The 54,090-nt window shown below is 41.1% G+C and overlaps 1 protein-coding gene across 1 annotated transcript; it reads right to left on the minus strand.

Moving 5' to 3' along the window:
* Nucleotides 1–3,926: 3,926 nt before the first annotated feature.
* On the minus strand, nt 3,927–51,850 carry LOC143292714 (tyrosine-protein phosphatase non-receptor type 23-like). The gene is given in 29 exon segments (XM_076603234.1): nt 3,927–8,287; nt 9,186–9,385; nt 9,979–10,083; nt 10,777–10,829; nt 12,205–12,333; nt 14,873–15,010; nt 15,946–16,010; nt 26,503–26,599; nt 30,560–32,485; nt 32,488–33,424; nt 34,017–34,236; nt 34,802–35,077; nt 36,666–36,859; nt 37,773–37,924; nt 38,959–39,116; nt 40,207–40,411; nt 40,937–41,028; nt 41,769–41,908; nt 43,295–43,360; nt 44,036–44,150; nt 44,761–44,840; nt 45,223–45,281; nt 46,478–46,636; nt 47,037–47,198; nt 47,631–47,765; nt 48,214–48,340; nt 48,983–49,110; nt 50,068–50,142; nt 51,739–51,850. Coding segments are annotated over 29 exon segments (7,059 nt in total). The 5' UTR covers nt 51,826–51,850; the 3' UTR covers nt 3,927–7,508.
* Nucleotides 51,851–54,090: the final 2,240 nt, after the last annotated feature.

Below are 54,090 nucleotides of genomic sequence, written 5' to 3' on the forward strand. Positions count from 1 at the left end.
GTGTGGCAACAATTTCAAGTGCAAGAAATAACTACATACTTCTTGTGTACCTTTCCAAGCGATGTGATATGAAATTGGCGTGGGAACAATTTCAAGTGCAAGAAATAACTACTTGCTTCTTGGGTACCTTTTCAAGCGATGTGATATGAAATCGGTGTGGCAACAATTTCAGGTGCAAGAAATAGCTAATCGCTTCTTGTGTACCTTTTCAAGGGGTGTGATATGAAATCAGTGTGGCAACAATTTCAGGTGCAAGAAATAGCTAATCGCTTCTTGTGTACCTTTTCAAGGGGTGTGATATGAAATCAGTGTGGCAACAATTTCAAATGCAAGAAATGACTACACTTAATTCTTTTGTACATTTTAAAGCGGTGTGATGTTGATTTTTACTGAACGAACGTAATGCAGTCCCAAAGAGGAAGAAGGAGTTCAAATAAAGAAATGGTGAACGACACCCAGACCTCTCACTTCAATTTTATCTCATTTAAATAACAGCCCTTCACCGGTGAGCATATGCTCTTCAGCAGCAGCCAAAGGGTTAACAACCGTGACTGGAGAACACCCATAAAAAGGTTAAAAAAAACCCAACAAACAAACAACAAAACAACCACCACCAACTCAAACCTCCATTGAATTCTGTCTGATAGTTGGCCACCTTCCTGAAAAAGCACAGTGGAAGTTTCCATAAAAAGGCTTCGCTTCAGTCACCTTGAATGTCGTTTCACGGGGGACTCTCAGACAGCCTGTGTTCTCATGTGTATGTGTGCGTAGCTGCCTGCAGATCATAATGTTGTTGTGTCTCGTGTCTACTTCCATGCACCCCCCCCGCCCTCCCTCCCCCCACACACCCTGTCATAAGTAGGATGTACGATCCTGTTTTTTTTCTTGTTTGTTTGTTTTTTTGTCGTTGTTTGATGATGATTCCTTCTTTCCACTGGGCCGGTACCTCCTCCTTCTCCCAGATCTTGCTGAAGAGGCTGTATAGCATATTGACAGCTATTTCTGTGTCTGCTTTGATGGCTTCTGCTGGTATCTCGTCCGGCCCTGCAGCCTTCCCATTTCTCAGAGACATGATGGCCTTCTTGATCTCTACCTTTGAGGGTTTGTCGCAGCTGATGGGCAGTTCTGTCTCTGCAGGTGGAATGTGCTTTTTTTTCTACCTTGCAATATGTCTGGTCTGTAAAACAGCCCTGGGTTGTGTTTGAAAAATATATTTAGACTGATTGAAAGAGAGAGAGAGAGAGGAGACGGAAACAGAGAAAGAGGAGGGGGAGAGAGTGAGAGAGACTTAGGTGGGTTAGACATGAATCAGCCTTGGCTTTTTTGATTCAGTTCAGTTCAGTTACTCAAGGAGATGTCACTGCGTTTGGACAAATCCATATACACTCCACCACATCTGTTCGGCAGATGCCTGATCAGCAGTGCAACCAAAAACACTTAAAAAATCATCGTCCTCGGTCGGGCCTGTTAGAGCGAGAGAGAGGGGGGAGGGGGGTTTTGTATTTCATCTTCACTGTTCAATTTTTGTGTGTGTGTGCAAAAGAGCTCTTTGTCCAAGCTGATGATGAAAATATACGATACGTCAAGTTCACTAGTATCAGATGATGGGGGGGGGGGGGGGGGGGCGCGGGGGGGGGGGGGGGGGGGGTTAATCCACATTTTCGTTGTGTACAGCATCACACATTGATGATCAAAACTGATTGTCTCCTCGCGCTATTTTTGATCCTGCCTAATACAGAACTTGGATCTCATGGGTGTTCATTCAATCTTGTACTGAGGCAAAAAGGAAACAATACTTTACATAGCTTTACATTATTATTATTTTTTTAAATTTTTGCTGCGATGTTTCTGTAGCATCCATAGACTACTGTGACATTAAAGGAGCGGGAGGGGGTTGGGGGAAAGGCCCAGAAAGCAAAGACATCACATGTGTCAAAAAACTGGAAGATACCAGGATGTAGATTATGTGATTGCTCTGCCGAAAAAAAACAAAAAAAAAACAAACAAAAAAAACCGATCAGGATTGAGTTGCAGTTCTGAGAACACACACTCCCACTCCCCAAACCTCTTTGTGCCCTGTGGCATAAGGCCGACACCGGAGATCTGAATTGCTTCCCTATCGCGTGCTGTCTTTGCTAGCTTCCTAAAAGGTATGTATAGCCTTTCTCCTTCAGTTGTTTTTTTGTTGTTTGTTTGTTTTTACCCTTGTGTGCTATGTCTACGGGGTTTTTTTATCCATCAATTTTCCATCGAAGGGCCACTAATGGAAGAGCAAGACTCCAACTGGTGGCAGTCTAAGGACTGGTGTTAATGGAAATGAGTGAGCTGACAGACTTGCTGGTAACGCAACAATAACGAGCGGCCTACATATAGGAAAATGGGAAATCCTCAGAAAAGTCAAAGAATACCAAAAAGAACAGGTACGAGGCCATCACACCATCGATCGCCTCAGAAAAAAAAAAAAAAAAAATAGGTAGAGAAAGGGAGCGGCCGTAAGTCTAGCATGAAAGGTAGAACACGATGCTTTGCAAATCAAACGAATATTGGCATCATTTCCAAACCAACATTGAGCAAATTTATTCAAAACGGAACAGAGTCTCTGTGGGCTTTTCCAAATACAATAGACTGAGCAACACGCAAGACGCCACGTTCCTGGCATCAGAGATCTTTTCCCACCCCTCTTGCGGCCTATCAGTGGCAGCCTGTGTTTGTGTGTGTTTGTGTGCGTGTATGCGTGCGCGACTGTGTAAATGTACACGTGTCAGGAGAGCTCTGTGCACGTGCGTGTATGTGTGTGCGTGTGTGTGTGTAGGCTGTATGTTTTACATTTATCTGCTTATTTATTTATTATCATTATTGTCCGTTTATTTATTTTTATTTATTATTATTATTGCTATTATCATTATAATCATTTTCTTTTTCTTAGATTTTTTTTTTTTTAATATTTTTTTAGATATTCATTTACCTCTTCTTTTTTTCCTTTCTCAAGGCCTAAGCGCGTTGGGTTACACTGCTGGTCAGGCATCTACTTGCTTGGCAGATGTGGTGTATCGTATATGGATTTGTCTGAATGCAGTGACACCTCCTTGAGCTACTGGCACTGATACTGATAAGGACTTGTCTCAAAAATAGAAAATATTAGGCTTCATAAAATTAGCATTACAACGAATCTCATTTCAGCAGACAGCTGGATCAGATTAGAAGATTTAAGAAGCTGGTAAGTCATGTCAAGCAAACTTGCTCAACTGCTACTTGGCAACTGACTTAAAAAAACAATGAAACACTCAGCTATTCATTATGCATTTGAGTATTTTCTATATACACACCAAACAAAATCATGAAAATCATATGAAATTGTGATAACTGGATTGTGCATTCATTTTCCTTTCAGAGAAGTATAGGTTATAATTTTTTGCGTGCTAGAATTTTTTTTCTTCTTAATTTTCACTCTCCATGACCAAAAAATCCCTGAGCAAGTAGCAGTCACTGAGTGTAGAATAGGCTTGGCACTGAAAGGGCTGACAGTATTGTTTCTTGATGGAGTCTTATTATGTCATCAGTGTGAGATACTTCATTGTTCAGTGTTTTTGATGAACACTATCATGAAGTCAACGCTTCAGCAAGCAACTGGATCCCTGGAACAAGGACGGTGGAGAAATGCAGACTTGATATCCTTACACCGCCCCCCTTCATTCCAAGAAAAACCACCACCAACAACACACACACACACACACAGAGGAGAATAAATGATAGTTTCCACCCTCAAAACAAAATATTCTGTATTATTCATCATAAAACACACACAGACACACACACAAAATGATAATTTCAACTCTCAAAATACATGAATTTTTGTATCATTCAATGATTCATCATAAAACACACACACATTTACACACAGATCAACACAGACGCTTAAGTCAATGTCTCCTTCCATAATCATTTAATCAACTTCATGCATATCAATGTCCAAGCTTTATTATAATTACTGATATAAAATAATGATTACATAGAATACTAAAAAAAAAAAAAAAAAAACCTTCCCCAGTTACTTACAACTGAAGCAAACACCAGACTTTTTTCTTTTTCTTGTTGGTTTGTTTTAACTGTACCATAATTTCTCTTGCTGCTAAACCAGACTTTGACCCACAACTGACAGACCTGGAAGAAACTTGTGAACAGTTCTATGCAGTGCTCCACTAACACTTCACAGAGTTAATGGAGAAGAAGAAGAAGAAAACGAATTTCTGTTGCTGACACTAGAAGGAATCACACATGAGTCATGGAAAGCTTTGTCTCTTCTGATAGTTTATTCACTGAATTTATATCATCACATTGCCAGGAACAATTCTCCCACATCACCTGGAATCAAAGTGTGTCAACCTCAAAGGACTTACTGTACCCTAAGTTAAAAAACAACAAAAAAACCATCATCAGTAAATTGCACAACTTCTGCATCTTCAACAGGTTTTTAGCCTCCGTCGTTTCACCTGTTTCATTCACCATCCATTCCAGGTGTAAGTAAGTTTCTGACTGACTGTTGACCAGTAATCTCTCATTCACCATCCATTCCAGGTGTAGTTTCTGACTGACTGTTGACCAGTAATCTCTCATTCACCATCCATTCCAGGTGTAGTTTCTGACTGACTGTTGACCAGTAATCTCTCATTCACCATCCATTCCAGGTGTAGTTTCTGACTGACTGTTTACCAGTAATCTCTCATTCACCATCCATTCCAGGTGTAGTTTCTGACTGACTGTTTACCAGTAATCTCTCATTCACCATCCATTCCAGGTGTAGTTTCTGACTGACTGTTGACCAGTAATCTCTCATTCACCATCCATTCCAGGTGTAGTTTCTGACTGACTGTTTACCAGTAATCTCTCATTCACCATCCATTCCAGGTGTAGTTTCTGACTGACTGTTTACCAGTAATCTCAGGAAGAAAATGCACATAGAGAACAAGCAAGAGCAATCCACAACGTTAAAACGAATCATGTTTTTTTGTTGTTGTTTTTTGTTGTTGTTGCAAAGTTCTACAAACTACTGACAAAACTTGGGAGAGAGAGAAAAAAAGCGAGAGAGAGAGAGACAGCAGGGGGGATAGGGTGGGGGGGGGGGGGTCAGAGGGGGTGGGGGGGGGGGGGGGGGGGAGAAGGAGAAGGAGACAGAAAAAGAAAGACAGGGACAGACACAAAGAGATTGAGAGCTCAGAACTGTTTATGGAGAGAGAAAGAGCGAGGGACAGAGAGAGAGAGAGAAAGAGAAAGAGAGAAACATTTCACTTCAATCTTAATGCACACCAATAAACATTATCACAGTAGCAGTGACTAAATAAATTGCTCAGGTGAAAGCATGATTGTGATTGTGATACCGAAAATAATCAGATATTTTATTTTCAGCTGAGGCAGAAAACAGTCTTCTGTAATTTCACATTTCTTAAGATTAGAAAAGAAAAAAAAAGAAAGAAAAAATTTCAAGCAACACCAAGGCCACAATGTACTGCCAAAGATGGGGAGGACACTGCAAAACACCAACCCCAAAGCCAAAAGGAAATTGTCACTGACCTGTTATTTAGCCACAAGCAAACATTTCTTAACACAAAAACAGTATGAAAAACAAAGCTCCCAGATTTCAGTAACAGCTTCCTTAATTAAAAAAAAAAAAAAAATCACATGTATCAGAATTGTCAACAGAGAGAGAGAGAGAGAGAGAGAGGGTTTACTGTCTGAAAACATTTTCCTTTTTTCAGTTTCACACAATATTTTGTTCACATAGCGGCGGGGCTGGCATCCTTTGCTCTCTTCTATTCTATCACAAACAGCACACAGATAAATCCTGCATCAAGAAGCCACTTGCTCCTAGTCACATACGTGTAAAACCGACATTTTCCCTTCGTTCCTAGATCCTTCACATATTTGATATCTTTCACAGCCAACTTTCTGTCACTAATCCTTCAAACACCACATTCCACACAAAACCCTCTGGATCACTTCTTTCATACATACACATGCTGCTACACATACTCGTTACTACGAGGGCCAGGGTGGCAGCATAACACAGTCTGCATGCAGTTATTTGCCATACATGAAAACTGACTAGCAATGCATGAGAACCAAACCACTTTGGTAACTGTGCATGTAATAACTTGATTCATCATTTTATGCATGCATTTAAATGTTTTGGGTTTTGTTGTTGTTGTTGTTGTTTTACACAACAAACGCAACCCTGGTAAGTTTTCTTTATTTCATTTTTTAAAATTTTTTACACAGAATAATTTACAGCTGTCAGTAATTTACAAAGTATTCAAATGTACACCTTTGTACACTTTGGTTGCCCAGATTTCATATTTAATAAACAACACACATACATGTATTTCTATTGAAGCAACAAGAAAACACACCGAAGCTGCAGCTAACAGAAGATATCACTACCCAAGTAAGTGCACATCACACCTGAATCCCTGTTATGCTCCGTTTCACTTGAAAACGTCAAATACAGCCGATGTACTCCAATTAAATCATCACTCATTAATGCACCCGTGTTTGCATGTGCAATGTCAAAAACAAAAACAAACTTCTCCTCCACCTTCTGCCTAATGTTTGATCAAAAAGAAAATAATGCTGAAATCTGGAAAACAGTGCTAGCTAAGTGGAGGGGTGGGGAGCGACAGAGAGTGAAAGAGAATGGGAGAAAGAAAGAGAAAAAGAGAAGGGATGGGGGCAGCTAGAAAGAAAAGATACTGATGAAAAAAAAAAGAGAGGGGTTAATTTTTTTTTTCAAAGCAGAAGAGGCAATTAACATTGAAGAATTTGTTTGTTCTCTTCTGGAATGTCTTTAATCATAATAACAATAATAATAATAGTAGTAGTACACAAGTTTACACATTTTACATTCAGTTCCTATTATCTGTTGTCCAACGAGTATGACAAAGGGTAATATAATCAAAGCCTTTGATGCCATTCCTGTCAAAGAGCAAGGAACCATACAAGTCATATAAACAGGACCTTTAATGCCATTCAGGTTGATGAACAATGAACCATACAATTACAAGTAAGACAAACAAAAAAAGAAAACAAAAAAGAAAACAAGCAAATGACAAAGTACAACAAGCACATGTACTATGATACCTGCTTTGAAAAAAGAATACACCAAAAATCTCACTTTAAAGCATATTTGGTTAGCAGTTTATACCAACACAGAGCAACCAACATCTCAACCTATCGATTACTTTTCCAACAGCCCAAAGCTTGTTTCTCTCTCTGGGCGTTCACAGTCACTCCAGACAAAGAGCAACATCCAACCTTCAAAACGGAACACAGCAACATCCAACCTTTGATACATAACACACAGAAACATCTCAACCATCAATACAGACACAGATCAACATCTCAACCAAGCAATGTCCAACTTGCCCCCAAGCTTGTTTCTCTCTCTCTCTCTCTCTCTCTCTGGGGGATGGCAGTCACAACTGACACACACAGCAACGTCTCAACCAGCCAACCAATCACTTTTCTGACTGCCCTGGCTTGTGGATGCTCCACATGGCATCCAGAGAGCTGAGGGGGTCAGCGGGGTCGGTCTTGAGGTCCAGCCCCGCGCCAGACCCCTTCCTATCAAAGCTGGCCTTGGTGAACCGCTTCTTCTGCTCACCTTTCCCCAGCGTGAACTTGGTGGGGTCCTGAAGGTCGGCCAGTGACTGCGACACGCCCCCACCACCACCACCTCCCCCGACGCTGGACGACGAAGGGGATGGGGAGTGGGAGAAGGAGGAGGAGGAGGGGGGTGGTGGTCCGTGCTGCGGCGAGGCTCTGGACGACCCCGACTCAGTCAGACTGGGCAGGCTCTGCTGGGAGGCGTTGGACCCAGAGCGGCTGTGGGTCTTGGTCGAATCAGCTCTCGCCCCGTCCACCGCACTGCTGGCATGGGAGAGGGCAACACCGGAGGCCAAACCTCCTCCTCCTCCAGCACAGCTGCTGCTAGCACCACCACTGCCCATGGTGGCATCACTACGTGACTGTTGCTGGATGAGGTCTGGCAGGGTGGAGATGGGCTGTGCGGGGTCTTTAGTACCCGTGGTGGGCTGGTCTGTGGGAGGGGTGGGCACCGAGGTCTTCTCCCCTCCTCCCGCACTGTCAGCGTGGACGTGCAGTCTGCCCACTGTCTGCTGCAGGGTGTGCAGGTTCACGGAGCCCAACACGATGTCGTCGGAGCTCGCTGTGCTGGAGGCCGGTTCCACTATTTTGGTTTTCTTCTCGAAATGGGGGTGCTGCACCAGTATGTTTCCTGCAAAGCAAAACATGACAATACTAATCTTAATTTTTTTTTTTAAGTGTTCATTTGCACAAAACCCTTTTGCTCTAAGAGCTCAGGGCACCTAACATGAAAGAAAAAGTTAAAAATGACAGGAACCACTCATGACCACTTTCTTGTCTCTTTCTTTTTCAACAGACTGTTCAACAACTAAGGCATTTTGTTTTTCACTAAGTACCATCAGTTTTTTCTCAAAGTTTTTGCAAGGTACTCACCTAAAAGAGCGTGTATAAAAAAAATAAAATAAAAACTACACTGACATACAAAGGAACAAAGTCACATTGTTTAAGTCACATAGTTTAACTATGCAAATCAATATCTAACACAGGGATGTGCAGTTCTTATAAACCCTGTATATGGATGGGAATGATATCATACAAACAAACATGCACACACATATATATATACACACACACACACAAACCATGCATGTCTCCTACAAAACTTATTTCTTCATTTGCAGCTTTATGAGTTTTGCAAACATGCAACACTTTCAGCTCTACTTGAGACAAAAGCAATGCCTGATTAAGTGTTTATTATCATAAAGGTCATTCACTCTTCTTAAAAAAACAAACACCCTAAACTAAATAAAACAGAACTATGTAAAGCACTGAATAAGTTTACACTATTGTCAAGTTCCGCCTTGGGGGCTAGTTGCCCTGTGGGGACTATCCCAGTGCCGACTGTCCTATAGCCCTCTTGGCCAAGGCACTGGGTATGTAACCTGGGCAAGACACTCTGCCACTATAATGAAATTCTAGCCCAAATAATGAGAACAAGGCTGTTGTCTCCTCTGCTGTTCTGATGGTTATAGTCTGACAAGACTGACTATCATACAAACAAACAAACACACACTGTCAAGTTCACTCACGTTTCTTGAGGAAATCCTCAGCAAAGCAGAGCAGAGCGTCATAGCAGAACTTGAGCTGCTCCTTCTTGTGGATGAGGTTTTTGCGTTTCTGCAGCATGCGTTTGGCGAGGGCCGGCACGTCGATCAGCCCATTGCCGTGCAGCATCTCCTGCATACCTGTGTAAATCATCAGGAATGCTCCTGTCCTGCCCACCCCGTTCCTGTCACACACACACACACACACACACAGAGTTCATGTTCATATTATATTCCATGAATGTTTCAAAGTACGCATCAGGTTATGTATCTCAATACCTCTTACATTCAGTTTGATTGGTTTTAATACCCTTTGCTGTTGTGTCTCTAAACCTTTATCTATGGTTTTCATGGTAAATAAGTAAAAATGGTTCTGAGTCTGATTCACATAGGGAGCAGACACACCCAGGCTTCATTTCACCTCAGTTACACAAACTGCACACACATGCACGCACACACACACACACATGCGTGCACACACAAACATTCACACGCATGCGCACACACACTCACACACACATGCATGCACACATACGCACGCATGCACACATATACACACATACACACCCACACTCAAACGCACACACACACACACACCAACACACACATACACTAACACTGACACATTTACACTCACATTCACACAGACACACACACATGTTCACATTCACACTTTAAACACACACTCAAACACAGGCACACATATACAAACACACACACAAAGACATACAATCAAACACACACACACACACACACACACACACAGAACAAGACTAACCCGCAGTGCACAATGACAGGTTTCAGGAGGCTGCGCTGTTGTTGATAAAAACTGTGGACCTCAGAGATGAAGCGGATGATGTGTGGAACTTCTTCTGGGAACCCGCTGTAAAGAAACGAAAATGAATAAATGACAAACTCATACAAGAATTAACAAACTGTAATGTAGGCATCACATTTGTACACAGACAAATACTGTCAACCCCCACACCCCATCCCCCACAACACCACCAATGACAGAAAACAATATTTAAAAAAAACTCTGCCCATTTTATTCATCCATATAAAAGGGGGAAAAAAAAAGAAAAAAAAAGAGTAGTGAAAAATTCATTATTCAGTCACTACACTGGGCTAACTGAATCCTCTTCTGATAAAGATAAAAAAATAAAAAAACTGGTTCAAGTATACAAGTCTGAAGAAGACTTGAAGCCATCTTGCATCACTTTATGAATAAACACTGTGCTGCACCGCGATAGCTACTCTGCAGCATAAAGCAGGCCCTGTCTTTCACCACCTGTAAACAGGTGCCCAACGGACTGCCGCCTCCAAGGACTGCCACCTTGCTGTGGCCGGGTGGGGTGGGCTGCGGGCTTGTGTGCCTCAGGGCCCCCAAAGCTGTGCCATTTTTCAAATCAAAACATAATTTACTGAGGACATTTCTAGCCCTGGGAATGGATCTCTCATGTTTCCAAGATTTTTCTAGACTTCCAGGACTCAGCACAAACCCTCCAATCTGCAGGCGAATGTATCACACAGAGAACACAATACTATACTGAACAAACATTCTTTGTCAGCTTACCTGACGGGCCAGGTCTTGAACTGCAGATGAATCACAGTTCTTCCTTGTTTTGTCTGAAAGCACAAAAACGCACATAAATATGTGCCAGTTTTCCTTTCAAGCTCTTTCTTATTAACACACGCATACACAAAAATATACAGCATATGCACTCAAACACACACACACAATCCTAACCCAAAATATACATGTGAAAAGACATTAAAAAGAAAGAAGAACACACACACACACACACACACACACACACACACACACACACACTTACACATACACCCACAGTGCCAGAAACACTGACATCCTTTTGAACACCCCTAAACCTTTCTATTGGGGCAGGGGGGTGGGGGAAATTAGGGGTTGGCAGGTGGGGGGGAGGTTCTCATATCACTTAAAAGTGGAAACACAAAACTGAAGACTACACATAAACACTATCTCTCTCTCTATAGTCTATCTCTGTCTGTCTGTCTCTCTCTCTCAGTGATATACATGTACCTGCCCACCCTTGGACTTACTTATTTAACACCTTAACTGCTGAGTATACTCATCACTTAAGGGCTGTCAAGTTATGGAGATAAGACAGGTCAGGATGTCAGTCACCATTTTTTTTTTTTTTTTTAATCAAGACTTCTGCTTCTTAGAAAGTTCTACATTCATTTTGTTCAGCAAAATCACTTATACCATTAAGGAGTACACAAAAAGCAATAACTGCCTTTTAAAAACTATTGCTCTCTGATCTCATTTCACCAAGGTTCAGGAGTCAAGGTGTTAAAGCAAAAAGATATAAATCTCTCTCTCTCTCTGGCATACATATCTGCATACCCTAGAGTTATTTCAGGTCTGACCCACATTTACCTAAAATCATATTTGGGTCTCCAAACGTATTCCTTTTCATATTTCCTTTCTTAATATGAGCTGATGACAAAGAATCAAAGACGTAACTGACAGCTGGTGACTACTGATTGAAACTGACAATGCTATTTTTTCATGAGGATTTTTTTTTTTTTTAATTCTCATTACTAACTCGTCAATAGCTCTGAATGATTTTTTTTTCTCTTTCTCATCTATGTGTGTGTGTGTGTGTGTGTATGGATATGTGTGTCTGTGTGTGTGCATGCATGTGTGCATATGTGTGTATGTGTATGGGCATGCATGTGTATGTGCATATACATGTGTGCATGTTTTTATGCACAGGTGCGTGCATGCATGCGCATGTGCATGCATGTGTGTGTGTACATGTCTCTGTGTGTTCATGTGTGTATATTCATGCGCATGTGTGTTCATGCGTGCACATATGCATGCACATGCATGTGTGCACTTTTGTGTGTGTGTGTGTGTGTATGCATTGTGTGCGTGTGTGCACTTGTGTGTGTGTGTACATGCATGGTGTGGATGTTGTGCGGTGGACGGTGAACCTCTTCACAAGGCAGCAGTTACCTGGCTATGCTTGAGGTAAATATTGCGTTCAGTCCACAGCTGCCGATACTTGACTGACTGCAGGTTGACGATCATCGGCCCTTGTTCCATCTGCTGACCCTTCTCCGTGGGGAAGTACACTGGGAATTTCTGTCAGGAACACAGGGGGGGGGAAGTGCACTTTCTTTTTAAATCATGAAGAGAAAAATCAACACTTAGAATCTTAAGATTAAAAATACCTGATGCTTTTCAGGGACTGTTAAAACCGTGACCACAGTTGTCAAAATTACTTTTTCAAATTAGCTTTTCAGATTATTTTTCTATCTGATAACCCCCATTTTAAAAACAAAAACAAACCCCTGGGATGATGATCTTAGTACTGGTAAAAGTGGTAGAAGTCAAATTAATCTTTATTATAAAAAATATACAGAAACCAACCCTGGGCAGCACATGGATAAAACAAACACAATATTGCCTTTGCATTTACTGTCTTTGTGCCCATCAGTCAGAACAAGCCCAATGTCTGCTCCATTCTCTGCAGTTCCCTACTGTCACATAACACGTGATGCCCTAAAGGATCAGACAATATTCAATCAACCAGGATCTCTCTCTCTCTCTCTCTTCTTAACCCAATTTCCCATTCAGCCCACCTTCCCCCCACTCTCCTTTCATGCTTTCCACCTACACAAAAAACAATCAATCCAGACACACCTGATGACATCCAATATCTGCATATATATAATGGCTGCCTGCAGGCAGCGATGCAGGAATGGTGTTAACCTTCTGGCGTCTCTTGAGATTGTATTGTATTACTTTACTGAAGCGCACAGAGCTTTAAGAATATGCGCTATAGCAAGATGTCTCAATAAATAAACAAATAAACTTTATTGTTTTTTTTGTCCAGGAAAGATTTCTCTGCATGAAATTCCAGATACTCTCCCCATGGAGAGTGAGTTGTTTGCAGCACAGTGCTGACCCCACTCCCCCTTCTGTTTTTCAGCCTGAAAGTGCATTTGTTTCACTATCAAAGCGGATTTTTGATGATACCCCATGACACAGTGTCTTGTTTCAGTGGCCTTTTTGTTCTCACCCCCAACGCAGCCAGTGCTGTATGGTGAAACTAAGTAAGAGAATAGGCTCCTGTAAAAGGTAAAGTACCCAGCAGACACCTACCCCCTAACTTCTGGGTGTAATCTGTGCAAATCTGTAATCTGTAACTGAAGCCCGACTGAATGACACAGGAAACAAATGATGAGCGCCTAAAGACAGATGTCAGTCAGCTCTACCCGGGAAGGCAGCCTGTTGTTCAAATGACTCTGTGTTTGTAAAGCACCTAGAGCTTGGTCTCTGAATGAAGATGGGCACTATATAAGTAATTTGTCTACAGAATTTTGCCAGAGACAACCCCTTTGCTGCCATGGTGTTTTTTTTCTAGATGTGTTAAGTCTATGCTGTGAACAGGACACAGGACTAGCACCTTGAACATCAATCATTCAAGGTCTACTGGAGGGGGAGAGTAAAAATCCCAGTCCAGTGCTGGACTCGACCTCGTGGAAACTCGTTTTCCATGGGAGTGCATTACCACTCGGCCACCGCTACAAACACAAAATTATGAAATTCCTATGTTTATGCTGAGGACTTTGCTAACTCCTTTCTTGAGAAGTACTGAATCTGTAGCTTCACCGCCTGCACAAAACGCAACACAGGACAAATGAAAGTCTGTTTAACAGCGACAGAGTACTTTTGAAAAGTAAACTTTCAAGCACAAGCTAAGACTACCATACTGCTCTTCCTGTGTTATGCTTACCAACTCTCAGTTTTATACTTTGGCCCTCAGTCAAAATATTACATCTTTGCAGTTCCTTAACCTTTTCAAACATCAGATGCACAAACACAATCCAGTGTCTTTTTGAGGACGCAGTAAATGAAAGTTGGGAGAATCATTTAGGTAGTGTGACGCATGATATGTATGTTGAGTGTTAAATTGTGTGTGATGTTATTGTGAGAGTATCTATTACATAAATCATTGTTACGAGTGTTTGCTTGGATGTCTGTGCAGGGCTATCCAAGTAAAATGTCGTTTTTATGTTTGAATAGCATGTTTTACAAGTTAGTTTTTACTCTGAACAGCGCAACCCAGCATGTTTTACAAGGAAAGTCACTTTATAAATTAAATTAGCATTGTTATTAACTACCTGATAACAGAAAAAGCAAGTAACCGAAAGAAACATCAACAAGCCAGTACTTAACCCTTCCTATCCCATAACTACATGCCTGCTACACCTCCTCTGGACCAGCAAAACATAAGATTACTTCAGTTTAAAAAAGAAAAAAAAGACAAAAGGGTGGTGCACTAAAATCAAAGGAGAATTGTTGACTTCACCAGCCGAACAAAGCCTCCTCCTTTTCCCACTTCCCGAATCCTCAAACAGGTCAGCTTAGAGTGCCAACTGTACAAAGCAAGAACAAACTAAAACTAGAACAGTGTGTTTGTACCCAGTGCCAACTGTACAAAGCAAGAACAAACTAAAACTAGAACAGTGTGTTTGTACCCAGTGCCAACTGTACAAAGCAAGAACAAACAAAAACTAGAACAGTATGTTTGTGCCCAATCCACAGGTGGGAAGTAATCAAGGTACAAATTCACTTGTACATGGAGCAGAGTAAGTTAACGTCCACCTTGACCTACCTTACTGGTCTCATATTCACTGGTGATCTGAACGATGACCTCAGAGCCCAGTTCGTACACCATGGCCCAGAAGTCTGTCATGGTCACCGTCAGTGGGGCCTGGGTGGCCACAAACTTGGGGCAAGATGGTGCAAGGTCCTGCACACAGACACACACATACAGAGTCATCATTGTGTTGTATTGTATCGTATTGTATTGTGTTGTATTACATTGTATTGTACTGTATTGCACTGCATTGTATTGATTGTATTGTATCATGTCATGTCATGTCACATATTGTATTGTATAGGCCTGGGTGGCCACAAACTTGGGACACAATGCTGCAAGGTCCTGCACAGATACACAGTTATCTTTGTATTGTATTGTATTGTATTGTATTGTATTGTATTGTATTGCGTACTGTACTGTGTTGCACTGCATTGTGTTGCATTGTGTTGAATTGTCTTGTATTGTATTACACTGTATTGTATTGTATCACAATGTATTATATTGCACTCTATTGCATTGTATTGTAGTATATCGTAACGTATCGTGACGTGTCACATATCGTACTGTATGGGCCTGAGTGGTAACAAACTTGGGGCACGATGGTGCAAGGTCCTGCACATAGACACACACAGAGTTATCATTGTGTTGCATTGCATTGCACTGCACTGCAATTGTATTGTATTGTATTGTATTGTATTGTATTGTGTCATGTTGTGTTGTGTCGTATCATAACTGAATGTACTGTTGTAAATGACACTGAACTACACTGAGGTAATGATTTCAGATACTTGCTCCAGTTGCACCATTCTGGATACAGATTTGACTTTGAGTGTATGGACTACTACCAGACAATATCTTATTTTAGTAAATGCTACCTGGTGTCTGTAAGTGAGATTCAACTATATATTTCAAGTCATGATTTCAGACACTTGCTCAAACTACACCATTCTGGACACATACTAAGACTTTGAGAGCTGCATCATTACCAGACAATATTTTATTTGAATATATATTACCTGGTAGTATCTGTAAATGAGATTCACCTATATTCAAGTAATGATTGCTCCAAGTCCAAAGCCACTTACATTTATCCAGCTGGCGTTAATGTAGTCATCTTTGGTTGTTGACAGGACCACCCTGGTTTCATCATCTGCAAAACACAATTTTCATCAACATTTAAAACTCAGCTAATCATTACCAAAGAAACATTGTTCATGAAAACACAATCCACATCAATGTATACATCTCATCAGCAAGCTATAAGGAGAGATATTTAAAAAAACAACAACAAAAAACAAAAACAAAAAAACAAAGTGCGTGATGGTTGGATGAGGGAAAAGGAGCTGAAAGACAAAGTCTGAAAAAATAAAAGTAATTTTTTTGATGACAATGACAGAAAAAAGAAAAGAAAAGAAAAGTCATTACTGACGGAGATAATAATAGTAATACCATTTAGAATACTGTACACTCAAGTATGAGTACAATGGAAACAGTGAATCAAATCACAGTATTTTGTGGTGATCTGCAGCCAACCACACTGATCACCAAAACAAGTTTTGAAATGTCCATCAAAGTTAACCCTTTGAGCCCTGAGTTCCTGAGCAATTTTAACCCTTCTGCCTGAGCTCCTGAGCCAAAATTTGCAAATAATTGGTATTAAACCCTTTTTGACCCCTGACCACCGCTTTACCGGTGGCAGAGAAAAATGACAATGCCCAGCCACCAGTTGAGCGGTGCGTAAACGTAAACACTTGAAGCATGCAGAGTCTCAACCTGGCCCGTCAGGGCAGAAATCAGGGACAAAACGTGCGAGAAAACAACTGTACACAACGCAGCAAGTAATTGGTATGCTTGATGATTTTTTTGAAGTAGCGTATGACAATGATTACTCTGATAGTGAGGTGGAATTCGAATCGGATGATTTTGCTACAGATAGTGATGTTGAAAATGAATCTGAGCATGCAGAATCAGTTGATCAAAGGAGGCGTGTCAGGTCGAGACTCTGCACGCTTCATGGTAGAAATCGATCTTTTTTATCCAAAGCACATGCACAAAACACAGTGAAAAGGCGCGGCAATGTTGGTACTACATTCGCTGACGTCAGAATATTACGGTTTTTCTGACTGGCTCTTCAATATAAGTCAACCAATAGCAAAACACAACACAAGTGTTTACGCACCGCTCAACCGGTGACCTGGCATTATGCCACCCCTCCCCACCACCGGTAGAGCGGTGGTCAGGGCTCAAAGGGTTAACTTCAACTGACAATTTCAAGCCTATTCTTCACTCTAAACAAAAGTAAATTAGAAAAGGGGAGTGGGGTATGGTTTATAAATTTCATTTATATGCATCATTAGCTAACAAGGACAGAAGTGTCACATTTTTACTGAACCTAACAAGGACAGAAGTGTCACATATTCACTGAACCTAACATGTTAAAATAATTACATTAGCTTGCCCATACTAGTACCTTCCGGAAACACAGGCTTTGAAATTATGTGAAAGGGACAGGTTCTCTCTCTCTCTCTCATTTTAGTGTCTCTATAGTATAATGACTATGTTTCTGTCTATGTGTGTTGTGAACAGACTCATGGGAGTTTGTAATTATCAAATGTGTGTGTGTGTGTGTGTGTGTGTGTGTGTGTGTGTGTGTGTGTGTGTGTGTGTTGTGCATAAGTTGAATAATATTATAGACTATGACTTCTGGCAGTGTTGATACTGTATCAGAATTCTGTATGGAGATAATTTTTTTTCCTGTTTTATTCAATAGTTTTGGAATGACTGAACTAAGAAAAATTTTCTAACATTTTTTTTTCTCGCCATTTTCTGGAAATTGTCTTACACAAAGTATGGCAAACTGTGCCACTGAGCAGTAAAAGGGTTACACATAAAATTGTCAACTACATCATATACATTGCTGATAGTCAGTGTATTCTTCACTTTCTGTGTGATGAAGAATGCAGCACACAGTCACATCATTTCCACATTAACCAATTAAGTATCCAAAAAAGAAAAAAAGAAACACACACACACACAAAATCCACAATGTACCAACACACACACACACACAAATTCTTTGGAATACCACAAAGTTCACATGGAAACCTTGCAACAGCTTGGCAGAAGATGAAGTGAAAGGAGAGTAAGTTCAGGAGAAGGAGGTCAGCGAAGGGAGAAAGTGGTGGAATTGGGGGTCAGAAGTTGTGTGTCTGTGTGCCCATGCATGTGTGTGTGTGTGTGTGTGTGTGTGTGTGTGTGTGTGTGTGTGTGTGTGTGTGTGTGTGTGTGTGCGCGCGCATGGGTGTGTGTGTGTGTGTGTGTGTGTGTGTGTGTGTGTGTGAGCAACACCCCCTGAACTGAAGAAACCTCCCAACCCAAGGACAGGCTGTCACTGTGTCAGTGAGGCAGGGGAGCAGTAGGGCAGTGGGCTAAGGTAAAGAGTCCTCTTGGGTTATTTCTGGTGCAGTGGGGAATATTTCTGGCAAGACGTTTATGGCGCCCCCTTTCCCACCTACAAACCCACTCCTCCCCCCACGCCCCCCAATCCCATCTCCCCAACCTCAACTACCAATGCCTGTTCCCTTTCACAACAGCGGGAGGCTCAGACATCTGTTGCCCACACAAAAGCCAGAAACTTTCAAGGTACAGACAAAAGAACAGAAATGAATGACACTAACAATATTATTTCGTTTTCAAATAAAAATAATTTAAAAAAATGGAAGGGGGGCTGGGGGATTGGGGGGGTGGGGGGGGGGGGGAGTGGAGAGAAAAGAAAAGGAGAAATAAATATGAACGAAACTGATTTTTTTATTTCAACACGCAAGAACGCACCAACATCCAAGAACTCTCTCTCTCTCTCTCTCTCTCTCTCTCTCACTCTTGTACTTTTACCAGTTGACTGGTTCAATGATTTGTTGTTTCATTTTCACTTCTTAAATTGAAAAAAAAAAAAAAAAAGTTTGTGAGATGTGTGTAGGTGAGATAAAAAAAACAAACAACAAACACCAAAAAACAGTAACAATAAACAAAACACCACCTTAACCACTACAGTACAAAGAAGCAGAACTTCCTTTGGAGTTACTTGAAGTAGGCTGCTATTGTTTCTTTTCCTGGCCTCTTTCATGCTCCAAAAAACAGACATGTCAAGAGGACACAACCTACTGCTGCTGCCTGAGACTGTGAGAGTTATACACTTACACAAGTTCCTTTTACAATTTTTCATGCAAAATAATTTTATCATTGTTTACTTTCTCAGTGAGTGTCAGTGTGTGTGTGTGTGTGTGCATGTGCACGTGTGTGTGTGTGTGTGTGTGTGTGCTGCATATTGTGAAAGTTCCTCAAACTGATCTGCTCTGGAATGCCAAAACTGAAAGAGGAGGGATAGGGGGCAGTTAGGAGAAGGGAAGGGGTGGGGTGGATGATGTGAAACACAGCAATGTGCTGCTGCTCAGTTCACTGAAGTAAGTGCTGTATCTTTTATATCTTCAATCCTGTAGTATCCAGAAGCATATGTTCTAATTATTTACTTACTTTTCCCCCTGGCCAAGTTAAAAAAAAAAAAAAAGAAAAAGAAAGAAAGAAAAACAAAACAAAAAAACAACAACACAAAACTAGCTAACAGTCCTCAGACATGGCTCATACTGTGATACATCCCTCACCCAACACACACACACACCAAGAAACTTGGAAGTTTTAAACCCCTCTCTCTGTATATAAAATTGTATAGATACACAGAGATAGAGAGATAGAGTCTAAGAGACAGAGAAAGAAAGAGACTATAAAACTTTCCACGTCACTATGGGTTATATATATATATTTACAAAAGCAGCCTCCTATTTTAATTTTGTGTATTATGTATTCATAGTTATGTTTATGGTAAAGTGAGTTGTATTTTTTTAATCTTCTGGTGGAAAATTAATAATTATATAAAAAGATGGAATGGTCAATGTCAGGTGCATGTCCTAGGTGTTTTTTGGTGCATTTATGATACTTGTGTCCCCCTTTTTTTTCCAGGTGCTTTTTTTCCTGTCTTTCTTTCTGTTTTTTCCTGTTCTACAGATTTGATAACTATGGTTTTTTCAACCCTCATAATATGGCCCTGTACAGTCACCTGGGTTTTAAGTCAAAGTATCTACATCTAGTTATATACAACCGAGTATAAACATCTAGTTATATACAACCGAGTATAAGCAACAGCAAAGCAAAGACAAAAATCAATTTGCATAAAGTATTTCCAACTCCCACCAGTGCCATAAACATGACTGTCACCTGTGCCATAAACATGACTGTTTCTACATTAACGGTCACTGTATCAAAAACTACCTGAAACTGTTTCAAACAATCTTTTAAAAAAAGTTGTTCTTGTCTTATTTGAAGCAATTAATTTATTGTGTCAGAGAAAGAATTTTAAACTTGCAAAGAAGCCCTGGGGAAGTGAACTGATTTCTTTCGAGAAATTCTGCAGATAAATTCTCTGTGACAGGAATGGTGCAAAAACAAGCAGGTTTCAATTTTTTTTGCCATCTCCATGAAACAACCCTTGTCTAAGAAGCCAAAAGTACACCCCTATTATTCCCTTCCCCAACCTCTCCCCACCCCCTCACAAAATGAAAAAAATATTTCTCCAAACTTGGAACTATTGCGGACCCCAGGGCATGACAGTCATACATACTGACTATAATCAATATAATCATAATCATATGTACACATTTTTTAAAATTAACAGATCTCTCTCTCTCTCTCTCTCTCTCTATATATATATATATATATATATAATATCATAATATGGTATTGAGCTGAATCTTGTATAAAGAGAAATCAAAATGACTTGAAACTCACAACTTTCACCACATGCTTAACTCTGACCTACATGCTTAACTCTGACCTATATGGATGAAAGACAAAACTTATACATGCCGACAGACAGGCTGGAGAAACAATGGATGGAAAAAGAAAGGGGTGAGGGAGGAGCTATTTTGGAAGGAGGTAGGGTTTGACTTGAAGGAACAGAGAGCAGGGATTTGAAAAAATGTGCGACCTGACTGTAGTCTTAGAATGCACAAAGTAAATATCAAAAGCAATAAAAAGAACGGATATCTATATTGATACATTTAATGAAATGGATGAAGTCTGATATGGTTTTACCATTTCCTCTTTCCCAGTGTGTTGACTTTTACCTGCCTGCTATTGCTGTGCCTGAAGATCAATTTCAAAACCAGGTCAGCTGAACCAGTGACATTTGCAAAGCATATAACTATTATTATAATTCCTTATGGATAAAGATTATATACATGCCCTAACTGCACAGCATGTGTGCTTTAGACTCTATGAAGCAACATGCATGTCTACCAGTGATGTTCACTGATGATGGCACACTGAAATGCCATTCTCAGTTCCCAAGAGACAACCATATATAATACACATATAATTATGACTTGACATTGTACTGAATATGTCTTTTTCTTACATATTTTTTTTGTTGTTTTTTGTTTTTGTTTTGACATGTAATGATGCAGGAAGCTGTAACACAGTGTTGATGTATACCCAACGTGTGTGTGTGTTTGTGTGTGGTGTGGTGGTGGTGGTGGTGGTGGTGGTGGTGGTGGTGGTGTGTGTGTGTGTGTGTGTGTGTGTGTGTGTGTGCGTGTGTGTGTGCGTGGTGTGGTGCGGTGGTGGTGGTGGTGTGTGTGTGTGTGTGTGTGTGTGTGTGTGTGTGTGTGTGTGTGTGTGTGTGTGTGTGTGTTGCCTTTGCAACCCTTCTCACTCCTCTACCAGACTTGAGCATATTTACCAGAGATGCCATAAATTATCGGATTTTTAAAAAATGATGTTCATTAAATCTAGCAAACATGTATATGAAAAAAAAAAAAAAAAGCAAACAGAAACCAGGAAGTATCAAACTATTTCTTAATGCATATGTAAAAAAACAAAGCAAAAAAAAAAAAAACAACAACTCATAAAGAAAATGTATATCTTAACAGACAGACCTATTCTTTTTCCTTTCTAATCTCCCCCCCCCCCCCACCCCACCCCCACCCCGCGTAAGGTTTAGGCAGAAGGTGGCAGAATGGTTAAGATGCTTATCTGCCAATACAGTGTCCTTGAGGGTCTGGGTTCAATTCCTGCTCTCATCACCCTTCCTCCCACGTTTGACTGGAAAATCAAACTGAGCGTCTAGTCAGTCGGATGTGAGGATAAACCAAGTCCTGCATGCATCATGCACTTGGCGCACTGAAAAAGAACCCATGGTAACAAAAGTATTGTCCTCTGGCAAAAATCTGTGGAAGAAATCCACTCTGATAGGTACACAAATATATCATGCATGCACTCAAGGACTGACTAGCATGCTGAGTTATGCTGCTGTGGGACATCTGCCTAAGATGTGGTGTAGTGTATAAGGATTTGTCCGAACACACTGATGCCTTCTTGATATGAGGTTCTGCTTTTTTGGATTTTCAATCATACACACACACACACACACACACACACATATCAAAAGTGCAGACCTACAATATAAGACATGATGAAACCGCTTTCTGTGACAATATTTACAAATACAATGTCCTCATTCTAAAACAGGAATACTTGCACAATACTATTTTTCTTCCTTTTTTCCCTCTCTCTCTTCTCCTTCTTCTATTTCTTCTTTTAATTATTTTTTTTTAACTCTATTTTTTGTGTGTGTTGATATTGCAAATACCGTGTAAAAATCATTGGAAGCCCTAACAAAAGAGGTTTGGGAAAGATTCCAAGACGGAGGTGTCAATGCTGGAAGTAAAATATATATATACATCCAACCAAGATTCAGCACATGCTTCTTACTTGCCCTTTCCATTCTGATGGTAGCAACATTACACTATTGATCTGGAAGGGGAAAAAAATCATTCATCATTTTCTGTCTTTCTTCAGACTTTGCCTCTGGAAGTTACATGATGATGCTTTTTTTGTGTGCTTTTGTTTTACTTTTTTTTTTATATTGCAGAACACATAAGGAAACCAGGATTAAACTTAGACCTAGGAGAGAAAAAATAAAGAATGAACAAAATTACTATACTGTCAAACCATATAATTTTTTCCTACTTCATTTCAATTACATAGATCAAAATCGGGCAAGTCCACTAGGTCTGTCACTACTGAAGGCTTTACTATGAAAGGTGGTGTGCATGTATTTCTTTCTTTTTTTCTGTTTATTACAAGTTCTGTATAATATGAAAAGAAACTTGCAGATAACATAAAAGTGAAAAGAAAAATGGTCTCCTGCAGTTACATATATCACCCATAATTACATTTGTTTTTAGGGAAGGAAAAGCAACTTCTAAAGTAAATCACACACACACACAACACACACACACACACACACACACACACACACACACACACATGAAATGAAATAAAATAAAATAAAATGAACAGCTTCAATGGGTACTGAACTTTTTCCCCTCTGAAAAAAAAGGAAAAAAAAGTGCAGAGCAACAGTGCTTGGCTGCTGGTTAATTCATGCAAGCCAATCCAAAATTCCTTCCTCATAAGCATTCAATTGCAAGGGACATCAAACAAACAGGCATGCAAGAACGACAACAAAACAACCAAACTGAAACTCTTTTTGTTCTGGGTTATGTGTAACCCCCACCCCCTCCCCCCAAAAAACAAAAAAAACTTTGGGATATAGTCATGTTTCAATACCTGTTCAGCGAAAAAGATGAGAGCAAAAAACAAAAAATAAATAAATAAATAAATAAACAAAACAATTTTTTCATAAATAAATAAGGATAAAAAATAAATGATAATGATAAATAAAAAAGATGAATATGCAGGTGATGGGTTGTGACTGAAATGGAAGGGGTCAAGCCATATTTGTTATCTTACTAAGTTACTTTTTTCTCAAGCCTAGGTATGCACCAGTGAACGTGGCAAAATATATAGGTCTGTGCTATCTTAAATTTCAAACATCTCAAGACACTTTATCTGGAGAAACTTTGTCTACTTGTCTATTGATTTATCCATTCATTCATTTGTTCAATTCATCCATCCATTTATTCCATTTTCTGTCAGTTTTTTTGTTTTGTTTTTGTTTGGTTTGTTTGTTTGTTTGTTTTTGTTGTTCTTTTTTTGTTTTTTGGTGTTTGTGTGTGTGTGTGTGTGTGTGTGAGGGGGGGGGGGTTGTTTTGGTTAACATGAATTCTATTTAATTATTTCCAATTTCTTACAATGTGACAATATACCCCATAGCTTTGTCGAGATACTGTGATAAAACCAAAGACTAAAAGTGATGCTGAGACTTAAAAGAGAAAGTAATTGAATTTTCAATCTGAATCTTTCTCCCATTTACCTGCTTTCAATGATTTACTTTTTTATGGGTTTTTTTCCAACTCCCCTCCATTCCTTTCTTTTTTTCCTTTTTTTTTATCATTATCTTAAAAAAAAAATCACTTTGTCTTTGTGTGGGCTTCCTTTCTGTTCAAATGTCATTCTGCGCAGTTTCAACATCGGGGACATTTATCATGTTAGGCCTTGAACTAAGCTCCTAACACAAGTGCACAGGCAATGACAAGGTAGCATAGTGATGACAGTTCAACAGAAAGCCAGTCTATGACAGATGCAAATGCATTAAAAAAACAACAACAAAAAAACAACAACAATAAATCCTTCCTGATATTGACCAAATTTAAACCCAGTAAAAAACAAACTGTGGTCATTACATAAAATGCTTAAATCTCTTCAAAGCCACTGGAAGGTACAATAACGTAACAGTAAAAACTCTCATATACCCTTCATATTCTTTATTTTGTTAGTTTGAATTCTTTCTTCTGTTTGCCTTACAAATGGACCTCCATTTCCCACAACCTTTGAGCAGTGCAACTATCTTACTATGAAGCTGAAAATGTGTGCCTCACACTCAGCCATACCTTGTCTCTTTCTGTCACAGCCCTAGCACAGACAGTTCACAGGAATTTATTGATGCCTTGAGGCCACCCCCCAAAAGAAACCCAGCGCAGCTATTGATTATTTCTTCTTCTTTTTTTCCCCACTTCAACATGTGTGGGTCACCAACTGCTGAGCCTCTTACTGACAAAGTTCAGTAACTGCTAGGTTGGGAAACCACAGATAATAACTGTCCCCTCTGAGGTTAAGAATACTCTGTGTGTGTGTGTGTGTGTGTGTGTGTGTGTGCTACCTTGTACTCTTTCTCTCCCTCTTTTTACCCACAACATCCTGTCCAACTTTAAAGAGTAAACTACACTTTGACAGGTACAACGGCTGCAATAGATTCTTTGAAGTGAAATTTTGTTGAAGAGGAAGAAAGTCTTTTGTCTAGTCAGGGAGAAATCATAGATGGTTCTCTTCCTATCCTGGCATTCTTAGATTCTACCATTGATTCACCTACACCTACAAGACAGAAAGATGGACTGAAGGAACACGAACTTAGAGTTCACTTTTTTTTTTCTAACTGGAAATGAATACACTGGAAAAAAATGTTTTAATCTCATCTTTCAGCAAAGACTGCTGCTGATGCAATCACCATAAAAAAAAGTGTAAAGGGCAAAGGTAAGCACATGCATTTTTTTTTCCCCAATGCACACAAAGCATTCTCAACGGTACACTGTCTCAGTTACGGCTTTGTGATTTATGAATGCTGATCTCCATTTTTTTTTTTTTTTTTTTAAAGGGTAGAAAAAAAAATCTGTCACCTGATGATTTATACCTGATGTCTCTGCAATTTTTGTATGAAAATAAAATTTACTAAAATCTCCATTACAAAGAAACTGAATATTCAGGAATATCAATAGTTATGTATCTTTGAGGAGTGTGTGTGTGTGTGTGTGTGTGTGTGTGTGTGTGTGTGTGTGTGTGTGTACAGTTAATTGGATTTTGTAACTGGGCTGTGTGTGTGTGTGTGTGTGTGTGTGTGTGTGTGTGTGTGTGTGTGTGTGTGTGTGTGTAAGTGTGGGGGGTGTGGGGGGAAGAAAGCAAGAGAGAGAGAAAAAGTACAAACTTGTAAAATCTTAAGTACATATACGTACACATAGGAAGTGACTGCACTAAACTTAAATGACATTCCTTTGCTTCTCTCTCTATGAAATATCTCTCCATCTCTCTTAAAGGTTTTACGTCTGCACCTTGCAATATCACAGGTAAACCACTTTCAGAACTTCACCCATGCAACCTTCTTGGACCTTTCTTTTTAATTTCAATTTCACCTAAGACAGTAGCAAGGGAAACAGAAAATGAGATATGGAAAGAATAAGAAAGTTATGTATCAACTGATTCTGTGGCCTTCTTTCTGGACATGTATACATGTATGCAAGCCAGCATGCACACACACATTTTTTACACACACAAGTATCACACACATACACGGACTGAAGATGGATGACTACAAAACTCAAGAAGTTAGCAAAAAAAATATCCAAACAAAATACACACTTGCGACAATACACTTGTGGTACCCTGACACAGGACAGGAAAACAATTTGCAGATACCCAGGCTCTGCAGACCTGGAGGAATCTGGTGAACGGTTCGTCTGTGTGGCACCACAATGACTCTTCACTGACTTGAGGAAGAAGAAGAGGAGGACACAGACACAGAATGATTTGAATGACATCATCAAAACAATAACAACATCAAAACACAAAAGACTTACATGGCATTATGTCTGGTTCCCTGTTTTTCATAGGATAGCACCTTGCAATAGCGATGGACTGCTTCTTCACATCATGGTCTTGACTGTCTATCAAACTCTAAAAACAAACAACAACAGCAAAGTCAGGAAAGAAATGAATTTGAATCTTTTTGACAGCATAAAAATTAGAACTCTGTCAATCAAATCTATTAAAAAAAACACATGCACAGCAGTGTATTCCATCTCTTTTTCCACTCTGAGGACAAACTGTCCACCCAAAATGAACAAAAAAAAAACCCTTAACACAAAACTATTCATTTCATGATATATTCTTTTTTTTCTCTCTCTTTTTTTTAAACAGGAACTCACAAATATAATATCCCTGTCTGTTCAAAGCACTCATGTGTAGTGTATGCAATGTTATCCAACACAAACCACTGGAAGAGGACTGTGACCTGTTCAGAAAAAGCTGCTAAGCATATAATGGACTGCCAGAAACTGTTTACTGGTGATACTGACAGACCTGTCATTAACCCTTGCCTGCCAAACATCTGAGCAATTTTGTGATTCTTGTGTCATTGTATGCCATGCTAAAAATCACAAGTGCAAAAATTAAGCATTTTTTCCTGAAATAGAAAGATACATATATCTCCTTAAAATTTTGTATGCTAAATAACTCATACATTGTCCTTTAAGGAGATTATAAAGTTATTTGAAATCTATTGCATATAATACACACACACACACACACACACACACACACATATATATATATATATATCATATAATATAATATATATTACATATGTTGTTTTTAACTCTCAGTCAAAGTACAAATCCATGCAACTGATTAAAAATTATCTGCATAATAATCAATTTAAGATTTCCAGGCAAATTTGTTTTCAGTGGGTGCCTGTGGCCTTGTATTATCCCAGTGTTTAATGAAAAAGAAACTGGGTACCCTGCTGTGTTGGCACATGGCCAACAGACCATGCCCCCTCCCTCTCTCATGAACAGCTTGACTAACCAACCACCCCTCTTCTGACTGCTCCCACCCCCATCCCCCCATCACTTTCCAGGCCACACACCTAATAGCAAAGCTTGTGCCAGCAACTGGCTCATGTTCACTGTCACTTCACTCCTGACCTGGTACATAAAGACTGATCAGTCAAGGGCACAAAACTTATATCACTGTTACAACAACCATATACCTGAAGATCTAGTCACCAGACCCATACACATCATCACATGTAATATGCAGCTTCTGTTCAAATGTGTGTGTGTGTGTGTGTGTGTGTGTGTGTGTGTGTGAGAGAGAGAGAGAGAGAGAGAGAGAGAGTTTGTGTGTGTGTGTGTGTGTGTGTGTGTGTGTGTGTGTGTGTGTGTGTGCAGTGCGTGCATGTGTAAGTATGCAGAAGTTCTTATATTGATATGCACATGTATGTATTTAATTTCTACTGTATCTGTGTGTATGATTATCGATTTATGTTTGCATCTAGTTATGTACTATTCCCCCCCACCCGCCCACCCCAAGCCCCCACTCCCCCGCAATATTCCTTGTGACCCCGGTACACTTGATAATAAAGACATATTCTATTCTATTCTAATTTCTATTCTTTTGTTTTGTGTCAGGAAGTGGGTGGTGACTATTACCATCATCATAATCCAAATCTGCACCTGAATCATCACCCTCACTACTCGTAGTACTACACAGCCTTTCTTCCCCACTGTCCATATCTTTGCCAAGATTGATAGATCTGCTAGACTGCAACATTTTGAACAGCTGCATCAGCAATGACTTCAGAATTTTCCACTGCCTGCGAGTTATTTTCAGTGCAGACTGAACAAGTCCAAGGGAAGTAAACAATCTCAAACCATTCCAGAAAGAAAAGGAGAAACAGAGTAGGTCGTTTCTCTTTAACTATCAAGTAATCAACCATGACTGACATGCGAGATACATCCTGTTGGCATACAACTGCAACAACAGGGATGTAAATCATACGTCTTAACCCAGGCTACAGGTTAAAAGGATGTGCTGATGCACCTCATACTATCACTACACAAGCACTTCTTCCCTGTGCATTGTAAAACAACAAAAAAAGGCTGACAGACTTGAACCTTGGACTACTGTATTTTGGTGACATGGATCAGTGTGGCATGTCTTTGAAATGCATCGTGTACCCTTCTATCAGGTGTCACTGATTTTGGCACAAAAAAAAAAAAAAAAAAAAGTAATCCGAAGAGGATGAAGTTCACATAAATCATAAAGAATGGTGAACGACTACCTGACATGTGTCAGTGAGTTCAGTCATACTTCAGTGTGGTAACAGCCCTTCACTAACAAGCATACTCGCCAGCCACAGTCAAGAGCTTAAAATGAGGCGGCCAAATACATAGCACTAAGAACACAAGAGAAACAAGAGAGGCAAGGCCTTCAAGACTCACTTGTGATACACTTTTTAAAAAATCTAATCGTTAAAATGTGTTCTGTATTTGTTATTAGAAAGCTTCGGGTTAAAAGAAAAAGCAAAAAAAATCCTAACGGCTGATTCAAACTCCGCGTGTTTGGGTAAGAAGAAACTGTCTTACCCATTACACAATCGTGGCTCCTTAACTGACGTTCAAAAATATAATATTTAAACATGCTTTCTTAAAGGGCGATAAAACGATTGCGGTATTCGCAGTGAGAATGCTGTATAAATCATATTATTCTGGTGTATCTTGGGCATTCAAAAAATCTTTAAGGGCAATTAAAAATTCTTTTTAAGTCCGTGGTAAAGGAGACGTGGCTATCGCTGCAAACACACTGCAACATTTAGCCGTTTTCTCTGTATCTAGATAGATGTACAAGCTTAGTTACACCCAGTTGACACGGTCGATTCAATTTCTCTTTTATGTTCATTCTAGTTTTATAGTTTTAAAGTTGATATGAAAATTGAGTATTTTGTAAACTAATAACATGTAGAGCCAAGTACAAGTACTTCTAAACATCGTATGAAGTGAAAAGGACTTCATTTTGAGAAAAGTCAAGACTGGAAATTTTTACGTTTCATCAATTCAAGGGTATTAACTCTCATGGTTCATTATTTTTAACTGTGAATTCCGACTGATTCTGTGGATATTTTTATGGCAGTTTGGGGCATAATCCAGTAAGTGATGAGGCGTTCACAAATCTTTCTCTGAATAAATATTTAACGGTCTCCTTCTCCAACTTTCCATCACATGTTATCATGTATTGTCCATTGAATATAGGATTGAATGGGCATGTCAACAACTTGAAACAAAATGGCGTCGTTCATGTTCGCGAAGAATATGAGCACGCGCTTTGAATGTATATAAATATGTGTACGCAAATGATTTTTGCCCATGACCTTCAGGGCTCAGCCAACAGATCTCTGATCTGTAAAGTCCACTCATCCTATTGATTTTAGTATTTTCCGAAAAAGACCACTTGGGCGAATGAACATAGTGAAAGCCCTGTACACTGAGAGTAAAACACACAAGCTTTTTATATATTGAGCATAATTTCAAAATGTAATGTTTAAGATGAGAAAGATCAGTTTAAAGCAAATGAAGTCCCCTAGCATTAATTACAGAGTAATTTCCCTTTTTTACTATCTGCACCAAAACGTTTGGAAAATAAATAAAACTTCCATGCTTAGCAAAAGAAGTTCCTGTTTGAACAAAAAATGATAATAATGACTGCTCTTGTTGTTGGGTCAGAATATCAGTTCAAAGTGCCAAGTTTAGAGATAACAAAAAATATAAATATAACAGTAAATGCAGTTTACATATAATTAGGCTTCATTTTTTATTTTTTTGTGCTCATCCCAGAGGTGCAATATTGTTTTAAACAAGATGAATGGAAAGAACTGAATTTTTCCTATTTTTATGCCTAATTTGATGTCAACTGACAAAGTATTTGCAGAGAAAATGTCAATGTTAAAGTTTACCATGGACACACAGACACACACACACACAGACACACACACAGACAACCGAACACCGGGTTAAAACATAGACTCACTTTGTTTACATAAGTGAGTCAAAAATGAACGCAACACATCACACTTCTCACCTTCCAAACCGTATCCAGACGAGACACCCCCAGGATGGATATGGAGAGGTCGTCGACAAACTTGCCGAAAGCCTCCACATCCGACACCAGTTTGTTGAGCACGCTGCTGTTGGCATAGGGGTCCTTGACAGTCTCCACAATGGCCCCCTTCTTCATGGCCTCCTCTTTCTGCTGCTGCTTCTCCTGGTCTGTCAGAACCTTGGGTGTGATGATGGGTGCCGGGATGGGAGCATGCTTGGATCCTTCAGGACTGGAGGACAGCAGCTCATCCAGAGAAGACTCCTGACGACTCAGATTGGGCCCAGACAGGGAGCCGGACTGCGAGGGCGCAGCAGCAGCAGCAGCAGTGACATTGCTGCCGCTGGGCTGGGGTTGTGGGGTGGCAGGCAGGGAGGAGTGGGCTTGCTGGGTGGATGGTGGCAGTGGCGGCATGTCCGGACCTTGTGGGGTGAGAGGGTGATGGGTGCCAGTTCCCTGACCTGACACACCTGGCTGGGACGTCGGGGTGGGAGGCTGAACAGGTGGCACCCTTGACGGTTGAAGAGGGGTGGGGAAAATCAGCTGGGACTCTGGCGGTATTTGAGGCTGTGTCTGCTGAGAAGAATACTGTGGGTACTGAGGCTGTTGTTGCTGAGGTTGCTGTCCGGGTAAGGAGTGCTGAGCACCCTGGGGTCGGATCTGGTGACCCTGCATTTGGTGAGGCTGGGGTGGTAATACTTGTTGGGGATGTTGCTGATGTGGAGGAGGAGGATGTGAACGAAACGGCTGGTGCTGTTGAGGCAACGGCTGGTTCTGCTGGGAAAATGGTTGCTGGGGGTACGATTGTTGTTGTTGCTGCTGCTGGGAGAGGTACTGTTGTTGGGGGAATGGGTGTCGTTGCTGATGGAACTGTTGTTGTTGCTTTTGTGAGGATACTTGCTGCTGGGAACTCTGGGCGTGGGGGTATGACATTTGTTGTTGTGGGGGGAACGGCTGTGGCTGTTTTTGCTGCTGAGGAAACTGCTGTTGTTGGGAAAATTGTTGTGGTCTGGAACCAGGTGGGTAGCCCTGCTGCTGTCCAGGGAACAGCTGGCCACTGGTCGCAGGGACCTGACCTGCCTGAGCTGTTATGATACTGGCCATAGTCTGAGGAACCATGCTGGAGGTTGCTGGCACAGCGCCAAAGTTCTGTGCCCCTTGGCTGTAGCCTGGGTGGTAGCCGCTCGACACAGGGGGTCTGGGCTGCTGAAGGTGAGGAGTCTGGAATGTTTGCGGGTATTGTAATGTCTGCTGTTGCTGTGGACGTGTCAAGGCCTGGGATGATGGCACAGCCGAAGAGAATGCTCCCATGGTCTGCGCTCCTGGCATGAACTGTCCAACACTCTGCCCTTGTCCAGGCACTGCACCCTGTCCCTGAGGCATACCAACACCTGGGCCAGACACCTGCCCCTGAGGCATACCAACACCTGGGCCAGACACCTGCCCCTGAGGCATACCAACACCTGGGCCAGACACCTGCCCCTGCACATGGGAGGCATTCTGATTCAGCTGAGCGTATCCGTGAGGCTGTTGCTGGAATGGTTGCTGCTGGGAAACTGGGTGGGCTGACTGGGTGCTGGTGGGGGGTAAGTGAGAATGTGCAGGTAGGGGGAGCTGTTGCTGAGAAGGCATTGACATTGGAAGATGACTCTGGGGCATCATCCCTGGGACAGGCGGTGGCAGCTGCTGCTGTGCAGGCTTCTGGGACTGGTACTGGGAGGTCGGGGGGTGGGGTCCTGCAGTCACAACATTCACCCCTGACTGTGCCTGCCCTGAGGGGACTGGGGCTGTGGTGCTGAAGGGAGCGGGCATGCTGGAGGAAGGCAGGGGGTAGGACTGCTGTCCAAATGCTACACCCGCCACAGAAGAGGTGGCAGTGTTGGCAGAAGGCAGCTGTGAGGACGGCTGAGGCTGCAGGGACCTGGCATCCACTCTCTGACCGGACTGGTTGTAGACATGCATGGAATGAGGCGCATGCTGGCTGGCCAGGCTGACTGGGTCATGAGGCCTCGCCTGAACTGGAACACCACCAGGTAGCTGCTGGGCTGTAGGATGCACCTGCTGGTATTGCTGCTGCCCTGTCGGCAGGTTGTGTCTGCGCACCCCCTACTGGGTAATACTGTTGCTGGTCTGGCTGCTGGTACTGCTGCAGAGGCTGCTGGAACCGCTGGGTTGCTGGCAGCTGTCCCTGCTGGGGAGGGGTCCCTGGTCTCAGTGAAGCGGACTGGGCCAGGTGGGGGGGAAGGGAATGCCCCAACTGACTGTACCCGCTCTGCTGGGGCTGTGGATAACCAGACACTCCCGGCGAAGGGGAGGGGGATGATGAGACAGGAGACGGACTGGGTGAAGGTCTCATCATGGCTTGCTGGTTCTGGATCCCGTAACTCACTGGATACTGCCGTGAGCCGCCTGGCTGGCCGGACATGGCTGGATGGGGCTGAGGAGGCTGCTGCATCCCAGGATGCTGACCCATGGTCTGCGACAAGGCAGCTGCTGCGTTCTGCGCAGTGCTGGTGACTGCAGACACTGGCGGCGCATGGGAGGCTGGCAGTCCGGGCGGCATCTGACCCTGCTGGAAGGACGCCAAGGATTCCGAAGCGGAGGGTGACGCCAAAGCCTCGCTGCCTGGCACTCCTCTTCCGGCCGCAGGCATGCCTCCTCCATAGCCCCCGAGCTGAGAGGCCAAGTGGGGTGGAAGGGAAGAGAAGCCGTCCTTGGTGGCTGACAGGTATGACACGTCTGGCAGGTTGCCTTGCTGTGGCTGAAGGCCCGGGGTCACCTGGCAGGTTGGCTGTCACGTCGGGGGGAGGGGCGCCACTGGGCTGACGTATGTCTGCTATGGTGGTCCTGTGCAACAGAGAAACCACTTGTGTCTTGGGTTTGTTTGTCATGTTTATGTAGTAGTGTCTTTGTGTATATAGATCTTTATCCTCTTGTACGCCTTCATGTGCTGTTGTATGCCATTATGCGATATTACATGTGTTTTTTTCAGTGCGTAAAAACCCACAACACAGACTTTGCACAATACAAGTATCACTATATATCATGCCTCCTTGAAGTAAGCAGGAGAATCTGAGTGCACTGATTCAAATCCCACACTCACCAATATTTTCTCACCCTCCACTACTAGATCTTGAGTGGTGGTGTGGATGCTAGTCATTTGGATGGGATGATAAACCAAGGTCCCTTAGGCAGCGTGCACTTAGCGCACATAACAGAACCCATGGCAACAAAAGGGATGCCTATGGCAAACTTCTGTAGAAAAGTCCACTATGATTGCAAAACAAATTACATTTGCGAGAAGAATAAATAGGAAGAAAAAAAAGAGTGGTGCTCTCACTGTCGGATGAGCTCTCCCTTGGGAGAGTAGCCCGAATTTTGAACAGAGACAAAATGTAATACACTATAATACAAAATTATCCAATAGATAGCTGCTCACCTGGCAGAGGGCATCTGACCAGCGGATGCCACATCTGGAGTGGACCCTGACACTGTTGCGTGTGGTCCGGCCCCTCTGTAACCTTGGGGCCCAGCGGCCAGCTGCTGCGGACCAAAGGCAGCATCTGGGGGCATGTGGGTCAGGGTTCGGTGCTGAGGGGAGTCAGAGGCGGATGATGAGGCCAGTGATGGAGGACCACTGAGGCTTGGGTCTGGAGAAGCTGTGTACAGGCAGGGTTGTGAGACATCTCCGAACTCCTGCGCAGGAAGTGTGTGTGTGTGTGTGTGTGTGTGTGTGTGTGTGTGTGTGTGTGTGATGTGCATGTGTGCGCGCACGCTTGTGTGTGTGTGTGTGTGTGTGTGTAATGTGTGTGTGTGTGTGTGAGTAATGTGTGTGTGTGTGCGCGCACATGATTTTGTGTGTATGTGGATAAATAAATAAAACCATGTGTTTAAAACTAGTATAAAAACACCCATATCCATTATGAAGGGGTGTGGTGGGAGAATCCAACCTGGGGGGTGAGGGAAATTGCTTCTGAAGAGTTAAGGTTAATCCCTGGGGGTTACTCCAGGCAAGTCTACATAAACCCCAGCGTTAATCTGGGCCAGCTAGATTTCACCCCATGGTAAAAAATAAAAAAATAAAAAATCCAAGGGGATACAAACAGTCTGCTACATCAGGCACACACACACACACACACACACACACACACACACACACACACACACAAATCTTTGCAGATAAACCTTTTCAACCCAACACAAACCGTCACCACCCACACTCACCAGGAGGCAAGACTTGCCGAGATGGTGAGGACGCCTTGGGTCCAAAACTCTGAGGCTTCATGAATGGAAGGAAATCCTTCAACTTGGGTCCCTCAAAAGATGGTGGCAGTGCCGCTGAGCCACTGGGCCCTACAGGAGGAGGGGCCGCCATGCCCGGGGGCAGCTGGGGGGAGTCTGCCAGCGGAGGTGTCATGACAGGGGTGGAAGCAGGCGTTGGGGTGGTAGGGGTACCCGGCTGACCGGGCTTGGGGGCAGTTGGTCGAGAGGGAGGTGGCACTGCAAGAAAAAAATAAAGCACCTATATTGAATTGTATAATACGTACTAATTTTGTTGTTGTTGTTGAGACTGGCCCAAAACACACAAAGAGTGGCAGTTCTTCATTGCTGCCCTACATGCCAGAGGCCATAATAGACAGTCATTTAGTAAGAGAACTTTTTTTTGTCACGACATATTTTCCTGTGAGAAATTCATACTGCTCTCCCCAGTGAGTACATATCACCACAGTCTGGCACCAGCCACCCTCTCCTTGTTTTTGTCTGAAGCTGCATTTTTTGTAGGTGTGTTTTATTATCAGAGTGGATTTTTCTCCAGAACTTTGCCAAGGACAACTCTCTTTCCTGTTGTTTTTTTTAAATTTTTAAAAAATTTTTTTATGTGTGCTAAGTACATGCTGCATATGTGACCTCGGCTTATCGTCTTATCTGAATGACTAGCATCCAGATCATAACTCAAGGTCTGGTACAGCAGGAGAAAATTCTTGAGAGAGTGGGATTCAATCTTCCACATGCTCAGATTCTGTCACCTCCTAGGCGGTTGGTACCACTGAGCCACCACTCCACTATTTTAACCCTTTGACTGCTCAGCCTTGGTGAAATTACATCTGTTGTGGCATGGGTTTGAAGTGCTGCCACTACTTTTTGTGCACTTATGGTTGATGAAAATGACTTTACTAAACAAAAAGCAAAATACAGTCCCAAAAGCGAGTAGTCAAAAAGCAGAGTGGTGACTGACAATGACATCTTGACCTGTAAGCTGTGTCTCATCTCAGTGATGTGACAGCCCTTCACTGACCAGCATGCTCATCAGGAGCAGTCACAGGGTTTAAAAACAAACATCTTCCGGATGGGAAAAGTTTGTGTGCCCAGATTCAGTCTTGTGAGTGGCTAGATTCAGTCTGTCTTTCATTATTAAAAACAACAACAACAAAAACAACAACAACAGAACACTGGCACTGGTTTTGTTCTGATACATGATAAACCTGTTACTTCTGAGGTTTAGAGTAAACAGATGCAACCACTACAAACTCAAGTGGGCAGTTTGACTGCAGCAAGCTTCAACTGTTAAATCACTCATCTGTCTCAACCTGTCTTTCTTTCCCAACCATCTATCTCAGTGTCTTTTTTTTTCTCTGCTCATCTGTCTTAACGTATTTTCCCACCCACTCATCTGTCTTAATGTCTTTTCCCCCCACTCATCTGTCTCAGACTCTCAGCAATTTTTTTTTTTTTCACTTGACATCTGTCTCACTCTCAGTGTCTGTTTTTCCCCTGCTCATCTGTCAATGTCTTTCTTTTCCAGTTATCTGTCTCAGTGTCCTTTTTTTTTTTTTTTCACTAATCTGTCTTCATGTTGTTGTCAACTCTGGGTAGAAGCCGGCCGCAGTCCAGAAAAAAAGAAAAGAAAAAAAAGCATTTATATAATGTTCTTTGCAATAACACACACACACATGCACAGAGATACACACACACACACACACACACACACACACACAAACACATGCACACACACACCAATCAACACACACACAAACATGCATGGAAACAAATGACATGGACTCACAGAACACAGACACAGCACACAGACCTTTGGGGGCATACTTGGAGGCGATCATGTCCCGCTCCTCCTGCCGCACCTTACACTCACTGCGGCACCTGTCCAGGGTCTTGGTGACGGCCTCCTTCAGGCGGCTGTAGTAGTCCTGGCCCTTCTTGGACTTGCCCAGCAGTTCTTCATACTTCTCAAAACACAGGATCAGATCTTGGATCATCCCTTCCCGCCTGGAAAAAAAAAAAGAATTTAAAAGCTTACAGGTCCCATAGCCTTTTGCATCCCCTGTGTTTAGGACTCTGCGGCATTGGAAGGCAGGGTCTAACCCTCTCCTTCCCACCTAGAAACAAAAGTATGATAACATTCAGTTTGCTTTCTTTTGTCCAATGGTGAACTGGATAACCAAGTGTTTTATATTTATTAATTACATGTAGCAAAAAGAGGGTTACCTTGTAATAAGGTCTTGGTGCAAATTCTGACATCAAAAAAAACTTTTTTTTGACTGATACTGTTTGTATTTGTATTTCTTTTTATCACAACAGATTTCTCTATGCGAAATTCGGGCTGCTCTCCCCAGGGAGAGCGCATCGCTATACTACAGCACCACCCATTTTTTTGTATTTTTTCCTGCGTGCAGTTTTATTTGTTTTTCCTATCGAAGTGGATTTTTCAACAGAATTTTGCCAGGAACAACCCTTTTGTTGCCATGGGTTCTTTTACGTGCGCTAAGTGCATGCTGCACACGGGACCTCAGTTTATCATCTCATCCGAATGGCTAGCGTCCAGACCACCACTCAAGGTCCAGTGGAGGGGGAGAAAACATTGGCGGCTGAGCCGTCATTCGAACCAGCACGCTCAGATTCTCTCGCTTCCCAGATGGACGCGTTACCTCTAGGCCATCACTCCACTATAGTGTGTAATCAAAATAAGTAATCATGTATTGCACTGTGCATTTCTGGGCGCATGGGTGCTCAAGAATATCCTACCTATGCATATAAGTCAAAGTAAAAAGATTGTTATCACAAATAGGAACAACCAAAAAACAATGTACAGTTTAAAAAATATAATGCCTTGTATTCCTTGAAGAAACAAAAAATCCCAAGGTCACAGTAGCATTAGCAGTACTAGTAGTAGTATACTCACTGGGCAGACTGTTGGGTAATGGCCTGCCTAAGGGAGGCAAATCTGGCATTAGCATCAGTCAGTGCTCGCAGAATGTTCTCCTGGGCGTTCAGGTTCTGTCCGATGTAGCCGATCAGAGTGTCATGCTTCTTCAGTTGGTCCTTGTAAACAGACTGAAACAGGCAACACCACCTTCAAGCTGAACTGTGTATGAATTCATATTGTATTGCATTGCATTGCATTGCACTGCACTGCATTGTATTGCATTGTATTGTATTGTACTGTATTACTCTTTTTTGTCACAACAGATATCTGTGAAATTCGGGCTGCTCTCCCTAGGGAGAACGCATCGCTACACTGAGAGCGCCACCCATTTTTTTTTGTTTTTTCCTGCCTGCAGTGTTTTTATGTTTTCCTATCGAAGTGGATTTTTCTACAGAATTTTGCCAGGGACAACCCCTTTGTTGCCGTGGGTTCTTTTACATGCGCTAAGTGCATGCTGCACACGGGACCTCGGTTTATCGTCTCATCCAAATGACTACCGTCCAGACCACCACTCAAGGTCTAGTGGAAGGAGTGAAAATACTAGCGACTCTGCCCGGATTAAAACCAGTGTGCTCAGATTCTCTTGCTTCCTAGGCGGACACGTTACCTCTAGGCTATCACTCCACTATTCATTACAGAAAAGGAGATGGGAGGAATATCCCAGAGAGAACAGATGTAAGAGAGATCGAGAACCGAGAGAGATAGAGAGAAGTGGTTGCCAGGTATCAGTGGTGTCCACATGATCAGAGACTACAGGGTAGAAGATCACCTTATTACCAATTTCTTATTGTTATTAGTTCCCATTTTGTAAAGCTTTTTACTTTTATTCATGAAGCAAAATGCATATATATGTGTCTGACCATATAAATTGGCACAAAACCTTTCATATTCAATGAAGTTTTAACAATACATAGAGTTTCAATGTATATCATGAATACAGCAACACAATGAACGGAACAAACACATTAACATCAACAATTACCAATTCCTTCGCGCGTGTGCGCTGAAAATAACTGATAATAAGAGCAAAACGGTGACATCTCTTGTGAAACAAAACAGGACAAAACAGACAAGCAAAACGAAGAGACAACAAAACGTGTTATCACACGCCAAATGGGACAAACAAATAAACAAATGTGATAAGACGACATGCGTCACACACATCTTTGATGGAGTCAGCAGCCATGAGGACGGTGGTGATGTCGTCCTTCTGGATGTCGTCCCTGAACTGTTTCTCCAGCTTGGCCCTCTGCACCTTCATCTCCTCCACCTTGCCCAGCAGGCGCCGCATTTCCGTCATCACCTCCTCGTCTTCCACACCTCAACATTCAAAAGACAAGCCAGCCTCATTGTTTATGTCATGTTCACCATTCCCAACGTTTCAGTTTCAATTTCTCAAGGGAAACTTTGTGGCTCATGATTACACAGAGACTCCCTACTTCATGCTCATGACTACACTACTCTCTTCTTTATGGCTCAAAATTACACAGACTCCCTTCTTTAATGCTCAAAATTACATTCAGATTCCCTTCTCTGTGGCTCATAACACATGGACTCACTTCTCTGTGGATGATAATTACACACAGAATCACTTCTCTGTGGCTCATAACTACACACAGACTCCCTTATCTGTGGCTCATAATTACATACAGACCCACTTCTCTGTACTATGGCTCATAACTACAAAGAGACTCCCTTCTCTGTGGCTCATGATTACACATGGATTCACTTCTCTGTAGCTCTTAATTACACACAGAGACTCCCATCTCTGTGGCTCATAATTACACACAGAGACTCCCTTCCCTGTGGATCATACTTACACACAGACTCCCTCCTCTGTGGCTCATAATTTACACACAGATTCACTTCTCTGTCACTCATAACTACACACACAGACTCACTTCTCTGTGGCTGATAACTACATACTAACATACTCTGTTCTCTGTGGCTCATAATTACATACACTCACATATCTGTGGCTCATAATTACATAGAGACTCACTTCTCTGTGGCTTATAAATTACACACAGACTCACTTCTCTGTGGCTCTTAACTAAATAGACTCCCATATCTGTGGCTTTTAATTATATACAGACTCATTTCTCTGTGGCTTATAAATTACACACAACTCCCTTCTCTGTGGCTCATAAATCACACACAAAGACTCACTTCTCTGCGGCTCATAATTACATAGACTCACAAATCTGTGGCTCATAATTACGTACACACTCACTTCTCTGTGACTCATAACTACACACAGACTCACTTCTCTGTGGCTCATAATTACACACAGCGACTCACTTCTCCGTGGCTCATAAATTACACACACAGAGACTCCTTTCTCTGTGGCTCATAATCACACAGAGATTCACTTCTCCGTGGCTCAAAAGTTACACACACAGAGACTCACTTCTCTGTGGCTGGGCTGGTGGCAGCTGAGCCTGCAACTGGTCCGGGGGCAGGGCCAGCAGCTTGAGGTTGGTGATGTGGGCGTTCATGGCGGTGTGCAGGTTGGCATTCAGCTGGGAGCCCTGGGCGTGCTTGTCCGCGTGGCCCTCGCAGTCCTTGGCCAGACCCGGCAGCACTGAGCTGGGCATCTTCTTGCCAAACTGTTTCTGTACGTGACACACACACAGAGGACCTTTTCTGGTAGTGTTGTGTTGTGTTGTGTTGTGTTGTGCAGTGTAGTGTTGTGCTGCGTTATGTTGCGTTGCGTTGCATTGCACTGTATTGTACTGTGTTCTGTTGTGTTGTGTTGCATGTACTGCACTGCACTGCATTGCATTGCATTGTACTGTATTCTATTGTATTGTATTGTGATGTATTGCACTGAAATGTACTGTACTGTACTGCATTACGTTGTGTTGTGTTGTGTTGTGTTGTATTGTACTGTATTGCATTGCATTGCATTACATTGTATTGTATTGCATTGTATTGTATTGTACTACTTGTTTGTCATAACAGACTTTACACAAAATGCCCAATTTTCCAAATTCTCTGTTCTGTGTGTGTCGGTATATGTTTGTGGGAATGTATGCATGTATACATTTACATTTGCACAAATATACACATGTGTGCATGCATGGAGCCTGCATGCTTCCATCTGCAAAGTATAACAATGATTCAATGAAATCCTCTACCTCAAAGTCTTCTGACTTCTGGGTGTCTTCGGCGATCATGTCCTGGATTTCCTTTATGCTCATCTCAGCTTCTGTGGCAAGTCCCGATACTCCTAGAGAAACGAAAAACAACAACAACAAATCATCATACTGGTCAAGACAAAACTCCACTTTTTATCAGGGTTACAAAAGGTTGTGGTTCTTATGCATCTATGACTGGATTATTGTTATTTATGCATGCTTTATTTGCCTGGTTCATGAGGGGCTTTTGCCTCACAAATAAAAGTATAGGTGGGTATGTGGTTTAGTAGGTAGGTAGAAAACAAGCCAGTTACACAGATAGATGGAAAAATGTAGAAAACCCCCATGGTTCATGTGTTACGACTGTCTCTCCTTCACACATGCGTGGATGCTTGTGTGCATGTGTGCGTGTTCTTGTGTCTTTTATGACTGACTTGATGTGTTACTTCTCAAAAGAACTCTGAGTGGTTAGAAAGAGCTATATAAATGTACTGCTATCATTATCATTAACACTATTATTTTGTGTGGTATGTACAATTACTGAATGGCTGTTTAGAGGAGGGAGATTCATAACGGAGGTACATTCTTCTTCTTCTTCTTCTCTTCTTCTTATTAACATTGTTATCACCATCATTATTAACATAAATATCACTATAATTATCACTATTATTATCATTAGTATTCTACTTCTTCTCCTCCACTTTGCTGTCACCATCTCTGTGATAATCATCATCATACTGCTCAGTGCCTAACATGGCATCCATTCACTAATCTTATCATTATCATTACTATTGTTATCACTGCTCACACTAACCATCATGACAAAACATACCTGACATGGCGTCCACCAGATCTTTAATAGCGTTCGTGCGAACGCTCATGGCAGCACACTTCTCCAGCAGCTCTTGAGGAAGTCGATCGGGCAGCTGCTCAAATGTGGAGGGGTCAATCTGCAGTGAGGTCATGAACTGCCTGCACACAAACACCAGAACAATCCACAATTATGTCACAATGATGTCACAAACTGTTTGCACCACCACCAAAAACAATCCACAATTATGTCACAATGATTTCACAAACTGTCTGCACAACCACCAAAAACAATCCACAATCATGTCACTATCATATAAACTCTCTGCACCACCAAAAAAACAAAAATAAATATTAAAAAAATCCACAATCATGTCACTATCATATCATAAACTGTCTGCACAACCACCAAAAACAATCCACGACTACGTCACAATGATGTCATAAACTGTCTGCACAACCACCAAAAACAATCCACAATTACGTCACAATGATGTCATAAACTGTTTGCACCACCGCCAAAAACAATCCACAATTATGTCACAATGATTTCCCAAACTGTCTGCACAACCACCAAAAACAATCCACAATTATGTCACAATGATGTCACAAACTGTCTGCACAACCACCAAAAACAATCCACAATTATGTCACAATGATTTCACAAACTGTCTGCACAACCACCAAAAACAATCCACTATCATGTCACTATCATATAAACTCTCTGCACCACCAAAAAAACAAAAATAAATTTAAAAAAAATCCACAATCATGTCACTATCATATCATAAACTGTCTGCACAACCACCAAAAACAATCCACGACTACGTCACAATGATGTCATAAACTGTCTGCACAACCACCAAAAACAATCCACAATTACGTCACAATGATGTCATAAACTGTTTGTACCACCGCCAAAAACAATCCACAATTATGTCACAATGATTTCCCAAACTGTCTGCACAACCACCAAAAACAATCCACAATTATGTCACAATGATGTCACAAACTGTCTGCACAACCACCAAAAACAATCCACAATTATGTCACAAACTGTCTGCACAACCACCAAAAACAATCCACAATTATGTCACAAACTTTCTGCACAACCACCAAAAACAATCCACAATCATGTCACTATCTTATCATAAACTCCCTGCACCACACACACACACACACAAATAAATCCAAAATCATGTCACTATCATATCATAAACTGTCTGCACAACCACTAAAAACAATCTACAATTATGTGACAATGATGCCATAAACTGTCTGCACAACCACCAAAACAATTCTCCATTAAATTACAGTGATGTGATAAACTGTCCAAGAACAGGCCTCACTTCCATACCCAACACACATGACACTTCAAAGCACATTGCTCTGTGTTGAATCACATAAATAAAACTTTGTCTAATACTAGCATCAACATATGGCATCTGAAGTTGATTCACAGGAATAAAACCTATCATTCAGGTTGTGAGATACTACATATAAACCTGTTATCCAGGTTTTAAGGTACAAAGTATAAATAATACTCACTCCAGCTCCACGTTGGAAGTTTCAATGTTTTCCATGACAGCTCGTAAGAGTTTGGCCTTCTCTTCACTGAAAAATTGCACACTCACTATTATTTCAAGGTGCACAACTCGAGTATCTTAATTACTTTTTTCAATCAGGAAGAGACTGAGAAGCAAAGAGGGACATAGCACAGAATAAGAGAGATACAGAGAGACAGACAGGCAGAAAGAGACAGAGGGAGTGGGGGTAAAAGACAAAGACAGAAAAAGACGAGTTATAATCATCACAACATTTTTTTTTTAAACAGGACTCAGACAAAAAGATCTTTCCTGTCATTTTAGGAGCACAATCCTACCATATCCACACAAACATGACACATCCATGATATTCAAATCAACCATCCTTATCAAATGACTTCCACTACCATCATCACACTAATCAAAACATAATTCCACTTCTAAAATCATACATTAAAAATAAATAAATAAATAAATAAAAAGACAGAGAACAGGAAAACAAAACAAAAAACAAACAAAAAAAAACAAAACAACAAACAATGCAAAAACAATGAAGAACCAAAAACTAACACAAGCACTGCCTCATAAACACAAAGGTACCTAACTACAAACCAACACCCTCAGACAAACACATATACACCCCAACATGCATACACAACATGCACAGACACACAGAGAAATACATGCTCACACAGTCACACACACACACATATATGCACACCCCACATGCACACACCCACCCCACCTGTAAACAGAAGAGGCCTCATGAGCTTCCATAGGGACCAGTTTTTGAAAGATGTCAATACCAGAAATCTCTGGATCCGCTGGATCGAAAGGTATGCCTTTTACAAGAGGTGCACCTGCAAACCAGAATGTTTATTTCATTTAGCGTTATCTATTTATTCATTCTGAACAAAATTTAATAACTGAATTGTAAAATAAGATCTTTCCAAGCAAGTTTTTTTCTTTTGTTTTTTGTTTGTTCTTTTCCTCAGAGATTATCATTGTACTTTAAAGTGTATAGTGTACAGTCTGTATGTGTGTGTGTGTCTGCACGCACATGTATGTGTGCATGTATTCTGTTCTTTAAAATATAGAAGCATTGACTGCTAAACAGAAAGAATCACTGGTAAAAGGTCATTAAAAGAAAGGTGAAAATCTTACAGAAGGCGAATAAAAACAATGTTACTTTTGTGATATTCATGTTAGAGTCCATTTCACACAAGCATTATTCAGGTGACTTGCCAAAATCCAAATGACTATCATCCTGAAACATCATCCAAAGATTAAACTTTAAGATAATACTAACTGGACAGGTCTTTACCATTCCATATCTCCGAAAACATCCCAACTACTTCATCTGTTCGATTTGAGAAGAGGAGCAACAAAATAACAACAAGCCAAGTAGAGCAAACCGATAGGCCTACTTTGCATCAGTTTGACATGGTACAGTATATGACACCAAAATACCTTTAACTTCTGGCAAACTGTCAAGAGGAGGAATCTTCTCATGGTAGATGAAATCGTTGTCTTTCTGCGCCGATTGCAACCTGGAAACAATTGTGAATACCGTAAACAATGATGGTAAAATGCCTGATGCCGATGCTAATCCTGATGAATTTCACTTCCTTTTCTACAGTATAAAGGAAACATTCATAACAAAATGCATGCAGAATAATAATAAAACTGAGTTGTTTAGATAAACCTGTACTTTATCTGTAAACTGTAAAACTGCCTCCAAATCTTTTTAACTGAATCCATAGCTAAAAACATTATCAAATCTGAAAAACAACAACACAGGAACACTTACTATTTTATTTCAAAGAATGAGTGTGAGTACTGCACATGTTTACATTTGTGTGTGTGTGTGTGTGTGTGCGTCTGTGTCTGTGTGTGAGGTGCAGAGACCTAGCAAAAGGAAAAAATACTCACTTTCCTCCAACAACATCCTGGGCAAACCGTAAAGCTTCCTGCATTTCTGGCACTTCATTCTGAAAAGCACATACATTTTCATGGTGTATCAGAAAAAAACCCCAATCAATTCTTGCAAAGAAAGTGGAAAAGAACAATTGTGGAGAAAAATAAACAGTGATATATACAATATCAAACTGACATAAACTAGACCTATCTGTTTGCCTTGCTTGGCCAAATCATGCGCGGCTGACTGTGATAAGAGACATGGCCATGTCCGGTCCACTCTAGCCAATCAAACACAATAAACAGCTACAAGCAATGACTCATTCCTATTGAGCCAGGTTGTCAACACCATCTTGTCAGGTTTTGTGCTCTGCCTTGTCTAACGCATTCGCTGGATTTTCATGATGTTCATTTGGCCTGTTCTTTTGCATGCAGCATGTTTTTACAACCTTTGTGCTATCTCTGACGTCGATTCATGAGGACAAACAAGAGTGAGAGAAACAGAAGAAAGTCAATATACAGGTAAAGATTAAAACAGACTGACTGATACATGAATGAAAGATACAGAAGAAAATCAAAAGGCAGGTAAAGAGTGCAACAGACTGACATATACAGACAGGTAAAGACTGCAACAGACTGACATATACAAGAGTGAAAGGTACAAAAGGAAGTCAAGAGACAAGTAAAGATTGTAACATTCTGACAGATGGAGACTGACTGAGAAACTGTAGCAAAAACTGAGTATAATGTTGTTGAGACCAAGGATAGTAGAAACAAACACTGAAATAAACATGACTATAATCATAACAGTTTTACGAACAACTAGATTAATGTGGAACAATCAGGAAATGCCCATCCTATTAACAGCTGACAACTGGCACCGGTTACTGATTGTTACTGACACCATAAATGCAGCGTTATAATCTTCATTCAGATGTTACATGTGATATCAGATATTGAATTTCCATCACCACATTATACCATGGTAAAAAGAAAAAGAAAAGGAATTTGTTTTTCCTCAAATTATGCTAAATTTACTATACTTAATGTAACCCACAGATGAATACTTCAGCAGGGGTCCAGTTCCTGCCCTGTGCAAAACACAACTCCATCCAAGCAGCAGAATTGAAAAGTAGCTATGACTAGTACTTTAGTAGCTGCCCTTAGTATATTACCTCCCTTCTGTTTAAATGTACAGCGTAAAACCTGGTTTCGTTTCTTTCCTTTTCATATGTTACTGAGTTCAGGTATGGCTCCACATCACACACACCTTGGCAAGTTTGACAGATTCGTTGAGCTTGTCCTGAGCAGCCTGGAAGTATGCTAGCCGTTCTCCCCACTTCTGCTGCTCCTCTGACTGCTTTCCCATGTAGTAATGGGTGATGCACTGGTAGAAGGCAATCTTTAGTTCAATGCGTTTCTTCCAGTCCTGACGGGTAGAACATGCAGAGAAGAATCACATTATCATCATATTCATTTCATTTCAAGCTGCAAAGGCTTTCATGGATGTATTTTATTGCTGGTGATGTGTGCGTGCGTGTGGGTGTGTGTGGGGTGTGTGTGTTTGGGTGTGTGTGGGTGCATGTGGGTGCATGTGTGTGTGTGTGTGTGGGGGGGGGGGTGGATGTGGGTGTGTGGGTGGGTGTGGGTGTGGTTGTGCGTGTAGGTGTGTGTGTAACTGAGAAACGTTTTGGCCTTTTGTAACAGTTACACATTCACAAGCAGCCGCATATAACACACACACACACACACAGAAACACACACACACACACATGCACAAACGTGCACAATCATACTGACAAGTCAATACCTCACGATGTGCTCCATACCTTGTAGCTCCGTGAGTTGATGATTTGTTCAGAATTGCACTGGTCCAGGTTCTTGACCGACAGTCGGTAGAAATCAACCACCTGGGCTGACACTTTAGCGGTGATGGTGTTCTTTCTGCTATCAATCATGGACTTCTCCAAGATGCATTCCTGGGCTTGAGCCTGAAGCAGATGAAAGAAACCCATGCAGAACCCAACATGTATACACTAAATTCAAACACTACAATGATGTTTGAGTCTCCAAACAAATCTGCTTTAAAAGCGGTCAGCATGCATGCACATACACAAACACACACATGCACACACACATGCACACACACATGCACACACACACGCACTCACATTGTACACACACACACACGCTAAACTATGATGGTTGAGTTTCTGAACAAATCTGCTTTTAAAAGTGGTCAGCATGCGTCAACACTCTCTCTCTCTCTCTCTCTCCAAACTATGATGGTCAAATCTGAAAAATACACACTACAAACTATAATGGTTGAGAGTGAACATATTTGCTTTAAAAAATGGCAACACACTCACACACACACATACACACACACACACACACACACACACATACACACACACACTTACCAGCATAACATTGACATGGAAGGTGAGGTATTCATGGGCCATGTCTGTGCTCATACTGGAGCTCCCGAAATGATCACGAAGATGCTCGAAGGCCCAGGCAGCACATTGAAAATGGGTACACGACACCTTCATGCCCTGCAACATACAAACAATGAAGCATTAGAACAGATGCTCTGAGAAGTCTACAAGAAAGTGAGAAACTAGACATTACATTGGATGCTGTGAAGAATATAATAAGAAAGTGAGAAACTAAGGTTCTGAACAACTACTAGCAGCTAATGTTTTCTCTGATGTTTCACACACACATACACAAAAAGATATATCAAGCAGACTACAAATTTACACACACACACACTTACACACACACACACACACACACACACACATTCTACAAATTTACAATCAGCCACAGAGTAAAGATTGAACTAACCAGTGCTGTGAATTTGAGCAGCATGAAAGTGATCACAGTATATCCTTTATAAAAGAGACCCCTCTAAACCCCCGGACACATGTAAATCAACCAACCAACCAATCATCCATCTATTGCACAAAACCAAAATCATCAACACAGCTATATTCTCACCTCTGCATTTTGCCTTGTGTCGATAGCTCCCAGGTTGGAATGGAGAGCTCCAATGTTGTAGAGAATACAGGCCTGTTCAAACTTGATGTCAGCAATGATGTGATCTCTACCTGTCTGGTTGTCTTCCCTGGAAATATTTAACATCAATAGTACCGTAAGGTGATGGCTATGAATGTGATACCAATGAGTATTATGTTCATATTTCTTATATATGTTTGCTCCATAGTTATACTATAATTTTCAAGTCATTTTAATTACAATTTCTATCATAATGCCTTGCTGAATTCTGAAATCAAGTATAATTACAGACAACCAAACTCTATGGGTTTTTTGGGTTTTTTTGTGAAGATGCTTTCTTCTTCGTCATCATCAATATTATTGATAATGTCATTCAGTATAAATTTCTATTGACTGACCTGCATTACTGTTCTGTTCTGTGTTTAAATCACGGTCTGAGTCTGCAAATATTTCATCAAGTACTTGCTCTGCCAATAAACGCTGATGCCTGGCCATAGTTAGTGCAGAAAATAGTGGAAACCAGTCAAAAACCAGTCAAAAACTGTTCAAACATTACTGATGCTAGCCAGAATTATCTTACTATTCCAGATGTATACGCAAAATTTACAAGCACTCAACACTGGTTTCATGATCAAGATACATGGACCAAATATTGCTCAGGCACAGGTGGAAAAAGCCAGCCAGAAATGCCTGAACATCAAAAGGGCATAGGGTGTAATGAGTTGGAAACCAGTTGTTGTTTTTTTATTACCATGTAAATGTGATGGCAGCCTCCCCTCCTTCCCCCATGGGAAATCGTCCATTCATCAAATGCAGCTGTGCATAATACCTCTTCAAGGTTGCACAACCGACAAAGTCACGAGTCACGTGAATGGCATTCTGGGGAAAAGAAATATACCTGTATTACACGAGATATATCAGATGAGAAAATCAACAATCTTTCCACTGAATGAATTTAACCCTCCTGTTCTCAAACAGATTTACTAAACCCCAGATGACTTATAAGAAGAGACAGACTACAATACATGCACACATACACATGCACGCACTCACGCACACACACACACACATATATATATACATACATAATATATATATATATATATATATATATATATATATATAAAAGAAAATCAATAATCTTTCCACGGATTGAATTTCACCCTCCTCTTCTCAAACACACACACACACATATGTGTATATATAGAGAGAGAGATACTGTATTCATATATATATATATATATTATAATACTTGAAGATAAAAAGACAGGATTTTAATAACGAACAAAACACACGATCTGTTGAATACCAAAAAGACCCAGTATGGCATAAAACAGACAAATGAAATAAAATGTATGCATCTACACACAAACTGTAATCTACAAACCAAAACTGTGACAATCCATGAATGCAGTTTCCTGTTATTTATTCATATTTTAATTTCATGCACAATCAAACTGCTTTATCAAGAAGTAGCATACACAGTGACACACACAATATACTCTATCAACTGATCATCTCACAATTTTTTTTTAAGTTAGCAAAGTTGAGTAACATTTTGAAATTAAACTCAAAGTAACCAAATCCAAGCACTCTACCTTCAGTAATAGTTTTGATATGATTCAATACCTAACTCTGTCCTGTAAGTGTAATCAGTAAACTTTGCAGCCTCAATCATTTCCTAATTATATGCTAAAACTAGAACTTATCTAGGATAGCGACAACTGCTTGTAGTTTTATGTTAATTATAAAACTGTAGTAAAAAAACAACAACAAAAAAACATGCATACAATCTTATTTGTAATGACTGACAGATTTGTCTTCTCACAAAATTACCTGTCTAAGTTGATCCAGATCAGAGAAGTTCTTATTATATCCAGCTGGATCTTCACCATAATGATCCCGAATGTACTGAAACAAATCAAAACATAATTACTGGATCAGAAAGTTTTACAGGCTAAAAAGTTGATGCTGTAAAACTAATTCTGAGGTATAGAAACAAATAAATATCATAAAATGTATGCATGATGAATAAAGTCTATACACAATTTAGACACTGGAGTGATTACCTATTCTATATAATTCCTATGGTAGTTATCATTTCACGATCACAATCACAATGTAAGAAAGATGTTTAAAACTGTTCATAAAACGTCAACAAAGCACGTTCCAACTCAGAATTTTATATGTGCATTATGCACAAGATAAACGTTAGACCAGCTGACTACTTGATACCAGCAAGCACAAGAACTAGGCCAAGCCACAGGCAGAAATTCAGATACAACCTAAGTCAGAATCCTCTATGGAAGTCCCTACCAGCTACAGTTGCTGATCAAGGCTCCTTACTTGGCATCCTTGAAACAGAAGCTCCACAAGCTATCTTTATGATCTAAGAATTCTCTCCACACAAGATGGGTAAATAGATCAGGGCTGTCCCGGCTGGGACTTGTCCCCAGCAACCAAAACAGTGGCTGGATTGGCTCTGCTGGAGACGTGAAAAACTGGGGATCTCTTTCTCTCTCTTTTCCTGTGTGTTTTTTTATAACTGCTAACCAATTTGAATTTGATTTAATCTGATTTATTTTCAGTTTTCTCACAAACATGTTTGCAACACTGTACGATCATCAAAGTTGATGGCTCAATTTATCTATTAAGATTCAGATTCAGTTATATGTCTTCACTGTTCACACATGTATAAAGTATATTTTATTATTTGAGTGTTTGTTTCAAACACATGATCACAAACCAATGACCAAAAAACTTTTTTTTTTAAATCAATGATGATTTTGTTAAAGTTTGTAATTGTTGTTTAATAATCTAATATTTGAGCAATGGCATAGAATGTTCTGATTTTGTTGATGATTTATTAACATTTTTATACTGCCAGAGCCTAAAATTAAAGCTGCTGAGGCAGTAAAAAGATTTAATTATATAAACATATTTGACTGATACTGATGCTGTACATATTTGACTGATACTGATGCTGTACTTTGTTTTTCATTGCCACATGATCTCTGATGAAAATGTCACCCAACAGTATAATAATAAAATTATTTATATACATTCATGCTATGAAAGTCAAAACAACAACAACGACAACTAGCACTGACACAAACACACACACAAAATGTCCAGCAGACGATTATAACAGGCACTGCCGCAGCAGCAGCATTTGATCATATGACCATCATCACAGAGAATGTCGCAATGTATGTAGCAGTGGAACTACAAGTATGAGATCGTGAATGCATGTCGATTTATTCCATTCAGTTCAGCAGCACTTTACGTTGTAATTAAAATGCAACTGCGCTGAAATAGACTGGTTAAATGGAACTCGTGATGATTAGTCCGAGAATCCGTCACATTCACACTCACAGGCATTCATTCATTTCCATTGAACAATCGAGTATTGCGTTTCAATACGATCAAGGAAATCAAAGACGTATCAGAGATGGCATGATCGAATTAGACATAGTCTGAATAAATTCAATATTGACCCTGAAATACCTTTTTCAATGTCGGTCCAAAATCAACATATTCAGGGCTGTGTTTCAGTTCGAAAGCAAGCATCGGCAGACGAGGCACAGCCTCCATGTTGGTTATTTACAAAACAATGTGTGGCGTATGAATCGGAACGAAGATCACAAGGGCAGAAAACTCTGAGCCTGTTAACGCTCAGCTGAAAATGAGTCACCATGTCATTTTGGAATATTGCGTTTTTATGTCCATACGAAATTAAATGGAATAGAATGTTGCCAGATTTAGATTTCCTTCTGTTGTTGTTGATCTCTCTCTCAGACTCTTGTTGGTCTGTTCTCTCTCATTCTAATTTTAACAATTTTTTGCGTATTGGCCACGCCTAGTGCTGTTTCTTCTTTTTCTGTACATCATTATTTACCTCCCTCCTCCTTCCACATTCCTTTCTGAATCTCTGCCTATCTTTGACATGCAAAGGGCATTCAATGTGCCTATATTGACAACAATAATAGTACACAACACCGGCTGTTGTTGTTTTTGATGGATGTATGCATGAATATTTCCATTTGTTGTTCTTCTCCCATTCCAGTATTGTTCGACACAATTTTTTCTTTGATTATCTTGTATCATCTTGTTTGATAAATAATCTCTTAGAATTTAAATTAAGTATAGATATATATATTTTTTTAAACTGAGTCAGTGACAGATTGCAACAAGTTTTGCATGGAAAAATGCGCGTTTGTTTGAAACTTAATTACCGTCAGTGATTCCTGTACACTATAGAAAATTAAAATTAAAATTAAAAAAAAAGAAGTATAATCCCCACGTGCGTCCTTTTTTGTTTTTTGTTGTTGATTTTTGTTTGTTTGTTTGTTTGTGGGTTTTTTTCGCGTGCATTATTTTGTTTTTTTCACATCACACTTCACTTTTTTTTTTAATTCCTTCGCGGCATCAGCCGGTTTTCCCGGGGGCACTGACACGGCCGCCGAGGAACTCATTGGTCCGCGGGCGAAGTGAACTGACGGAGCCATACAGGCATCATGCCCTGAATTACCATGCTATAAGGAATCAGCCTGACATAGAGATAGCGCGGACACTCACACACACAGTGCACACACACACACACACACACACACACACACACACACACACACACACACACACACACACACAACACACACACACACACACACACACACACACACACACACACACACACACACACACACACACACACACACACACACACACACACACACGTGGTGCGGGGGGGCGGGAGGTCGGTGTGTGTCAGTCTCAGTGACAGAGACAGAGCCAGAGAGAGACAGAGAGAGAGAGGTACACAAATAGGTATTCACACACACACACACACACACACACACACACACACACACACACACACACACACACACACACAAACACAGTGTGACAGATACACCACACACACACACACACACACACACACACACACACATGCGCGTGCGCGTGCGCGTGCACACAGACACAGACACAAACAGACAGACAGACAGACAGACAGACACAGACAGACAGACAGACACAGACACAGACACACAGACACACACACACACACACACACACACACACACACACACACACACACACACACACACACTGGCACACACGGTACACACGGTACACACACTGTGACACACACTGACACACAGTATACCAGCATGACTGAGCATCATTTTCCCGGCCCCGCCGTGATTTCCTTTCTAAGTACTGATGTCGCCAAGTAAGGTAACCATAGTCACGTTTTCCTCTGTCTTGCGTTAACAACAGCTGTTATATGTGATCCCCCACCCATAGTACCCTCTAATCCCTCCCCCCCACCCCCACCCTTCCACCCCTCATGGCTGTCTGAAGATTGAACGAAGTGATCTGACCAGAATAAACGGATAACCGTTGTTCAGTTTCATTACCAGTAGTGCTTTCTTTCTGTATTTCTTTCTTTCTTTCTGCTTACTTCCGTTCTTCTTGTTACTTTGCTCTCTCTCTCTCTCTCTCTCTCTCTCTCTCTCTCTCTCTCTCTCAGTCACACACAGTCACACACACTCACACACACACACATACACACACACGCGCGCGTGCGCGCAGTCCGCAAACTCACAAACGCACAGAGAGAAACAGACGCACACCCCATTCACCCTCCCCCCCCACACACACATACACACACCGGCCAGCACTGCACACACACACATGCACGCACGCACGGCACGGACGCATGCACACACACGCGGCGGCACACGCACTGTACACTGAAACACACACACTCAAATAAACACACACACACACTCTCTCTCTCTCTCACACACACATACACACACACACACACACGCGTGCACACAGACACAGACACAA

This window comes from Babylonia areolata, chromosome 18 (assembly GCF_041734735.1).
Source record: "Babylonia areolata isolate BAREFJ2019XMU chromosome 18, ASM4173473v1, whole genome shotgun sequence".
In the NCBI taxonomy this organism is placed as follows: Eukaryota; Metazoa; Mollusca; class Gastropoda; order Neogastropoda; family Buccinidae; genus Babylonia; species Babylonia areolata.